The 53,529-nt window shown below is 42.3% G+C and overlaps 2 protein-coding genes and 1 non-coding gene across 5 annotated transcripts; 2 read left to right on the top strand and 1 right to left on the bottom strand.

Moving 5' to 3' along the window:
• Nucleotides 1-13,982: 13,982 nt before the first annotated feature.
• On the top strand, nt 13,983-22,300 carry DEFB121 (defensin beta 121). 2 transcript variants are annotated; one of them, XM_016937211.1, is made up of 3 exons: nt 13,983-14,142; nt 14,268-14,528; nt 22,060-22,300. In XM_016937211.1, the coding sequence occupies exons 2-3, from the start codon at nt 14,507-14,509 to the stop codon at nt 22,230-22,232; spliced, it is 195 nt and encodes a 64-aa protein (XP_016792700.1). In that variant the 5' UTR covers nt 13,983-14,142; nt 14,268-14,506; the 3' UTR covers nt 22,233-22,300. The 2 variants fall into 2 exon arrangements, with proteins under 2 accessions (XP_016792700.1, NP_001123239.1); NM_001129767.1 differs by lacking the exons at nt 13,983-14,142; nt 14,268-14,528 and adding an exon at nt 20,993-21,050 and having other exon boundaries at nt 22,060-22,232.
• Nucleotides 22,301-36,441: 14,141 nt separating this feature from the next.
• On the top strand, nt 36,442-49,836 carry DEFB119 (defensin beta 119). Of its 2 annotated transcripts, none has more exons than XM_009437005.2 (2): nt 36,442-36,679; nt 37,872-38,135. In XM_009437005.2, exons 1-2 carry the CDS (start codon nt 36,619-36,621, stop codon nt 38,075-38,077), a joined length of 267 nt encoding a protein of 88 aa, XP_009435280.1. In that variant the 5' UTR covers nt 36,442-36,618; the 3' UTR covers nt 38,078-38,135. The 2 variants fall into 2 exon arrangements, with proteins under 2 accessions (XP_009435280.1, NP_001095143.1); NM_001101673.1 differs by lacking the exon at nt 37,872-38,135 and adding an exon at nt 49,643-49,836 and having other exon boundaries at nt 36,619-36,679.
• A 798-nt stretch (nt 49,837-50,634) lies between these two features.
• Nucleotides 50,635-50,762, bottom strand: LOC112206580 (small nucleolar RNA SNORA40). Its single transcript, XR_002940997.1, has one exon. It is a non-coding gene; the product is annotated as a small nucleolar RNA SNORA40 (small nucleolar RNA).
• Nucleotides 50,763-53,529: the final 2,767 nt, after the last annotated feature.

Raw genomic sequence — 53,529 nt, 5'->3', positions numbered from 1 at the left:
TTATATATAAGTACATAATTAAGGATCATTAGTCATATGATCATTGATGAGAGGCAAACATCTAATGTAAAACAGATCAACCATCCAACCAACCAACAAACAAGTTATAGGAAATAGATTATGCAGACAGGAAAACATTATTAAAAGCCTCGAGAGAAATTAGAGATGCTACTACAACCATGAAACAAGAATAGGATACTACAAAAAGGAAAAGTTAGGGAATAAATAAGAACTCTTAGAAATAAAAAATATAATAGCAGAAAATGGAAAAGAAAGATTAATAGAAAAGCTGGAAGACAAATTTGATTAAAATTTTTGAGAAACTAGAGGAAAAAAGCCAAATGGATGGAAATCAGGAGAGAAAATATATAAAATTAGAGAATCAGTGCAGAGAGCCCAATACCTGGAAAATAAGAATTCTAGAAACAGAACAAAAAAATACAAAGAGGAGGAAGATATTACTAAAAATTATTTGAATATAGACAAAAATACGAATAGACAGTCCACAAAAAAAGGTAAAAAAAGGCGTTAAACATATGAAAAGATGTTCAGTTTCACTCATAATAAGAATTTTAAAAAAATTTGTTGTGGGTTGAATTGTGTCTTTCCCAAAATATATGTTCTAGTCCTAACACCAAGTGCCTGTGAATGTGACTTATCTGGAAATAGGATATTTGCAGATGTAATGAAGTTAAGATGAAGTCATGTTGGATAAGGGTGAGCTCTAATCCAGTGGCTGGTGTCCTTATAAGAAAAAAGAAATTTCAGCTGGGCGCAGTGGCTCATGCCTGTAATCCCTGCACTTTGGGAGGCCGAGGCTGGTGGATCATTTGAGGTCAGGAGTCTGAGACCAGCCTGGCCAACGTGAAACCCTATCTCTACTAAAAATACAAAAATTAGCTGGGTGTGGTGGCAGGTGCCTGTAATCCCAGCTACTTGGGAGGCTGAGACAGGAGAATTGTTTGAACTCAGGAGGTGGAGGTTGCAGTGAGCTGACATCTCACCACTGCACTACAGCCTGGGCAACACAGTGAGACCCTGTCTCAAAAAAAAAAAAAAGAAAAAAAAAAAAAAGAGAAATTTGGACAGAGACACACAGGGAGAATGCTGTATGACCACAGAGGCAGAGATTGGAGTTATGCCACTACAAGCCAATGATCATTTAGCAATCACCATGGACTAGGAGAGAAGCATGGAACAGATTTTCCCTCTGTGCCCTAAAGAGGAAGCAACACTGCCAACACTTTGATTTTGGACTTCTGACCTCCAGAACTGTGAGAGAAAATAATTTTTATTACTTTAAGCCACTCAGTTTGTTATGGCAAGTGTACTTTTATTATGGCAGTGCTAGGAAACTAACACTTCATGATAACCAATTTATTATGACAAAGGCATTAGTATATCTTTAGATGTTCATGATGCAATGAACAAGAGTGTTGTTGTTTCTGTTCAAATAGAAACAACTATACCCTTGTTCTTTCCCCATTTCTGAGGAAAGAAAAATCCACCATAGGCTATTTAGGCAAGGAAATTCTTAATGCATTCTCTTGCCTCTTTTTGGACACTGAGTTTACCTCTGAGCAATGAAAAAGAAACAAAATGTACTGAGTGTCCCATCCCATCTAACCCCATCTCCAACTACAGCCAATTAAGTCACTGGAAAGAAGGCATTTGTGTTGCATCTTTAAAATCTTGAATAAATATTGAAAAAAGATACATTAAGAGTTAATGTTGAGTGATGCTACAAGGCAGGCCCCTATCATGCTCTGGACAACACAGAAACCCCTAAGGCTGGATATCCCTGTGGTCTGGACAGCATCAAGATTCTATGAAACCAACTGGAAGGAGAGATTCTGGGCTACCGATGGGAATGGTACTGAGGGACCATCTACACTTTGTCCAGAAGCATGTCCAGACTGCAGTACCTTTATCTGGGTCTCCACCACATCCTAGTTGAAGGTGCTGGTGTTGTCAAAGGTAGGATCTGCCAGTGGCCAAACATGAACTGGGGGAAGGCGTGACAACCCCTGTAGCACCTAAGATGACAATAAACCCAAAGGACTCACTGATAGGTAGGCTGGCCTTTGCCACAAACATGGGAGACAGCTCCTGAGACTCCTCTTATGGTATCCTGAGGCTTCCTGTTCAGGATACCACAGAAGACCCCTACCATTTGTTCTGGACATTGCATTCTGGGCAAAAGTGAAAAGACAAGGATAGCCATTTGTTGAGAAACTAGGTCCTTGATCCTATGAAACTCTGGGATTATCATGATAAAAAAAGAGCTTCTTGTCAATTTGATAGGTGAAAAATATAGCTTGATGTCACTTTAATTCGTCGTTGTTGTTGTTTTTAATTCCTGATGAGATTTGGCCCTAAGGAGTTTTGTTCCACCATGAACAGGTTGTGATGTCTGACATGTGCCCAGAGGTACACAGACAGAACAAGGTCTTCCCTGCTCTTTCATCAGTAGCTAATGGATCTCATGTCCAAAACAGCCTGCTGTGATGAGACCCCTTCAAGGGCTCTAGGGAGAATATTAAGCTTTTATAATAATCAGAGTAAAGTTTTGTGCTTTGACTATACAAGAAGCAGGCCCAAAGGGGGACTGTGTTTTGCAGGGACCATATAGCATATCGGGTGTAGGTATCAGGGGAAGAGGCCTCTGACCCCAGTGTGTAAAGAGAATTGGAGTCTGATAAGGGCAGCCCTGAGAATCCTAAGGTGTAAACCCAATGAGTGTTGCCTAGGCTGGGGCTGAAAACCTAGAGTTCTAGGCATTCCATTTTCCATGCCTTTTCACACCCAAAGAATCATAGTATACGAGGATTGAGTTAATCCCTACAGCCCATCTGCTCCAATCTGCTCATTGGTGAGATTAAAGCCCAGAGAAGGGAAGTGACTCTCCCAAGGTCACACAGCCACTAACTGGCACAGCCAGGACAACAAGCTGAATATTTCAGCTTGTCTTTTCTCACCCTCCATGCCAAAATGCTTCCTGAAACTGAGGATTTTAGGTACTCGGGCTTTCTTTCTTAGGAAATAATCCAATAGACACATTCTCCCTAAGAAATGAATGATCGTCCTTTCTTCTTTACTCCTCTGCTCTCAAACTGGGAATTGCATTTGAAAAAAGGAGCTTGCTTCATTTACATTAGAACCATGATAATGGTGGATTTCTAAACCAGAGAATATAGGGCTTTGCAGGGCATAGTAAAGATTGTGGATTTTTTTTTTTTCTAGTTGTGGAGTCTGGGAGGATTTTTAAGCTGGATTATAACAAGGGCTGACATACATTTTTAAAAGTATCCTTCTGGGTGTTGTATGATTTATTTTTGCTGGTCCCTAAAAGATGATGGTGGACAAAGGGAGGCGTGTGAGCTCAGGGGTGTGGGGTCCACACTCTGGGTGCAGGGGTGTTGGGATGGTGACTGAGCATGAAAAAAAAAGGCAGGTTGTCCCAGAGCAAACTGTACCCATGGGCAGATAGTGGCACGTGTGAGTGACACACTTCCCAGCTGATTAGAGGCAGCAGAGAGTCCTGAGCTCGCCTCCATTTCCTGCCACTTCACCAGAGCCGAGACTACTCTGTGGGCTACTTGAAGTCATGAAGACTTTTTTGGTAACTTTGGCTGTGCTGCTGCTCTTCCTCCAAGTCATTCCAGATAACCTAGACCTCTCTAGGGGAGGGACTGGGAGTAGACAGTGAGTCTTGGTCAGGGCACACCAGGGCCTGGGAGGATGGGCTGACAGGGAGCAGTGTGAAATATTAATTGTCTGGAGGAAGAGGAAAGAGTCCCCAGATCCTGGTTTAGAACCTGCCTCACCATTTTCAAGTTCTGTGATGCCCCCAGCAAACTACTTGGTGCTTATGAGTTTCAGTTTATTCTTTTCTCAATTTAAAATAATAAATTAGGTTGAAGGATCAACATTGAGGACACTGACATTTTGATGTACAACAAATATAGCTTTTTAAATTTTCTGTAATTCATTTGAATGTTTCCAGGAACTCCCATCCTGCTGGTAGGAAAAGTGGGAGTTAGAAAGGGCACAGGGATGTACACAACTTCAGAAGACAATCGTATTCATCTTTTTTGATTTAAAAGAGCCTCTCAGATTAGCTCATTTTGCTTTAAAATGTTCAGTCTTTCAGCATTTCTACTTTCACCTCACCCCCTTCTTCTTCTCAGGATGGCAGCTGGATTTAGGGGATAGTGGACATGTCATTGCTTAAATAACTCGTTCAATCAGTAAATATTGTTGAGTGGATTCTCAGGCACAGGTGCTGGAGATAGAGCAATGAATCAACCAACTAACCAACCAACCAAACAAAATCTCCATCCTCTTGGAGCTTATGATTCTATTAGGGGAGGGAATGAGCAGGGTAAGCAGGGGATAGCAAGTATCAGGGTACGTGAATTTGCAACTTAAAAAGGGGTGTCAAGGGAATGCCTCACTGAGAAGGTGACATTCAAATGAAGACTTGAAGGAAGTGAGGGGTGAGCCGTACAGATATGTTGGGAAGAACCTTCATTTATTAGCTGAACTCCTTATCAAAGAGGCATTTTCCCTCATCTATTTGGTTACCTTGGGGTTTAGAGAGTTCAGAGAGGAAGACAGGATAAATGCTTGAGTTTATCTTTGCTTAATCGGTTTGAGAGATAATGAATTAGTTTTCTATCAGCCTCTGAGGTAAGCCATTAGTTTTTCTTAAATATTATTTATTTTGAACTGATGATTCTAAGCAATGAGTTCAATCTATTGCAATTATTTTCGCTATTGAAGTACACATTGTCCTATTCTTGGCCAATAGGAGTCTCTTCAATTTGGCTCGTATGTCTTTTAGATATATCCCTATTAATCTTTGATGCTTTCTTAGTATCTGGTACGACAGAATGTTTCAAGATCATCTTGTAATTTACTGCCCAAGAACTGGAATCCACCATATCTCCAAGAAGTCCTGTTTTTTAAAAAAAGTTTACTGGGAGATAGTATTTTAAGATTATAGCATGGGTACTAGGAACACTAATTTCTACTAGTTAGTTATTGTTTCTAGACTTTCTCAGTGACCAGAGCTGGAAAAATTTCAATCTATCCATCCATCAATCATCTATTTATTTTATCTATTTAAATATAAAATACTTGTGAGTTCATATTGGCATTTTCAATTCAAATTCAGAACTCAAATTCAGAATCAACTTTTATATTACATCAGTATTTTCTTTTCTATACTGAGAATTCTGGTTCTCAAGGTCACAGGGGACGATAGAATATCCCATGACTTACTCATTTGATTGATCTCTCATTACATATACAATAGTCTTAGTAAAATAATATCAATGCTACCATAATGTCATGATTACTCAAACTAGTTAAGATGTCTGCATATGTTCTCACCATTATTCTCTCATTTTTATGTTGTACTCTATTTATATTGTCAGAACATATAGCCATTATGTACTTTACTACCTCTTTTAAAATCCTCATTTCGGTTCTACAAGTATCTTTATATTTAATATTTAGTTCTGTGTCAATGCTTCTCTCATTTGCTTGTCTACAGCTCTTTTTCTAGTAGATTCTTTAGAAAGGGCTCATGGGTTTCACTGGATATTTCCTGAGTTTCAATATGGTGATAGACAATATCACCACCCTAGTTACCTAGAGGGAATGCCTCCTTCTTCTACAGCCCCCTTCTTCTGTCCGGTCCTCTGTTAGTCTTCTCAGTCCAGGACTCATTTCCCCTCATAACTGATATCAGTTCCTTTCTTTTTTCTTTTTGTAATAGGCAGGATTGAAACATGTCGGAATTTTCGTGGCTCCTGCCGTGACGAATGCCTGAAGAACGAAAGGGTCTATGTTTTCTGCGTGAGTGGTAAACTGTGCTGTTTGAAGCCCAAGGACCAGCCACATTTACCACAGCATATAAAGAATTAGTGCTTTAAAGTCTGAGGCCACAAAAATGAAGATAAACTTGCCTTAAGTCTGATGTCAGTAGATTCCTGGGCTTTATTAAAACATCTTTGGCTGACTTCTGTGTTTGTCTCTTAGTATACCTAATCAAACTCAAGCAGAAAAGGTGTGGGTAAAGTTGTATATACATGAGAGGAAACTGGACCTACTATGTGCTAGCTATTTTGGATAATTTTCCTTTTTATTTATTTATTTTTGTTTTAGAGATGGAGTCTCGCTGTCTCACCCAGGCTGGAGTGCAGTAGCATGATCATGAATCACTGCAGCCTTGAACTCCTGGGCTCAAGCAGTCCTCCTGACTCAGCCTCCCGAGTAGCTGGGACTAATACCTGGATAATTTTGTTTTTTTGTAGAGATGAGGTCTTGCTCTGTTGCCCATGCTGGTCTCAAACTTCTGGCCTCAAGCTTTCCTCCTGCCTCAGTCTCCCGAAGTGCTGGGATTATAGGCAGGAGCTGCCACACCCAGAGCTTTTCCTTTTTTATGAAAAAAGAAATCTCATCTATTCCTTAAATTTTTTTTACAGCTTTATTGAGGTATAACTGACAAATAAAAATTATGTATATTTAAGGTATGCAACATGATGATTTGATATGCAAATACATTGTGAAATGATTACCACAGTCAAGTTAATTAATACATCCATCACCTCACATGGTTACCAATTTTTTTTTTAACAATGTGTTGAAACACTTAAGATCTACTCTCTTGGCAACTCTCAAGTATACCGTATAGTATTGTTAACTGTAGTCACTACTGTGGTTTGGACGTTTTTGTTCCCTCCAAAATTCATGTTGAAACACAATGCCCAATGCAACAGTATTAAGAGGTATGATCTTCAGGAGGTGATTGGGTCAGGAGGGCTCCACCCTCATGAAAGGGATTAGACGACCTTATAAAAGGGCTTGACAGAAGGAGTTTACCCCTTTTCACCCCATGTGTCCCTTCCCCCATGTGAGGACACAGCGTTCCTACCCTCTGGGAGATGCAGCAACAAGGAACCATCTTGGAACCAGAGAAACTAGGCCCTCACAAGCCATGATCTTGGACTTCCCAGTCTCCAGAATTGTGAGAGATAAATTTCTCTTCTTTATAAGTCATTAAGCCTCAGGTATTTTGTTATGGCAGCACAAATGATCCCAGAAAATTACCATGCGTAACAGTTGATCTCCAGCACTTACTCTTCTTATAATGGAAAGTTTGTATCCTTTGACCAACTTCTCCCCATTTCCCACATCTCTCAGCCCCTGGAAACCACCATTTTATTCTCTGCGTCTGCAAATTCAACGTTTTTAGATTCCACATCTAAGTGAGATCATGCCGTATTTGTCCTTTGGTAATTGGCTTATTTCCCTTAAGATAATATCCTCCACGTTCATATGTGTTGTCATAAATGGCAGGATTTTCTTCTTTTTTATGGCTGAATAATACTTCCTTGTATAATATACTAGATTTTCTTTATCCATCCATCCATAAACAGACATTTAGGTTAACTCCATATCTTGGCTAGTATGAATAATGCTGCAATGAGCGTGGGAGTGCAGGTATCTCTTCAACATACTGAATTCATTTCCTTTGGATATCTTCCCATGCATTTATCTGTTCTCACTGTGCTATAAAGAAATACCCGATACTCAGTAATTTATAAACAGAAGAGGTTTAATTGACTCACAGTTCTGCATGGCTGGGGAGGCCTCAGGAAACTTATAATCACGGCAGAAGATGAAGAGGAAGCAAGGCACATCTTCCATGGCAGCAGGTGAGAGAGAGGGCACGAGGGGGAACTGCCAAACACTTTCAAAAACCATCAGATCTTGTGCGAACTCACTATCACAAGAACGGCATGGGGGAAACTGCCCCTATAATCCAATCATCTCCCACCAAGTCCTTCCCTTGACAAGTTGAACAGTTAAGCAGGAAAATTAAATTTATCCACAGGTCTAATTCTTATCCATTGCTTTCTCTCTATATTTGTTATTTTAATTTTCATATTTAGTTTAAATGTTTATCAAAACCATACATCTACATAGTTTTAAAAATCAACTTTGAATAAGAGACTATAATAGTATATAATAGTATAATATAAGACTATAATAAAATATAGGAGTCATCTGTCTCTCTTTCCTCATTTCTTGCTTTTCAAAAAACTACTTTCACATCTTTTGTTTTTTTCCTTTGGATTTCACTTCCATCTCTTCCGTCATTATTTACTAATATGCTTATATGGTTACTTCTTAATTTTTTAGTTTTAGGCACTTTCCATTGGATTTCTGCTATGGAAAATGAGGATTTAGCTGTCTGCCATATCCTTTGAATATGTTCAGAACCTTTAGGTATTTTATCAATTTTGTCTTCCTGGAGACTTCTCTCCTTGGGCATTCAGACCTGCTTCACTCTGAACTGGTTGACATTACACCTGGTGACCTGATATTATCCTGGATCTCTGTTTGTATCATCCTGTGGATTCTTTTTGACTTTCTCCTGAGATCAATGTCTTGCTTTCTGGATCCTAGATCTTTCTTGATTTACTCTTATTTGGACAGAGCACCTCCTGATAGCTTCCTGAAAATGTCTGACTTCAATGTACTATCCTTATACTTGGTTAGTGGTTTGGTTGGTCACTCCATATTGGAAATTATTCTACTCTAGACTTTCGAAGGCATTGCCTCATTGTTCTTTCCAATATCTAGTGTTACCCATGCTGGGCAAATTCTTACGAAGGAATTCAAGAGTGAGCGGTGGTAGAAGAAACCAGCTTTATGGAGGCGGTGGCAGTGTTACAGCTCCTTGTGGGCTCCTGCAGAACAGGGCTACCCCACAGGCAGTGTGTTGAGAGTAGCAGCTCAGGGGCACTTCTGTAGTCATATTTATATCCATTTTTAATTCCACGAAAATTAAGGGAAGGGTTTTTTAGAAATTTTTAGAAAAGGGGTGGTAACTTCCGGGTGTTGCCATGGCAATGGTAAACTGTCACGACATTGGTGGGCGAGTCTTATGAAAAGGTGATTTTGGTGCCTCTTCCCTGTTTCAGCCAGTTTTCTATCTAGAGTTGAGTCCTGCCTCCTACCTCTTTACTGTGGAGAAATCCGAAGCCATTCGGGTTCTTCTCTTTGTCTGTGACTTGTTATTTCTCTCTGAAAGCTCTTAAAGTCTTCTCTCTAGGATTTTGACGTTTCATGTTGATGTGCCTAAATTTCTTTTTTCCCTTTTTTCGAAATGGAGTTTTGCTCTTGTCGCCCAGGCTGAAGTGCAATGGCACAATCTCAGCTCACTGCAACCTCCTTCTCCTGGGTTCAAGCAATTCTCCTGCCTCAACCTCCTGAGTAGCTGGGATTACAGGCGCCCACCACCATGCCTGGCTAATTTTTGTATTTTTAGTAGAGACGGGGTTTCACCATGTTGGCCAGGCTGGTCTCAAACTCCTGACCTCAGGTGATCGGCCTGCCTCGGTCTGCCAAAGTGCTGGGATTACAGATGTGAGCCACTGTGCCCAACCATTGTCCCTAAATTTCGTGTGGGATTACTGAAATCAATTTTTCTGAGCACTCGGTGGGCCCTGTCAATCTGCAAACTCATGTCTTTCAATTTTAGGACAATCTTCCTTTACTTATTTCTTTGATAATTTCCTGGTCTTTGTTTTTCCTGTTCCCTGTTTCTGGTCTACTTATTTTTCATATGTTGGACTCCTTGATTGATTTGCTGGTTTTCTTATATTTTCTCTACTGCTTTTATTTTATCTCTGTCATTTTATTATAATTTCTGGAAATCTCATCTTTGTACTTTTAATTTCTAAGTTTTTATCATTACTGGTTTTTCTTCTTTCTTTCTTTTTGAGACAGGGTCTGGCTGTGTTGTCCAGGCTGGAGTGCAGGGGTGTGACCTCCACTCACTGCAACCTTCACCTACCAGGTTCAAGCAATTCTTCTGCCTCAGCCTCCCAAGTACCTGAGATTACAGGCACACATCACCACACCTGGCTAATTTTTGTATTGTTAGTACAGACGGGGTTTCACCATGTTGCCAGGCTGGTCTTGAACTCCTGACCTCAAGTGATCTGCCTGCTTCGGCCTCCCAAAGTGCTGGGATTATAGATGTGAGCCATTGCGCCCGGCCTTCTTTCTTTTCTAATGTGAAGGGAGGCCTATATAGACAAGCTACTGGGCCTCATCCGTCTTAAAACACCCCTTTTAAGGTTTTTGCTTGAGATCAGTCTCCCTGCTTTAAGAAAGGGAGAGGACTCAGATAAACAGAGTATACTGAGAGGCCTCACCAGTATAAGAGAATATACTGCTCTACTTTATAGGGAGAGGAAACTTGGGATAATGAGCCTAGGAAAAAAAAGACCAAATAGACCCATGATAGATGTCTTCAAGCGCTTAACGTGGAATTGTTTTTGGACTTATTCTCTGGAACTGTTAAAGGTCAGAATTAGGAATAATAGGTAGATGTTACAGAAAGGTAAATTCTGGCTTAATTGATATAATCTCCTAAAAATTAGAGGCGTCCAGTAATGGAATGCATTATCTTGACATGTATTGATTTTTCCATTGCTGGAAGAGCTTTAAGAGAGAAGGCAAGGGTTGTTTAGAGGGTGTTCTTGCTTTTGATACATGGCAGATGCAACAACTTCTAAGGTCTGAATTCTGAGACTCTACACTCACAAACTTAAAGAAAAAATGGCTCTGTATTTCCAAAACTAAGGTTTTTCAAATATTATTTTTAAAGGAGCAGAAAACTTTTTAAAACCAAAAACTTACATGAAACTCAATATATCAAACAGATCAAAGTAGAGCTGCTCAGTTTAAAGTGCGAAGAAGGCCAGGCGCAGTGGCTTATGCCTGTAATCTCAGCACTTTGGGAGGCCAAAGCGGGCAAATCACTTGAGGTCAGGAGTTTGAGACCAGCCTGGCTAACATGGTGGAACCCCATCTCTACTAAAAATACAAAAATTAACTGGGCGTGGTGGCGCACACCTGTAGTCCCAGCTACTTGGGAGAATGCGGCAGGAGAATTGCTTGAACCCCGGAGGTGGAGATTGCAGTGAGCCGAGATCGTGCCACTGAACTCCAGCCTGTGTGACAGAGTAAGACTCTGTCTAAAAACAAACAAACAAACAAACAAACAAAAAAGTGGGAAGAAGGGCGCAGATCTCTGCCTTTTCAACCTCCCTCAGTTCCCTGATTTTGACCTGAGAACCAAGTCTAAGTATTTTACATTTGCATTCAAAGACTATAAAAATCTCATTTTTATGCAGTTTTCCCACATTATATGGTGCAGGAGCTGGCAGCTGCAGCCAGGCAGTATCTTCATTATTTCCAGATGGCTTGCAAATGTTCCTGCCACCACTCCTCAGTTCACACTGCTCCCTTGCCTGAAGTACTCTTTTACACCCTCTCCTTCTTCACCATTTCTCTGAAACCTATTCTCCTTCAAGCCTTGGAGAAGGAGAAGGTCCTCCACAAACCCCTCCCTGAATGCCCTGGCCCTTGGGTGGTTGTTCCCATGCTCTGTTCTACTGTAATATATATATTTTTATTTTGATTAGACATAGCCTACTTTGCAGTATTTTTATGTATGTGGACATTCTGCCTGACCACTGTGATGATATATTTGGTAGTCAGTAAGAGTGTTCATCGCCAGCATGGTAGCTCACACCTGTAATCCCAGTACTTTGGGAGGCCGAGGCTAGCGGATCACCTGAGGTCAAGAGTTTGAGACCAGCCTGGTCAACATGGTGAAACCCTGTCTCTAATAAAAGTAGAAAAATTAGCCAGGCATGGTGGCTGGTGCCTGTGATCCCACCTACTTGGGAGGCTAAGGCATGAGAATTGCTTGAATCTGGGAGGCGGAGGTTACAGTGAGCCGAGATCGTACCACTCCACTCCAGCCTGGGGGATAGAGCGAGACTCTGTCTCCAACAGAAAAAAAAAAAAAGGACTGTACATCAAATATTCTGGCTTTCTAAGTTTTTCAAAGATTTTATTTTATTGTGGTAAGAACACAACATGTTGAGATCTGTTTTAACAATTTTTTGTGTTCAACACATTATTATTGACTCTAGGTACAATGTAGTACAGCAGATTTCTAAAACTTTAAACATTTTTTTAAATTTTTTGAGACAGGGTCTGACTCTGTCACCCAGGCTGGAGTGCAGTGGCACAAGCACGGCTCACTGCAGCCTCCACCTTTTAGGCTCAAGAGATCCTCTCCCATCTCAGCACCACCTCCCCACTGTCCCTGAGTAGCTGGGACTATAGGTGCATGCCACCATGCCCAGCTAATTTTTTATTTTTAATAGAGACAAGGTCTCGTTATGTTGCTTAGGCTGGTCTTGAACTCCTGGGCTCAAGGGATCCTCCTGCCTCAGCCTCCCAAAGTGCTGGGATTACAGGCGTGAGCTACTGCGCCTGGCCTCTATAATTTATTCATCTTGCTTAACAGAAACTTTCTGCTCATTGATTAGTAATTCCTAATTTCCCTCACTCCCCAGCTCCTAACAATCATCATGCCACTCTTTGTTGATGTAAGTTTGACTGTTTTAGACACTTCATATAACTGGAATAATTCAGCATTTGTCCTTCCATGACTGGTTTATTTCACTTAGCATAATGCCCTCAAGGCTCATTCACGTCATCACATGTTGCAGGATTCCCTTATTTTTAAAGGCTAACTAGTATTCTGCTGTGTGTATACACCACATTTTCTTTATCCATTCATTTGTTGATGGACATTTAGCTTGTTTCCATATCTTGGCTATGGTCAATAATGCCAATGAACGTGGGTGTGCAGATATCTCTTCAAGATACTGATTCAGTTTATTTGGATATATATCCAGAAATGGAATGGCTGGGTCATATAATCTCTTTCTTTCCTTCCTTTCCTTCCTTTTTCCTTCCTTTCCTTCCTTTCCTCCCCTTCCCCTTCCTTCCTTTCTTCCTTCCTTTCTCTCTTTCCTTCTTTCTTTCTTTCTTCCTTTTGATGGAGTTTCACTCTTATTGCCCAGGCTGGAGGGCAATGGCATGATCTCAGCTCACTGCAACCTCCGCCTCCCAGGTTCAAGCAATTCTCCTGCCTCAGCCTCCTGAGTAGCTGGGATTACAGGCATGTGCCACCACGGCCACTTAATTTTGTATTTTTAGTTGAGGCAGGGTTTCTCCATATTGGTCAGGCTGGTCTCGAACTCCTGACCTCAGGTAATCTGCCTGCCTCAGCCTCCCAAAGTGCTGGAATTACAGGCGTGAGCCACCTTACTCCGCCTATCTTTCATTTTTTGAAGAACCTCCATACCGTTTTCCATAGTGGCCACACCATTTTACATTCCCACCCAACGTGTGCAAGGGTTCCATTTTCTCCACAGCCTTGCCCACAATTGTCTTTTGTTGTTTGGATAATTCTGGCTTTCTGCATTCTAAGCCCATTGTAGGATTGTACTTTTGGCCCTCTTGTGGTTGGATGGAGCCATGTCACTGTCGTAGCCAGTGAGTTATGAGGTGGTTACATTTTACTTCCAAGGCCAGGGCATATAATGGCCAGTTGAAGACTCTCTAGAGCTCTCTTTTCCTCTGCCATGGTGATCAGCACCAAATGAGTGGCTACTCAGTCAGCTTGGGTTCCACACTGAGATATGGGGCAGTGTCCCCAGCCAGCCTTCAGTGGATATGCAGCATGTATGGGAAATAGACAAACAGACCTCTGTTCTTAGAAGCCACCAAGATTCTTCTTTTTTTGGTTACTGTGGCATACCCTGGTTTATCCTAACAGAGCTGGCTGTTAGAGGACAGTATCCTTACTGCTCTGAATTCCTGGTGCTCAGGAGAGTGCTCTGTATGTAAAAGGTACTTAATCAAGATTTGATTTATTTAGAAAACATTTCTTGTGTGTGCTTTTGAGGGATATGAAGCTCATTTAAAAATACTTGTTTCCCATTTTCCTCAATAAGCGGTAAGCATGTTAGGGACAGAAACCCTCTTGAACATTTCTGGCCTCATCTCCCCGCACCTTTGTCCTTAGTCCACAGGAAACTTAAAATGGCCTGGGTAGCTTTGGATGTGGAGTAGTTAAAGGCCCTTGAGGAGGGATGAGAAGCTGATCTGACAAGAAGAGAGCAGTGGTTCATTCCTGGACAAGAAGACAAATGAACAATTGAGGGAAAGAGCAGCTTCTGGAAAGATTTGGTAACAGTAAAGATAAGAGGCCAGTGAAGAGATCTTGGGAGGGACAAGGAGAGCTGGGAAAAGGGATAAGCTTGGAAACATGTTCTGATAAAAAGCCAGGCATTTCCTCTGTTATCTTTCACCAGTGCCCGAACAGAGTTACATCGTATACACTCTGGACACAAAGGAGAGCTGTCCTTGAGCCTCGACTCTGGGTGAGCCCTCTGGGTCTTAGATTTGAGATGCAATTTTCAAACTTGAAGATCACGGTGAGCAGAGAGATCTCTGAGCTACTGCCAATCCTAATGTCCCTTGTATTGAGCGTTGACTGTGTTGACAATGAAAAGCCAGAAGAGCCTCAAGGAGGAAAGAGGTCAATAGCCAAATGTTTCAAGAAGTCAAGGAAGGTGAGGATTCATAGTAAATAACAGTAACTACCAGTTGTCAGAGGCTTTCCTCTATGCCAGGCACTATTCCGTGAGCTTTACAAGCATCACCTAATTTAATCTTCACAGCAAACCTCTGCTGTCAGTAGTATCATCTCCATATTAGAGATAATTAAACTGAAGTTCAGAGAGATTAACTAACTTGTTCAAAGTCACATGGCTAATATGTGGCAAAGTGAGGATTTGAACCCAGATTTGTCTGGCTCCAAATCTTGTATTCTTTCCATTTCCCCACATTACCCCTAGTGATAGATTGTCAAACGTCATTTCAAATAAATCAAAGAAAAAAGCCCAACATATCCATTACCATTACTAGTTACACATAGCACCAGGAACCAGAGAGTTGGAATATAATAGAACTCCAGAAAATTTCCAAGCCTTATTTGGGCCTGAAGTTTCATCTTCTTTGCCCACTACCCTCCAATGCTTCCTATCCCCAAAGATTACAAAGAAGTGATATGTAGATATATTTCCTTTCCCTGCTGCAGTGCTGAGAGCAAGGAACTAACCAGAAGTGGGTGGAAGAAATCTGAGAAGGGAGTAGAAGGATGCTGGGCAAACTCTTCAATTAGGGTCACTTATGACTTATGGGCCAAAGCAAGAGTCAATGGCCAGGCAGGGAACAGGTTCTGAGTTTTCTGAATTTCAGATACCACCCTATCTTCTACTAAGCCAGAGATGGCAGTGGTACCCACTTGAGGCTCAAGAAGAGGGGAATGATGTTGAATTAAGGACCACAGCACTGCAGAAACCTACTTAAAGGGGTTGAGTACACTGAATTGGACTTAGGTCCAGGTAACTGCGTACACCTTTAATATGTGGACTCCAGGCTCCTGGACACTTCACAGCACCGTCCACTCATCAGTACCAACCTTTCTCTACTGAGTGCCTCCTACCTTTCTTCATCCTCAGATAATTTTCCTAATGTACCATTTGCAGATTCATTTGTAGTTCTGTAATCTTTGGAAAACACATATTCGCTCCTCAGATCTTTATCGCTTTCTTTTTTTTTTTTTGCTCTGCGTTCATACATTCTTTTTTACTTTTCTTTTTTCACTGAAAGGCATTCACCCCATCTATTGAGAGCATATGATATGACTTCATGTGTGGCAACAAAGAAAAGCTGAAATGTGCAGATATCAGTAAGGGAGGTTGTTCCACAGTTTTCTATCCTTTTAAAATGGTTTATCTCTATTAGATAATGAATAAGATTATGTTCAGCCAATCAGATTATTTCCTTGGAGAGCTTGAAATGGGAGTCTTGGCAACATGGTTGGATATCAGTAGAAGTTAAGATGTGGAATCTTAAGCAGAATCTAAGAATGGTGGACACTCCAGAACTGTAGATGTATATAGTTCAGCTGTGGGAAGTCCTTTTTAGCTCATGAAGCAATCAAGGCATTTTGTTTCACAGTTTTTTGTGACAGATAGGAAAAGGGTCTTTTATGAGAGTCTTCTCTACTGCTGAAAACTACTATTAATTCCGATAAATCATGCACATAATGGATTCAGGTCATCCCTTTATTAGGCAGCCTTATTCTGCTTATCAGTGTTCACAAGAGCAAACTTGCAGGGCTATGATGGAGTTCTTTAAAGAAGGGAAGTAGATCTCAAAACCATTCAGTGTAGATGAAACTCTGTGCCACTGGGGGTTCCTTGGATGCATAAAGAAAGTACCTTCTAGACTAAGACTTCTGCAAGGATGGTGCTCCCATGAGTTGCTCTCTTCTCTCTCTCTCTCTCTCTCTCTCTCATTTTTCAAGGCTCTCAGCCCAGTATCCTACCCTTCCAACCAGAAACAATCCCCTTTCTCAAGAGTGGAGGAAGTTGTGCCGTTTGCTTGAATGGCATCTCAGGTTTCCTCTCTGCAGTCCCTTCTGGAAGGAGAGGAAATGGGTTCCAGTCCACGGGGCTGATACCTTACTAATGATCTTTAGAAGTAAGCCCCTTGTCAATATAGCACTTTATTTTAGTCCTCTGTTGCAGAGGGTTATGTATTTATGGCAGATTTATTGTCATTGGCCTTATACAAAGCCCTTCTCTTATTTTATTTTACTGATTTATTAACTTTTATCCCCATAATCAACTCCTATCCATCTCTCACATAGGCAACTCCTATGATGTTTAACTCCTATGATGTATCTTGTCACCCAGGTAGTCAGCATAGTATATAATAGGTAGTTTTTCAGCCCTTGCCTCCCTCCCTCTCTCCTGACTCTAGCAGTCCCCAGTGTCTATGGTTCCCCTCTTTATGTTCACATGTACCCAAGGTTTGTCTCCAACTTGTAAGTGAGGACATGTGGTATTTGGTTTTCTGTTTCTGCATCAGTTGGCTTAGGATAATGACCTCCAGCTGCATCCATGTTGCTGCAAAGGATGTGATTTCCTTCTTTTTGATGGCTGCATAGTATTCCATGGTATATGTGTACCACATTAAATGTGTATATATTTTAAGTGGTTTTATGTTATTTATCGGATCCTGTTGCTTATTTTAAAAACTAGCACAGGTTTTTTTTAAAGTCAACTTTTTTGAAGTATAATTTATATAAAACATAATGTGTAAATTTTGATGAATTTTGACATCTGCATATAGAACATTTTCATCACTCTGAAAGTTCCCTCATGCCCCATCTCAGTCAATGCCCACTTCCTCCCATCAGCCCCAGGCAACCACTAATCTGTTTTTTGTCACTGTAGATTAGGTTTGTGTTTTCTAGAGTTTCATGTGAATAAGCTTGTTCAGTATGTTCTTCTTTGGTCTGGCTTTTTCCACTCAGGCTAATGCTTTTAAAAAATGTTTATTATTATTTTTATTATTATTCTTTTGAGACAGTGTTTCGCTCTTGTTGTTCAGGCTGGAGTGCAGTGGCACGATCTTGGCTCAGGTTCACTGCAACCTCCGCCTCCCGGGTTCAAGCAATTCTCCTGCCTCAGCCTACCAAGTAGCTGGGATTACAGGCACCCGCCACCATGCCTGGCTAATTTTGTTATTTTTGGTAGAGACAGGGTTTCACCATGTTGGCCAGGCTAGTCTCGAACTCCTGACCTCAGATGATCCACCCACCTTGGCCTCTCAAAGTGCTGGGATTACAGGCGTGAACCACCACACCCAGCTTGCTCTTTAGGTTCATCCGTATGTTGCGTAGCAGTGGTTAATTCTTTGTTGTTGAATAGTATTCTATTACATGGAGATATCAGAATTTATCTGTTTACTAATTAATGGACTTTTGGGTTGTTTTCACTTATGGTGAATAAAGTTACTATGACAATTCAAGTTTTGACGTGGACATATGTCTTCATTCTTCTTTGATAAACACCAAAGAGAGGAGTTGTTTGGTTGTATGATAAGTGTATGTTTAACTTTATAAGAAACTGTTAAACTGTTTTTCCAAAGTGGAGATACCAAGAAAATCAGCAATAATTTTGTTTATTTTATTTTTTTTTAACAAGTTTTTTTAAAATAGAGAAGGGACCTTGCTATGTCATCCAGGCTGGTCTCAAACTCCTGGCCTCAAGTGATCTGTTTGCCTTGGTACATTTTTTTTTTTTGAGATGTAGTTTCACTCCTGTTGTCCAGGCTGGAGTGCAATGGCACCATCTCGGCTCACTGCAACCTCTGCCTCCCAGGTTCAAACAATTCTCCTGCCTCAACCTCCCGAGTAGCTGGGGTTACAGTCGCTCACCACCCCACATGGCTAATTTTTGTATTTTTAGTAGAGACGAGGTTTCACCATGTTGGCCAGGCTGGTCTCGAATTCCTGGCTTCAGGTGATTCACCTGTCTCAGTCTCCCAAAGTGCTGGAATTACAGGCGTGAGCCACCATGCCCAGCCAGTACATTTTTAAATAGTTGAAAACAATCAAATTTCATTTAGACATGTGAAAATTATACAAAATTTAAACTTGAGTGTCTATAAATAAGTTTTATTGGAATACAGCCACACTCATTTGCTTATATATTGTTTGTGGGTACTTTTGTCCTATAGCTGTAGAGTTGAGTAGTTGTGATAGTTGTGGCTGGCAAATCCTAAAGTATTTACCATCTGGGCTTTATAGAAAAAGTCTGGTGACCTCCGGAGCATTAATTTTTCTTCAGACAACAAGAAAATTTATCTTGTCTTTTTTTTGTTTTTGGAGACAGGGTCTCTGTTGAGCTGGCTGGAGTGCAGTGGTGCAATTTTAGCTCATTGTAGCTTCGACCTCCTGGGCTCAAATGATTTTCCTGCCTCAGCCTCCCTAGTAGGTAGGACTACAGCTTTGCCCCACCATGCCCGGCTATTTAAAACTTTTTTTTGTGTGTGTAGAGATGGAGTCTCGTTATGTTGCTGAGGCTGGTTTTAAACTCTTGACTTCAAGCAATCCTCCTGCCTTAGCCTCCCGAATTGTGGGGATTACAGGCAGGAGCCTCTGCTCCTGGCTTGTTGTTTTCTTCCATGTTAGAAAGAAGATATTCCTTTTGTTAGTATGTCTTTATTTCTGTCCATTTTGAAATGATAGACCTAGGCCAGGTGCAGTGGCTCACCTGTAATCCCAGCACTTTGGGAGGCCGAGGTGGGTGGATCACCTGAGGTCAGGAGTTTGAGACAAGCCATGGCCAACATGGTGAAACCTCGTCTCTACCAAAAATACAAAAATTAGCTGGGTGTGGTGGCGCGTGCCTATAGTCCTAGCTACTCGGGGGGCTAAGGCAGGAGAACTGCTTGAACCTGGGGGGCAGAGGTTGCAATGAGCTGAGATGGTGCCACGGCACTCCAGCCTGGGCAACAGAGCAAGACTCTGTCTTAAAGAAAAAAGAAAAAGAAAAGAAAGATAGACCTTACCATTATTGTCCTAAAAAGCACTTGGCTCTTTCCTGATCTATCTGCTGGCCTTGTGTATAAGTTAGCCATTACTATGTAATGTTCCACTCCAAAACTCAGTGGCTTAAAACAGCAATCCTTTATATTTGGCTAGATTGCCCTGCTTGAGGCTGGAATGCCTGGGGCAGCTCTGTTTCTCACTGTAGATCTGTGAGTCGCCTGGAGTAGCTGTGCCCCACGTATCTCTCATCCTCCTTGGACCACTGGGGCATGTTCTTCTCATAGTGATGGCAGAGACACAGAAGGGCAAATGAAAATATTCATCATCTCTTAAAACCTAGGCTTACAACTGGCACACCGTCACTTCTGCCCACATATCACTAGCCAAAGCAAATCACATGCCAAGGCCAAAGTGAAGGGAAAATGAAATAGAGTTCTCCTAGGATGAGACCTTGGCAAATGTGTGAATTCAAGTAGGGATGAAGAAGTAGGGCCAAGATTACAATCTACCATTTCTTTCTTTCTTTTTTGAGACAGAGTCTCGCTCTGTTGCCCAGGCTGGAGTGCAGTGGCACAATCTCGGCTCACTGCAACCTCTGCCTCCCGGATTCAAGCTAGTCTCCTGCTTCAGCCTCTTGAATAGCTGGGACTACAGTGGCCAGCCACCACGCCCGGCTAATTTTTTGTATTTTTTTTTGTAGAGACGGGGTTTCACTGAGTTAGCCAGGATGGTCTCGATCTCCTGAACTTGTGATCCGCCCGCCTCGGCCTCCCAAAGTGCTGGGGCAATCTACCATTTCTTATAAGAAAGACCAAGCTGGGCATGATGGCTCATGCCTTTAATCCTAGCACTTTGGGAGGCCAAAGCAGGAGAATTGCTTGAGACCAGGAATTCGAGGTTCCAGTGAGCTATGATTGTGCCACTGCACTCCAGCCTGGGCGACAGAACAAGACTGTCTCAAAAAAATAAGTAATAATAAAAAAAAGCCCACAACAATAATAAATGGCTTTTCTTTTGCTACCTATGAGGGTGCTACTTGTTCCTATTAAATATGTACTGTTAAAAGTAAGGGCTATGGCTTTCCTGCTCATTCCACTCCATGAATACTGACATTCTGGTTTCCAGTGGTGATGGCCATGGAGCTATTAAGGTATTTTCCCCTGCTCTGCCCTTCATTTGGTATTATAATGAATCATCAACATATGGGACATCCTAAGATGTCCTTGTTGCTGGGAAGAACCCAAGGCGCACAGAAGTATCACTCCTTTTCTGTCTTATCTCTTTTTCTCTCTCTTTTTTTCTCATTAATGAAAAACAAATTAGAGATGAAAATATTTTTCCCCTTCTTGGTTCTCCAGCTGTATTATAAAATTCTTCAGAGGCAAGGCCGTATCTTCTCTTTGTTAACGTCCCTTCCCCCTCTCCCAGCCTCCTCAGTCAGTGTGGTTGATACCTTCCTTGCCTGCCTGTCTGATCTCAAATGACTGTTCCCGTTCTGGTTCACTGATCTTGGCTCTGCCATGCTCCTCAAGGCAATAAATACCAGTCTGTACTGCCCAGAATGGAGTCCTCTGTCTGTTTTACCAGTTGAGAAGCCTCCTATCCCTCCCTGATCATTCATCATTCATGAAGCTCCTTCTTCTGCTTTTGACTGTTACTCTGCTCCTGGCCCAGGTCACCCCAGGTAAACAGGATCTCCAGAAGGGGATGGGAGTCAGGAAACCTGATGCATGTTCAGAGAACTCTGGGGGCTCTGACAGGTTGGGCTGGGAGAATGGCCTGGTAGAGCTCATTGAGGCCTTTAGGTAGTCTCTCTAGTTATGGGGAAGTTTGAGTTCTCTGGTACCAAATGGTCTTCCCAGTGCCCAGTACTTGACCATTCCAACCTTATCTCTGGTTAGCTCTGGAAAAGCTGAACATGATGACCTGAGGATGGGATAGGGTGTAAAGAGAGAGACTTGGGTATGGAGTATAGAGAAAATGGGGACTTTTTCAAAAACATTCATTGAAAGGATTTGAATTTTGATGCATTGTTGCCTCTAGGAAAATGGTTCTCAAATTTCTGATTGTTTGAGGATTCTGATTCCACTTTTTAATGCAACCTCAAATCATCTGGATTACCTTAGGTTGTAGGTTCCCTGGAATAGCTGTTCCTAATTCCCTTGACTGGTTGGGGCCTGAGAAAAGTCCCAGGATGTTGTGAAGAAGGCAGTATGATATTCTTGGGAGTTTTAAAGGTGCCCTAGAAGACTTACAGATGTTAAATGAGTTTATTTAATATTCCTGTCACCTTTCATTGATATGGTCAGAGGGGGTACCAAAGAACAATGAGAAAAGGTGGCTAATTGCTACTGGGCACCTGGGTACATTATAATATGGGGGAGATAAAACCCTTGGGAGAGGGGTCCTCTTCCCCCTCCCAAGGAGCTGGCCAAGGAGGGGAAGCTATCCAGTAGGTCCTATGCCACTGAGTTGGGGGGACTCTGGGAGTTCTAACAGGGGGCACAAGTGAAGGAAGAAAGCGTAGTGGTCTATAATCTCCCTTAAACTTAGGGGATCCTGTGTAAGAGCTTCTTCCCCACAGACCTCCTCATTTCCCTCCTACTCCTCTACTGGGCTTTAGCCTCTTCCTTTCACACCTTTCTGCTTTCTTTCAAAACTGACCCTATTCTCTTCTTCCCTTTTGTTTTCAGTCATGAAATGTTGGGGCAAGTCAGGCAGGTGCAGAACAACATGTAAAGAAAGTGAAGTATACTATATATTATGCAAAACTGAGGCTAAGTGCTGTGTGGATCCCAAGTATGTACCTGTAAAACCAAAATTAACAGACAGAAATACAAGCCTGGAATCAACTTCTGCAGTCTGACACCTCTCTTCCAACCTTGAGTCTCAACATCATGGGATCCTGCAGTTCTATTAAATCATTCTTGGCAACACCCTGTTTCTGTCTGATAGTTCCACCTAGTTACATTTAGAAACAAGTAAATAAAGAAGAAAGGTTGTGTGCGTGTGTGTGTGTGTGTGTCCGGTGTGCATGTTAGGAAGAACAGGATGGACCAGTAGGTGGTAACAATCTAAACCTTGCAAATAGCTCCTAGCCTGCTGACCCATAGCTGGTCCAAGAGGGCATGAATTAAAGAATATTCATTATATCTACTTGATTCCTGTTTTCTTCTAGACCAGCACTGCCAATAGAACATTCTGCCATGATGGAAATATTTTCTGTCTATGTTGTTCAATATGGTAGCTACTAGCCACATGTGGCTACTGAGCACTTGAAATGTGCCCAGTGTGAATGCAGACCTGAAGTTTTAATTTGATTCAATCGAGCTTTAAATTTATATAGCTAAATGTGGCTAGTGGTGATTGTATTGTATAGCAATGGCTTTAGCGTCTAGGCTGAGGCATGCTGTGGGTCTCAATCTATGAGCATTTTAGGGGAGTCCAGGAGGCAAGTATGATGAACACAAGAACCCATTCTTGGCCCATGGCTTCTCTCTACTCCCACACCAAAGGTTATAACTTTCCCTTGATCACACCTGCAGTTCTGCCCCTCAGGGGCTCTAGGGCAATGCCTCTTGTGAGTCTTCCTCATGGTAGACAGTGCTGGCATCAGGCCATCTGTGGATCCTTGCTCCATCTCTTTCCATTCCCTCTAGTTGTGGCCATGGGACATTAAACTGCTGGCTAATCATTTTGCAGGACTGATCCTGAACTGAGATGACAGGAATTTTACCACATTCAGCCCCATGATCCCAAGTATCCCCAACTCTTGCTACTTATCTGACTAATGTAAAAGAACTTGATTCTTTATCCTGAGTTGAAAAGTTCTATTTGGAGTCACCTGCCTCCTATTCAGCCCTTTCATACTGGAGTCCTGACCTGGCTTCAGCCCTATGTCCCCAGTTCACCTTCCTGATGACAAACTTCAGCCTCAGAGTCAGTGTCTAAGTATCATCAAGCTGTCTAGGGAAGAGCGTTCGAAGCAGGATCAGAAGATCTGGAGTCAAATCTTTGCTTAATCGCATGTCAGCTGCATGACCCTAGGCAAGCCATTTAACCCTCTCTGCTCTATTTTCTTGTCTCTAAAATGGGGAACTTTCCTACTCAAGTCATAGGGATGTCATGAGAATTAAATGAGATAACAGACAGGAAAGTGCCCAGCACAGAATCTAGCCCACATTCAGTTCTTGATAAATGTAAGTAGAATCTAGGTAGATCTCATTTTGTAATTTGCTACTTCTAGGCTCTGCGTAGCAATTCTTTGCCTGGAAAAAGTTAAATCCTCCTTCACTACGTTGCCACCAACTCCTACTTCTCAGAGTTAATAACTCTTAAAGTTGAAGTAAAGCCCTATACCCTACCATTTTTTTCACTAATTTTCTTACCCTCCCAACTCAATTTCCGTCCAGTCTAGCCCTGTAATGTTTCTCTTGCAGACTTAGCTCCCTTGCTCTACTCTGCATTGTATCAATGCCGAACTCCCAACCATGGTAGAATACAACCACCTACTTGCCTTCTCTATAGGTAAACTTTATTTTTCAAGACAAGATCTTACTCTGTTACCCAGGCTGGAGTGCAGTGGTGTGATCATAGCTCATTACAGCCTTAAACTCCTGGATTCAAGGGATTATCCTGCCTCAGCTTCCCAAGTAGCTGGGACTACAGGTGTGTGCTACCACTCTTGGCAGTTAAAAAAATTTTTTTTTAAATAGAGATGGGGTTCTTGCTATGTTGCCCAGGCTGGTCTCGAATTCCTGGCCTTAAGTGATCATCCTCCTGCCTTGGTCTCCCTAAGGGTTGGGATTACAGGCGTAAGCCACTGTGCCTGACCTATATAGGTCAGCAGCTGATTGTTCTTAGAAAAAGTAATCCAACTAGTCTCACTGATTTCACTGGAAATTCACGGCCTCCAACCTCAAAGACCACTCAACACTGCCCAGCTAATCTCCTGTTTTTCCCTAAGAAGCTTGATTTCTCATTCTTTGAAATGACTAGTCCATGATTTTTCCTTTCTACTCAATCTTCTACCATTCCCTGTCCCCACCAAAATATCACTTCTTGCCTCATATTTCAAGCAAATAGAAGCCATCAGAAGCAACTCCTTCATCTTCTCTCTGCTAAGTCTACACACTCCGGTATTGGGTCCTACAGCTCCTGTCTTCCTTTTGTTTTCAGTGGAAGAATGATGTCTACACCTGAGAAACTGGCCCCTTTACTTGTTCACATTTGTCTCCTCTCCCCTACTCAATAACTTCATATTCATTTATTCTCCTTATTCTCCCCTTCTCTGCCAGATCATTTCTATCATACAAAGATGCTCGAGTACCTCCCAGATTAAAAAAAAAAAAGATCCCTGAGTCCCACATTCCTCTCTGGATGATGCATCGTTTATTTGCAGTGCTTAAACAAATACTTCTCAAAATGTTGCCTGCCTTCACTTTATCCCTTTTTTCTCATTCACCTTTCAACTCAATTCAATTTGGCTTTGACTGTGCCTCTGAACCTTTTCTAGTAAAGATTACCAACTATCTCCAGTGTTGCCAAACCCAACAGAGGCACCCCTGTTTTCCTCTTATTGACCCCTGAAGAGGTGTTTGACATAGAGGCCACGACATCCTCATTGAAATGCTTTCTTCTCTTGCCTTCTAAGATGGCAGACTCCCCTGGTTTTCCTCTGATCACCTGGGCCATTCATTTTCAGTCTTCTCTCCTGGCTCCTCCTTCCCTTTCCAAAGGCCAGGGACTTGTTTCTAGGCTCCTTTTGTCTTTTCTCTCTGCTCTTTTTCACTAGGTACTTTGACTACCCTCTATATGCTGATCACTCTCAAATTCATAGCTCCTACCCTAAACTTTCTCTAGTGTCTAAACTGGTGTATCTTCCCCCTTAAATGACATCTCCATCTGGTCACCTAACATATCAGAATGGAACTCCTAATGGGGACCTCACCTCACTAGGCACTCTTAGTACCCTGTTATTTCCCTTCTTAGGAAATGGTAACAACATGTGCCCAGATGCACCAAACCTACAACTCATGTGTGATTCCTCACTTCACCTCCCTGCATTCAATTTCTCAGCAAGTCCTGTGGCTCTACCTTCAAAACACATATCAAAATTATCCATTTCTCTCCATCTAGTTCAGGCCACTGCCATCTTCACCTGATCTTTTACAATAGTCTCCTGTTTTCTGTAATTAATTTTCCACATAGCAGCCAAAGGGTAAATTATTTTCATTTTTTTCAGATCTAGTCCTAAATCCAGAAAGGTAAAGGATATCCTGTCACTACTCTGTTTTGCACCAAACAATAGCTTTCCATTTCATTAAGAATAACATCCAGACTCCTTGTCATGGACTGGGAGGCCCTGCCCTACCAGGCCTTGTTCACCTCTCTGGCCTCCTCCTTATACTCAGGTCACCCAGGTTTCCTTTCTGTTCCTTGATGTCAACAAGCTCTTTTCTTGTCTCAGGGCCTTGCTACATGCTGTTCCCTCTTCCCAAGAAGGCTCTGCCTCTGATGTTTATATGACTGTTTTTGTCCCATCCTCCAGGCCTTAATTTAAATGTCATTCTTGACTATTATATCTAATGAAGTCCATTATATCTAATGAAGTCCTTTATATCACTAGGCAAATGTATGTCCTAGCACTTCTCAAAAATCAGTAATTATTTTGTTCATTTACTTGTTTGTTGTCTCTCTTCCAGGAGAATTTGGGTTTTATGATCGCAGGGAGCCTGTTGGTTTTGCTCACCATTCCATGGTGCCTGGCACACTATCAGAACACAATAAGTATTTGCTACCTGTATGAATAGTTAAACTCCAAGGATGGTCACTTTCCCACTCAAACAGGTTTTCCTTTTCAAGTTCTTGTGTTTTACCATTGCCTGAAACTCAAGCCTTCTTTTTCCACCCATGTTTTACTCTCCATGATTTAGGAAAACTCCTCTTTCCTTGATGTGGATGTTCTGAGGAGTGGCACAGCATGAGTTTAAGGGACCTTACAGAAGGGGGAAGTCTAAGATATTCAAGTGCTTCTTTTTGAGGTTCTGATGAACATTAGATTCAAGAAGAAAGGACTCAATCTGAGCATTCAGGGGTTTGAGTACATTATAGAACACATCTAGCAATGGGAAGTGGGTGGGAAGGGAGGGGTAGAAAATACTGTTTGTGCCCAAACTGGAGTTATCTAAATTCTGGTTACATTTACATGAAGGCTTTGTTCTATAGTTTGAGTCCACAAAGATCTGTCTGTGTACAGGCAGTCATTCAAGAATCTGAAGGCAGGCCGGATGCTGTGGCTCACACCTGTAATCCCTGCACTTTGGGAGGCTGAGGCAGGTGGATCACTTAAGGTCAGGAGTTTGAGACCAGCCTGGCCAACATGGTGAAATCCCGTCTCTAGTAAAAATACAAAAAAATAGCCGGGTGTGGTGGTGGCCACTTGTAGTCCTGGCTACTCAGGAGGCTGAGGCAGGAGAATCATGTGAACCCAGGAGGCGGAGGTTGCAGTGAGCTGAGGTCATGCCACTGCACTCTAGCCCGGAAAACAGAGCGAGACTCCATCTCAAAAAAAAAAAAAAAAAAAAGAAAGAAAGAAAGAAAAAATAATCTGATGGCAGCTCTATGCTGTCTTGAGACTGACTTTGTATGTTCATTTCTTGACTTCTCACATCAAGTCAGCCATCGAGGCCCCTTGATTCTTCCTCTGTGATGTTTTGGTGCAAACCTTACTCTCCTTACTCTTTTTGGGACTGCTATCTCAGCTCAGTCCCTCATTAGCAGTCTCCCTCCTCTTTCCCATATTGAGGCCTTCCACCCTGAGTTTTGCTGCTGTCCCTCTAATCTCTCTGCCAGGTCAGATTGTCCCACGTTCTGACACCCAATCTCACAAGAGTTCCTTACTGAATATAGCAACATTCCCTCAACATATTTGAAGATGAAACACCTTACGTTTATTATTGGATGTAATGTAAGAGTTCATTAGAGAGCAATTTAAGCAAACAGGATAATTTCTTGGAAGGATAACATGTAGCTCATAAAATTGACCAGAAGTCTGGACAATCAGGCTTGGAAACACTGAGACAGAGTGGGCAGCAGAAATAGCCTGCCAAGATCTTACCATGAGCATTGCTGCCAGAGCACTGTGCATCGGTATCACACCTGGACTCTTGCCATTGCTGCTGCCACTGTGTATTTCCTCCACCTTCCTTGTGGTTTGGCTTTAGCCCTTTAAGATTCAAGTCCCTTGTTGGAGCACCCAGTTGGCTGAGCCTGGGTCATGCACCTGTCTGCTAACTCCCAAGGTGGCAAAAGAGAATCTTTGCCTTTAAGATATTCTGTAGTTGAAGGTCAGCCTTCCTTTCCACCAAGACCACAAAAATAGAGACTAGCTTCCCTAATGGAAAGGAGCTCAGATACTGAGTGTCCAAAGATGCAGTAAATGACAACTGTCAGAGAATGTTACCCCAAATATTACACCAGAATATTTTCCACCCCACCTTCGCTTTTCTGATAGCCAGGGCCAGGACTAGGGTGAGGAGAAGGAGGTGTCTAGGGTGTGACACATAAAGAGGCACTCACTCTCAGGCTCATGCAAATGCCTCCTTAAATGTCACCCTTTAAGTACCTGTTGCACTTCTCACTTCACCCTGCATCCAGCCCTGCCAATTGCATCCTGCACGTCACCTTTGCAGCACCCACTGCACCTGTACTTAACCTTTGCTTAGTGTTCATCTTCATGATAGACTGTAATCTCCATGAAGACACAGACCATGACTGATTTGTTTTCTGTACCTGGAACACAATCTGGCATAAATTGCATATTCAACCAATATTAGTTGAGCAATTGATGGTCTAAATGAGATATATAACTAGCTTAAAATAGACAGCAGAAATGGCCTCACAAGAAAATTCCTTCTTTCAGGTTTATTCACATTAGAAGAGTGTTTGATATTCAAGGAGCACAGAATGATACTAAAATATATATTAAAAATATAAGATGAGACACTTAACAGAAATATGTGGTGGTCACGTCCATCACTGTGATAGTCACCAGTCAATGTTTTCATTATCAGTGAGTAGATTGAGAGTTGTGTGAGGCTTGGTAGCTCATGTCTGTAATCCCAGCATTTTGGGAGGCCGAGGTGGGCAGATAACTTGAGGTCAGGAGTGCGAGACCAGACTGGCCAACATGGTGAAATACTGTCTCTATTTAAAAAATACAAAAATTAGGCCAGGCACGGTGGCTCACACCTGTAATCCCAGCACTTTGAGAGGCTGAGGCGGGTGGATCACGAGGTCAGGAGTTCAAGACCAGCCTGACCAACATAGTGAAACCCTGTTTCTACTAAAAATACAAAAATTAGCCGAGTATTGTGGCGCGCACCCGTAATCCCAGCTACTCAGGAGGCTGAGGCAGGAGAATCGCTTGAACCTGGGAGGCGGAGGTTGCAGTGAGCGAAGATCGTGCCACTGCACTCCAGCCTGGGCGACAGAGCGAGACTTCATCTTAAAACAAAAACAAAAACAAAAAACAAAAATTAATCAGGAGTGGTTATGTGTGCTTGTAGTCCCAGCTACTTGAGAGGCTAAGGCAGGAGAATTGCTTGAACCCAGGAGGCGGAGGTTGCAGTGAGCCAAGATCATGCCACTGCATTCCAGCCTGGGTGACAGAACGAGACTTCATCTCAATGAATAAATAAATAAATAAATAAATAAAGTTGTGCTTTCATAAATTAGGCAACATTTTCCTTCACTGTCTGGTATTCTCATTTAAAAGCAAGAACTTGGCTGGGCGTGGTGGCTCATGCCTGTAATCCTAGCACTTTGGGAGGCTGAGGCGGGCAGATCACTTGAGGTCAAGAGTTCGAGACCAGCCTGGCAAACATGGTAAAACCCCGTCTCTACTAAAAATACAAAAAAATTAGCCAGGCGTGGTGGCAGGAGCCTGTAATCCCTGCTACTTGGGACGCTGAAGCAGGAGAATCGCTTGAACACAGGAGGCGGAGGTTTCAGTGAGCAGAGATCACACCACTGCACTCCAGCCTGGGCAACAGAGTGAGACTGCATCTCAAAAAACAACAACAAAAAAGCAAGGATACATGGTAAGTTGCTCAGTCTTGTGTATTAATCAGATCAACTATATACACATATTTAATGTTTTTTTAAATAAACTTTTTGGCAGGGTGATGTATCAAGAATTTAGTGTAGCAATTACCTCAAAATTTTTCCTCATTTTGTTTGAACAGATATCAGCAAAAAGAATGAAAAGATATTTTTCTGTCCTGTTTTTGGAAAGGAAGTCAGGATTTTGTGTTCTAAATCCTGGCCTTCCTTTTCTACTGGGGAATTGAAACCGTGTGTGTGTGTGTGTGTGTGTGTGTGCACGCGCGTGCACGCGCATAGGTCAGGGGTTGCCCTGAAGACAAACCTTACAATTTTTTATTTGGGAGGAGTAGGCACAAAGAGGGCAATTAAATTGTATGGTTTCCAAACACCACATGTTCTCACTCGTAAGTGGGAGTTGAACAATGGGAACACATGGATACAGGGAGGGGAACATCACACACCTGGGCTTGTTGGGGAGTGGGGGGCAAGGGGAGGGAGAGTATTAGGACAAATACCTAATGCATGGGGGCTTAAAACCTAGATGACAGGTTAATGGGTGCAGGAAACCACCATGGCACATGTATAACTATGTAACAAACCTGCACGTTCTGCACATGTATCCCAGAACTTAAAGTAAAATAAAATTTAAAAAAGTATAAAACTTTTGGAAGAAAAAAATTGTATCGTTTCAGAAGTGAGATGAGGAATTTTAGCTTCGAGGGCAAGAGAGAGGAGTGTCATGGCATTTAAGGGTGTTGAATTTCCTCAGAACTGGGAGAGGAGATGGGGGTTTGGCTCCAAGGGAGTTTGATGAAGCACCCCAAGGTAGCAGGTGCTGGACGGGGTTGCCTGCATGGAAGGCAGTCACTGTGGAGACAGCCACTGTGACCATAGCCCTGGGAGGGGCAGCAAAGGTCTTGATGGCTGAGCTCGTGGTTGGTGGAGGTAGACATGATGAAGAGCAATTTTCCAGCTGCCCAGAACTACCCAATGGGCCAGGCATGGTGGCTCATGGCTGTAATTCCAGCACTTTGGGAGGCTGAGGAGGGCGGATCACATGAGGTCAGGAGTTCGAGACCAGCCTGGCCAACATGGTGAAACCCCATTTCTACTAAAAATACAAAATATTAGCTGGGTGTGGTGGTGTGTGCCTGTAATCTCAGCTACTCGGGAGGCTGAGGCAGGAGAATTGCTTGAACCTGGGAGGCGAAGGTTGCAGTGAGCCGAGATCATGCCATTGCACTCCAGCTTGGGCAACGAGAGTGAAACTCTGTCTCAAAAAAAAAAAAAAACAAGAAAAAACAAAACAACAACAACACCACCACCACACACACACACACACACACACACACACACACACCCCCCTCAATGAACAGCCAATGGAGTCCATCAGCAATATCCCAACCATGAAGAGCAAGGAAATAAAGGTCATCATCATGGAATAAGGACCAGATCCTTCCCCATTTCCCAGAACCATGGGGTCCTAGTGGGATCAAGTGGAGGATGGCATGAAATCCCAATAATAACTGACATTGGACATCTCACTAATTTGGCAAGTAGTGTCTTGGAGCTGCACTTAAAACAAATAAGTAATTACAGCATTTCCTGAGGCTTGAGTGTGGGGGGCATTCATAGCTGGTATGTGACTGTTAATATTTTAATAAATTATAGGATAAATATTCTCACTAGCATTTATTTTTTTCCATGGAACAGTGCTTGAAATGGGACACAGTTGGGGATATGCTGGTGTAGGGGATTTCTCTGGAATCCAGCCACTCTAAAATAGCTGCATCACACTTTTATGCAAACTTGGTCCTCATATTATCTTTCTCTGAACCACCTACCCTTGCCTGGACACTTTTCCTACCTCACTGGGAAAGGAAGGAGATGGTGTAAATGCATGGAGGTGAAAGATGTCCATAAAAGGCTGTGACTTTATGACTCTTATTTCTTTCATCTTTTTGTCATATTATTAAACTAATAGGTTAGTGAGAGGAGTAAATGAGATAAGGTAAAAATACCTGGCCTGTGTGAACTCCTTCCTGGGAACTTGATAACTAGTATGAATGGTTCCCTACTCTCCCTGCTGTGGAATTTAGGCTGCAGGGAATGGGTGGCTTTTCAAGGACTTACAAATGCGACTGCACAGATTCGAGGGAGTGGGTGGTGTCCAGTCTTCAGAACTGGCCAGGCCAGGCTGTACCCATGTGGGAGGCATTACAAAGGCTGAAGCTACAGTCTGTTCTAGTCTTGGTGGGCCCCAGGAGATATCAGGCAGCAATTATGGGCCAAGTTGGCTCTCTGACTAAGACTCCCCTCATCCCTTATCTCCTGGCCTCTTTTCCCTTAGTGGCCTCTGCTTCTTGGCCACGATGCTCCCCATACTTCCCTTAGCCTTGGCCCAGATCTCCTAGCTGAATAGAAGAATCATCAAGCAACTGTCATGTTCCAGAGTCACAGGATGTAGAGACCTGAGAGGAACAAAGGGACTGAGCTCACTGGAGCTCAGGCTACGGCATTTGGAGATCTGAGAACAGATGCCCATGTACACAGGTACTAAACAACACTGAAACACATGTTCTACATGTCTACATGCAAACTAATGTAAGAATCAATGCATGTACACATACACATTCAAATACTCATGCAAAATACATATAAACCATATAAACATACATAAAATATACACAAAATATATAAAATTTGAGCATATAAACACTTGCACAAATCTACACATGTATACATAAGTACACACAAACAAAATACAACACAAATATAAATCCAGATATTGAAATATAAACGTTCTATAGCAATTAAATCATCTTTTTCAATTTCTCCTTATGTTGGTCAAGGCCATTTTTCTGAGTCATCACAGTACTCCCTGGGCAGTCCTTTGCAAACAGGGATTCCTAAGAGGGCTTATGAAATGTTGAAAAGAGCTATAGTGAGGAAATGCCTGGAACCTCCAGGTTGGGAACTTCTGGTCTAGTACAATAATAACACCACATATTTATATTGAAGTCAAGTATCAGGTATTGTTCGAAGTGCCTTATGTGTAATCACTCATTTAATCCTAACATCAACCCTATGAAATATTATTACCCCCATTTTATAGAAGGGGAAACTGAGATTCAAAGAGGTTAACTAACTTTTTTTTTGTTTTGAGACAGAGTCTCACACTTTTGCTTAGGCTGGAGTGCAGTGGTGTGATCTTGGCTCACTACAACTCTGCCTCCAGAATTCAAGCGATTCTCCTGCCTCAGCTTCCTGAATAGCCAGGATTACAGGCATGTCCCACCACACCTGGATAATTTTTGTATTTTTTAGTAGAGATTGGGTTTCACCATGTTGGCCAGGTTGGTCTCAAACTCCTGGCCTCAAATGATCTGCCTACCTCAGCCTTTCAAATTGCTGGGATTACAGGCGTGAGCCACCGCACCTAGCCTTAAGTAACTTTTATAAGGTAACACAGCCAGGAGACTAACTCTAGAATACAGGCTTGTAACTCCTCTGCTATGATCTCATTTCAATACTGAGTCCTGTAGATGTTGCATGACATGCTAAGGACACATGGTAAGTTGCTCAGTTTTGGACCAAATTGCATGCCTGGTGTGTTCATCACACTGCTGAATAGCACCCCCAAATTCCCTTATCCTGGTCAGCTCCATTACACACCAAGCAAGTCCTCATGAACACCTTTAGTAACGTTAAACACCAAGAAGTTTACAGCACTCCCAGTGGAATTCAAAATAAAACAACACTCAACTCTGAAATAAAATTTTACTTCTGTGAAATGATACAAAGCATTCCTGTCTACTGAAATTAAAGGGGGTTCTTTAGATTTTCTGGCTTTGTTTTGGCCCATGTCTTGCCAGTGCCCTGAGCCTGGGCAGGTGCTCAGTCCTCCTATTGAGCCATCCAGCCCTGATCGCAGGTCCCCCCTCACAGCTTTCTGCCCAGTGTATTTCCTCCATGCCTGACAGGGGCTTCTTGAGATCTTGCCTATTTTCTCCAAGCCCTAATCCCTGACACAACAGAGAAACTTGGCTTCGTTTTCACTGAGGCTGTAGAGGTCAAATGCGCTCAAGGCTCTAAATTCCCTCCTCCCTTACCTGGAAACAAAGAAATTGTAACTAAAATGTATCGAGCACTTACTACCTGCCAGGCACTGTTTTGAACTCTGGATAGGCACTTATCACTTAAAGGTCACAACAAACCATGAGCCCGTATTATTATCTCCAAAATTGGTTAAACAACTTGCCCATGGTCACTGCATCCATAAGAGTGTTTAGCAAAGGGAATCTTTTGGCTGTTTGGAAGTTCAGAGAATTCCTAGAGCGAGGCTTAGAAAATGGGTAGGAACCAGGGAGGAAGGGTAGGAGGAGCCAGAGTGAAAAATCACCCCATGGACCTGGTCTAGTGAGGACACAGCTGCCACCAAACGCCATTGCTCAGGACCCTAAACTCTACCCCTATTTGCCCTGCTTCCCTATTGCCCCTGGAAACTGGACATCATAATGGGCTCCTTTGTTAAGATAAATTATCTACTGTTCCTTCTTCCTGGAATCTTGAGCACCTGATTCAAAAAATAGGATGGAGTCATCTGATTGGCTGAACCTACCCACGTGTCCATATTCTAGCTGCAGGGAAGGCAGAAAAACAACAATTGAATGTTTTGCAGCCTTGAACTCCAAGACTCAATCAATCCTCCCATCTTGGCCCCCTGAGTAGCAGGGACTACAGGTGTGTACCACCACACTTGGCTAATTAAAAAATTTTTTTGTAGTGATGAGGTCACATATGTTGCCCAGGCTGGTCTGGAACTCCTGGGCTCAATCTGGTTCCCCCCTTGGCCTCCCAAAGCCCTGGAGTTACAGGGACTTGGGTTTCCTCCCCACTAGATCACTTCTCATAGCCTTACTCAATGTATAAGTTATTTATCTATAATTATTTATTAAAGTAAGTTATATTTATTTGTCTACAGATATTTATTAAATATTATTTAATATTTAATGTCAGGTATGTTAGAGATTGCTAGAACTCCACCCCACATGTATCTCTTTCCCTTCTTAATAAGACAACCCCTATATTTTAGCTAGAAATGGTTGCCTAGAATAAGGAAAATATTTCCAGCCTCCCTTGCAGCTGCGCATGATGGTCTAAATGAGCTCTGGGAGGTGGACAGGATTGGAAGCAAAGGGTGCAACTTATTATTCTTATTTTTTGGAGGGACGGTGTCTCACCCTGTTGCCTAGGCTGGAGTGCAGTGGTACGATCTCAGCTCAATGCAACTTCCACCTCCTGGGTTCAAGCCATTCTCCTGCCTCAGGCTCCTGAGTAGCTGGGATTACGGTGCTCACCACAACGTCTGGCTAATTTTTTTTTTTTTTTTTTGTATTTTTAGTAGAGACGAGGTTTCATCAGTTTGGCCAGGCTGGTCTTGAACTCCTACCTCAAATGATCCACCGACCTTGGCCTCCCAATGTGCTGGGATCACAGGTGTGAGCCACTGTGCCAAGCCGAGGCGTGAAACTTCTGAGTGGTGTCCTTAAAGGGAAGGGTGTTGCATTTCACTTCCATCACTCCTCCTTTCCTGATGGCTGGATGGGAACTTGACGGTGGGAACTGGAGCAGCTCATGGTCATCACATGATGCAGCCTCTTGAGGATGGCAGAGCATCAAGCCAAAAGGAAGCTAGATGCCTGCTGAATGGTGAAGCTGTCACACTTAACTGCATACCCAGACTTTTACATAAAAAAGAAATCCATGTCTGTCTTTTGGAATCGTTCTTATTTGGGGGGAATATCAGTTAAAACAGTTGAATAAGTATCTTAATACACCAGGTGATGTTATGGGTACTGGGGTTATAAGCCAGGTTTCTGACATTCTAAGTGGAGAGACAAAAATCAAACATGTAAAATAAAATTTAAAAGAATAGATACATATATGAAGATCATAAACCAAGTTATTACAGTCCAGAGTGACTGTGGGTTGGAGTTACCGTTATCTAAGGTGGCCAGGGAAAGTCTCTCCAAGGAGGTGACATTTGGGATGATATGGAATGATGAGCAGGAGATTTTCATGGGAAGATTTGGAGAAAGAGCTTTACAGGGAGAACAGATGACAACTGCTAAGGCCCTGAACTGGAAACAAGATTGGCAAGTTCAAAGTTCTGAAAGACATTACACATGTGTATCCTTCTGTTAGAAAGCTGAGAATAAGTAATTCTCGTTTAATTTATTTTTAAAAATTTTTTTATTTTTATTTTCTAGATGGAGTTTTGCTCTGTCACCTAGGCTGGAGTGCAATAGCGTGATCTCAGCTCACTGCAACCTCTGCCTCCCAGGTTCAAGCAATTCTCCTGCCTCAGCCTCCCTAGTAGCTGGGATTACAGGCACCTGGCTAATTTTTGTATTTTTAGTAGAGACGGGGTTTCACCATGTTGGCCAGGCTGGTCTCGAACTCCTGACCTTGTGATCTCCCTGTCTTCGCCTCCCAAAGTGCTGGGATTACAGGTGTGAGCCACCACACCTGGCCTGTTTAATTTAGTTTTTAAGATTTAAATATCTTTTAAACATTTATAGGAAAAAATATATTTTAAAACAGAACATAATCATGGAGAACAATATTGTCAGCAAACATGACAAGACAGTTAATATAATAACAGCACTGAAGAGCTCTTGCAAATCAGCAAGTACCCAACAACACCCCAATAGAATTGTCCAGATATCTGACTAAATAATTCAAAAGGAAGAAACAAAGAGACAAACACATGTGTTGAATAAATGTTCTTACTATTTATCAGAGAAGTGCAAAGTAATTTTTAAGTTAAATATTTCTTGATATGTATTTATTATGCATTAATTAATTCCTTTGTGGGTCTCACAGGCCAAATGGCTTTAATTGACCTGTCCCTTTACTGGCATTGGTACTGGCCAGTTTCCCACACTCTCATCTTGTGCTTTGCTGAGACATCTGCTACACACTGTCCTTTGGCCTGGATGACCTCATATAAATCCCCTCCTGTTCTAATTCACTGCCCACAGCCCTGCTGATAAAAGCAAAGCTCATCTCTGCCCTGCTGCAGGGAACCCTATTTCCTTCCCCTGCAGCTCAGCCACCTCCTCCTCTCAGGTCTGCCAGCCATGAAACTTCTTTACCTGTTTCTTGCCATCCTTCTGGCCATAGAAGAACCAGTGATATCAGGTAATGTGAGCCTCTCTCGGGGGTCTGGGTTCCTGGTCATGGGCTTCCCGTCTTTCCCTTCCCTCTCACTGTGGGCATCATCTGAAGCCTTTCCTTCTCTCCTGCAGCTTCGGGAGGTTTGCCCAGGATCATCTCAAGTTAATATCTCTCTCTGATTATTTTTTGCCAGAGTGGTGGGATGATAGATGTTTGGAGCATCTGGCGCTTGAGGGCCAGGGTGGTATCCTGGTGGGAGCTTGGGAGAGGTTTGAGGGGCAAAGCGTGGGTGCAGGTTGGGGACTTGTTGAGGACTTTGGGAGACTAGAGTGGAGGTTGGGGTGAGTTGTGATGTGGAGGAAAAACCTTGGGATTGGAGTGATAGAAGGAATATTAGGATGAGCTGGAGGTGATGAGCTGGGCTTCCCTGATGGTTTAGGGCAGAGTTGGAGACAGGATGGGATTTGGGGTTGAGTGGAGCTGGTGTTGGGGATTAGGCTGGGGCTTGGGCTGAGAATGGGAGTCAGTGCTGGATGCTGCAGGGTGATTGGGTTCAGCTTGGTGATGGCATACTGCTGGGAATTGAGGTTAGTGACTTGATTAGATTAGGGTTAGATTAGATTAGATTAGGGTTTGGCTTGGAGTTGGGGCTTGGGGGCATTGAGTTGTGTAAGGCTGGGAGTTCTAATTAAGGTAGGCCTGAATGAGTTTGAGTTTGAATTGGGTTAATATAGGGTCAAGGAAGATTGCAGATTGGGATGCGGCTGGAGCTGAGGCTTGTTGGGCTTATGTTAAATAGGGTCAGGCTATTGATAAGAAACAGGGTCTGTGTAATGTGAGTGAATCCTCTTCGTTCCCTAATATTACAGGTGATCATGTCCTTTTCCCTTCATCCCTAGCTCTGCTAGGTGGGACATTAATTAGCTTCAGTTGATTCCAAAGTAAGGAGTAGGAAGTTGGGGGATAGGAAGACAGAAGGGTGAGAAGTCCAAAAAAGGCTCTCCCAAAAACTTCGGAGTTCTCAGTTGGAACCATTGTCTCAGTTCTCTTCCCTCTCAAGGTCTCTTCTCTCTTTTCCTGGGACTGGGTCTGGCATTACTCACTCAGCTGGCTTTCTTCTCTTCTTCCCTGTCCTCCTGTTCCTCCTCTGCCTTGTCTTTTCTCTCCGCTTGAGGGATACTAACATCTGCTTAATTGTTGTTCATATGCCCCAAAGTAGAGTGTTGGATGGATGGACACTGCCGGTTGTTGTGCAAAGATGGTGAAGACAGCATCATACGCTGCCGAAATCGTAAACGGTGCTGTGTTCCTAGTCGTTATTTAACAATCCAACCAGTAACAATTCATGGAATCCTTGGCTGGACCACTCCTCAGATGTCCACAACAGCTCCAAAAACGAAGACAAATATAACTAATAGATAGAAATGACTTTGTTTCAGGTTGCTTAGGGTCCACATTTCATTAAAACTCACAAATTTGTTTCTGGTGTCTGTCAATCATAAGGAATGATACTTCAAATGGATTGAGGGTGGGGGGATGGCAGGGGGAGGTGAAGAGCTAGTCGAGAGAAGTCACTAGGGCTGGGTCATAGCGATGGTGTGATCATTACAGTCTTGAAGATGATTCCCCATCTACCAGCTGCAGGAGAGGCTATTGAGTCAGGAGTGGACTGGGGAGAACATGGTGGGAGCTGAGAGATTTAAAGGCATAGCAGATGCCTAAAGAGTGGGAGAATCCTTAGGCTGGGAGAGTTGGTCCATCTTGAGAGTGAATGGGCTGAGAGTGGATGGGGCTGAATATAACCCAAATCCTTGGGGTTCTAGAGAAACCAGCTGATGCTTTCTAGTGCTCAAGAGGCCCAGCCCCAGGGGTTAGAAGGTGTCTAAGTACTAAAAAAAGATAAAGCACATGATTTGCTTATTTATATATGAATTTGTTCATTATTCATTTTTTCCATTCTTTCACTGATTCATTCATTCATTTTCACTTCAGCTCTGCCACTTACTACTGGCAGACTCTGCATATAAACTTCTCAGAACTTCATCTTCCTCCTCTGTAAATTAGAGTAATTGTAGAATCTATTTCAGGATTGCAGTAAGGATGAAATGACATAATAATGCAAAGGTAAGCACTCAACAAATGTCGTCACCTATTGTTCATTGATTTATTCAAGGATTTATGAAATATGAACTGTGTGCCTTCCAACTGTGTTAGACTCTGAGGGAGACAGAAGCCTGTCTCATTTGAATTGGTACTTTAGCTGGGGAGAAGACTCACTCGTGGGGAACATTTAAGAATCCTGTTTGGGAATCTAGAGAATCTGGGTGTCTTCCCAGACTTTATTCTCAAGTCCTATTCTCTGGGCCCCATTTAACCAACACAGTTAGTTGTTCACCCTGAACTGCGTCCTCTGCAGTGAGGCCAGGGACCAAGAGTGCTCGGTAAAGCATGGTTCATGGCATAGAGACAGACAGAAGGAGTTCATTATCATCCAGGAAGACTATTTGCTCTCAGCTCAATATTTCTGCCCTTAGACTCTGGAAAGAGGGGCCCCTCCTCTGGCTAAGTCCCTCCTCATGGGGTGAGGAGTTGCTGGGAGCAAGGGGAATATGCCCACGAGGAGCCTCTGCCTGCCCTCCTCCCTTTCTGGGTCATGCTTTGAGTAGCTGGGTCCTGGGATTTCCTGCCCAGAGAAACCTTGTGCCTGCTTCAAGGAGCTGCAGGGGCCTTTCCTCAAGGTCCCTCCCTGGAGGGTGAGGCCCACTGGGTGCCGACCCCTAGGCAGGAGAAGCATCAAGGGATGCTCTTGTTTGCAGGGTCTGTGGGCAGAGCTAGGGATGGGTGAGAAGAGAGGTGAGCTGTGGGCTGGGCAGGCTTCCCTCGGAATGCCATGTTCCTGCATGGAGTTCTGAGGAATCAGAGAATTATAAATTCAAACCTGACCTTTCAGGTCATTATGAAGGGCTATTTCGTAAATGAGGATAGATATATTTTATGTATTCTTTTTATTAGCTTGATTAAAACATTTAAGTATGCAGACAAAGGACATGACACAGTAGCCTTCATTTGCCTTCTTGCCTCAGGACCTGCAAATGTTAGGGTTGTGCCTGGTATTGGATCCTGCTCTGGCTGATAATCCATTTCTTTTAAAAAATTATTTTAAATTCACAAATAATAATTGCACATATTTATGGTGTACAGTGTAATAGTTCAATAAACGTATAGAAAGTGTAACCATCAAATCAGGGTAATTAGCATATCCATCACCTCAAACATTTATCATTTCTTTGTATTGGGAACATGCAAAGTCCTCTTTCTAGCTAACTGAAAATACACAATAGGCTGGGTGCGGTGGCTCACCCCCGTAATCCCAGCACTTTGGGAGGCCGAGGCAGGTGGATCACCACGAGGTCAGGAGTTTGAGACCAGCCTGATCAACATGGTGAAACCCTGTCTCTACTAAATATAAAAATTGAACCAGGCATGGTGGCTGTAATCCCAGCTACTTGGGAGGCTGAGGCAGGCGAATCACTTGAACCTGGGAGGTGGAGGTTGCAGTGAGCTGAGTTTGCACCATTGCACTCCAGCCTGAGCAATAGAGCAAGACGCTGTCTCAAAAAAAAAAGAAAAAGAAAAAGAAAAAGAAAATATGCAATAAATGATTAACTATAGTCACCCTACAGAGCTATGGAACACTAGAACTTATTCCTCCTATCTAGCTGTGATTTTGTATCCGTTTAACCAGCCTCTTCCTATTCTCCCTTCCCGCTTACCCTTCCCAGTCTCTGATAAACTCTATTTTACTCTCTGCTTCAATGAAATCCACATTTTTAAGCTTCCACATATGAGTGAGAACAAGTAATATTTATCTTTCTGTATCTGGTTTATTTCACTTAACATCATGCTCATCTATGTTGCCACAAATGACAGAACTTCATGCTTTTTTTGTGGCCGAATAGTATTCCATTGTGTTTATGCAAACTTTCTTTATCTGTTCATCTGTTGATGCATACTTAGGTTCACAACCTATTTTTCAGCCCACTTCAGAGGCAGGAGCTGCATAATCTTTTCACAGTTTTGCTGCGTCTCTGGGAGCTGGGACACTTAGGCTGCCCATGAGAGCTACCTGTGCCCCGAGGCCCGGGGCGAGAACATCAAAAATGGTTCCTCACTGGTCTCCCGGCCCCCAGGTTTTCTCTGCATTAATCTCTATTATTAGAGGGATTCTTGGTAGGAAACTTCTCTATGTCATTCTCCTGCTTAGATTTCTTCCTTTGCTCATCACCACCCGGGGTCCAGACATTCAAAGCCCTCACGTGGTGACCCGGTTTCACCTCCCATGACTGTCCCTCACAGACCTTCTCTTCAGCCACTGCAACCCTCTTGCCATCCTCTCCTGCCCCCCACATTGCGTTTGTTCGTGGCTCCCTCCAGCTGGTCCCCAACACTCAGCTCACCTCTGTGATGAACGCCTTCTCATCCTTCATAGCTCAGTTGATGCTCCCACCCATGAAAGTCTTCACATAAACTCTGTCTCACTATCTGTCTCTCTTTTTTTTTTTTTTTGAGACACGGTCTTGCTTGGTTGCCTAGGATGGAGTGCAGTAGTGCGATCATGGCTCACTGTAGCCTAACCTTCCCAGGCTCAAGCAATCCTCCCACCTCAGCCTCCTGAGTAGCTGGGACTACACGTGTGTGCTACCATGCCTGGCTAATTTTTCTATTTGTTTTTTTAGAGGCAGGGTCTTACTATGTTGCCCAGTCTGCTCTCAAACTCCTGGGCTCAAGTGATCCACCTGCCTCAGCATCCCAAAGTGCTGGGATTACAGTCATGAGCCACCACACCCAGCCCTGTGTCATTATTTCTTAACAATTATAATAGCTATAATAATAGTTCTCATTGACCCTTGCTATGTGTCATTCCCTTCTTACAACAATCCTCTTATTATCCCTATCTTACTTATTAGGAAACTGAGGTCCAGAGAGGTGACATAATTAGCCCAAGTCACGCAGTATTAAGATAGAGCAGGGAATCAAACTGTGTTTTTTTGTTTTTTTTTGTCTTGTTTCTTTGATACAAAGTAGGTACTAAACTGTCACTGAGTAATGGCAGACATTGGATTATCACTTGATTTGGGCATTCTACGAGAAAGGAACAATTCTCAGGGAATCCTAAAATGAGGCCTGAGTAGAGATCTGGAGTAGAAAAAGGATTTTTCAGTTGAGAAAACAGTGAGGCTTGAGGTGATATAATTCCTTGCCTCTTTTAGACTTTCTTCACTCTCCATCTAGCAGAATAATAGTCTTGTCTAGCAGTTTGTTAATTTGTATTCCTGGGGTCTAAGGCAGAAATGTTTGTTAATTGTATTGTGGATTCACATTCATTCTGATTAAGGTGAGAGCAGTAGCTTACTTTTTTCAGTTTTCTTTTCTTTTCTTTTTGAAATTTACAATAACATTGTCTAAATTCAGTTGGGATGGTGTCTTCTGGTGTCTATATTTTACAAAAATAGAAGGCAGAGAGAATTGACTCAGGTTAGGTTGAAAACAAAAAGAAAAGAATGATAATGATCATTACTGTTCTTACCACTCACATGAAGTGACATGGAAACAGTGGAAAAACTGTTTCTGAACATTAGAAAAAATTTTTAAAAATTTATGTTAAAAGTCTACATTTCACGTATTTAGGGAGGATAATGTCAGAATGGAGGGATCTCAGCTGATCCTAATTAGCACACTTGCAGACTAGAGGACACTTTTTCCAAATTCCAATTTTCAAATTGCAGATATCTGCTTAAACTTAATGTTTTATACTGTGGTTGTGACTCACCTCTCATCCACTATGATTTGATTTCCCATACCATATCTATTATTCCTTCACTTTGATTCTCAGATCTTCATATAAGAACTCTTTTCTTTCTTCTTATAGTTTACTTTTTTGTTTTCGGTGAATTTTTTTTATCTTAAAAGTTGTTTTATTTTTATTTTTTGTGATACATAGTAGGTGTATATATTTACGGGGCACATGAAATAGTTTGATACAGGAATTTAGTATATACTGATCACATCAGGGTAAATGGGGTATCCATTACCTCAAGCACTTATCTCTTCTTTGTATTACATAAAATCCAATTATACTCTTTTAGTTATTTTAAAATGTACGATAAATTATTGTGAACTGCAGTCATCCTGTTATGCTATCAAATACCAGATCTTATTCATTCTATGGAATTATATTTTTAAACCCTTGTAATTTATTCTTAAGAAGCTCCTGTTGGTGATCAAGTCTCTCAGTGGGTTTACTTTTGAAAATATCTAAATGTATCCTTATCTATTGTATTAGTCCATTTTCATACTGCTATGAAGAAATACCCAAGACTGGGTAATTTATGAAGAAAAAGAGGTTTAATGATTCACAGTTTCCCATGGCTGGGAGGTCTCACAGTCATGGCAGAAGGCAGAGAAGCAAAGGCACATTTTACATGATGGCAGGCAAAAGAGTGTGTGCGGGAGAACTGCCCTTTATAAAACCATCAGATCTTGTTGGACTTTATTTATTTATTTATTTATTTATTTATTTATTTATTTATTTATTTTCGAGACAGAGTCTTGCTCTGTCGCCCAGGCTGCAGTGCAGTGGTGGGATCTCGGCTCACTGCAAGCTCCGCCTCCCGGGTTCACGCCACTCGCCTGTCTCAGCCTCCCTAGTAGCTGGGACTACAGGCGCCTGCCACCATGCCAGGCTAATCTTTGTATTTTTAGTCGAGACGGGGTTTCGGGTTTCACCGTGTTAGCCAGGATGGTCTCGATCTCGTGACCTCTTGATCTGCCTGCCTCGGCCTCCCAAAGTGCTAGGATTACAGGTGTGAACCACCACACCCGGCCTTTTTTTTTTTTTTTTTTTTAGACAGAGTCTTGTTCTGTTGACCAGGCTGGAGTGCAGTGGCACGGTCTTGGCTCACTGTAGCCAGGCTCAAGCAATTCTCCTGCCTCAGCCTCCCAAGTAGCTGGGATTATAGATGTACACCACTATGCCTGGCTAATTTTTGTATTTTTTAGTAGAGACAAGGTTTCACCATGTTGGCCAGGCTTGTTCGAACTCCTGGCCTCAAGAGTCCCGTCCACCTCGGCCTCCCAAAGTGCTAGGATTACAGGCATGAGCCACCGCGCCTGGCCAGATCTCATGAGACTTATTCGCTATCACAAGAACAGCACAGGAAAAACCTACTCCCATGATTCAATTACTTCCCACCGGGTCCCTCCCATGATATGTGGGGATTATGGGAGCTACAATTTAAGACGAGATTTGAGTGGGGCCACAGCCAAACCATATCATCGGTTAAGAAAATTTTAGCTACGTACACAGTTCTAGCTTGAACTTTTCCCTCAGCACTCAACATTTCTTTCTCTGTTTACTGGCTCTTTAAAGGCTATGGAGAATTTGATGTCCCTTTTCTAGGTTATCACTTTTTCTCCAAACTGAGTTCTGATTGGCGTCACAAACTGTCACTCTTAAGAAGTTATGACATGTATTATGTTATTGTGTAATTATTTGAATTATTGTCCCCTTTCCATCAATCCCCCAAACACATATTAGGTGGAAATCCTTAGGGGCTGAGATGATGTTTTATTTACATCTGCATGCCTGATGTTAAGCCCAGTGCTGGGCACGAATGCGATTTAGTGAGTGTTTCTTGAATATGAATAATGAATTCACAAGTGAAAGCATGAGTGGATCTGGTGGGGGCACAAACGGCTGACTCCAGGTTCCAGGAATCTGGGTGGAGAACCTTCTGGGCTGGAGGGAGCAGAGGACCACTGTGTTAGGTCTACGTGGTTCTGGCTGGCAGGGTTAGCAAGGATGCAGAGGAGTTTCTGGGTCTTGCTCAAATGATAATTTAAAACAACAATAATAATTAACATTCATTTAGTTCTTACTATGTGTCAGTCCCTTATTGCCTTCTATGTATTCAGCCACTAATCCTCAAAATTCTAGGGGTTAGATATTTTTCCAGTCTATACTATACATATGAGAAAAAGGGTAGAACAGAGAGGTGCAGAAACTTGCCCCAGGATACACAGCAAGTAAAATGGGAACTGGGATTGGTCACCTAGGGATTCTTGTTTTTTAGATTTTGTTTTTTTAATCTCTCTATAGCCCCTTAGGTTATTTATTGATATTTTTACTTTTTATTTTGAAATAATTGTAGACTCACAGGAAGTTACAAGAGAGAGGTCCTGTGTACTCTTCACCCAGATTTCTCCAATGCTTAGATTTTATATAACTGTAATACAATATGAAAACCAGGAAACTGATATTGGTCCAATATATGTGTATACTTCTATGCCATTTCATCATGTGTAGATGTAACCACCATCATGACCAAGCTGCAGAACTGTTCCATCACCACGAAGATCTGCCACCTGTTGCTCCTTTAAAGTCATACCAGCCCTCTTCCCTGTCCCCACCCACTGTCACTATGCTTAACCCTTGGCAACCACTAATCTGTTTTCCCATCTCTATAGCTTTGTCACTTGACATTGCTGTGTAAATAGAATCATATGTGAGAGTTTGTGATTGGCTATTTCTTTTTTGGCTCAGCATTATGCTATTTTTTTTTTTGAGACAGGGTCTGGCTCTGTCGCCCATGGGGTTTCACCATGTTGGCCAGGCTGGTCTCGAACTCCTGACCTCAAGTGATCCACCCACCTCAGCCTCCCAAAGTCCACTGCACCCAGCCTGGACACATTTTTTTAATTTGTCGGAAGGCATTAAAAGACAAAATAATGGAGGTTGAGTGGGCCTAAACTAAGAAAAAGTTTGGAAAATCACTATTTTTAATTTTAGCTGCTCTAATAAGTATGTAGCAGTATCTCATTCTAGTCTTTATATGCATTTCCCTAATGGCTAATGATGTTGAACATCTTTTCAAATGCTTATTTGCTATCTCTATATCCTCTTCAGTGAAATGTCTTTTCATATCTTTTGTCCATTTCTAATTGAGTTGTTTATTACTGTTGAGTCTTTTTTTTTGGAAGAAGTCTCGCTTTGTCGCCAGGCTGGAGTGCAGTGGTGTGATCTCTGCTCATTGCAACCTCTGCCTCCCAGGTTCAAGCAATTCTCCTGTCTCAGTCTCCTGAGTAGCTGGGATTACAGGTGCATGCCACCACACCCAACTAATTTTTTTTTTTTTTTTTGGTGAGATGGAGTCTCTGTCTCTGTCACCCAGGCTGGAGTGCAGTGGCACTATCTCAGCTCACTGCAAGCTCTGCATCCCGGGTTCACACCATTCTCCTGCCTCAGCCTCCCCAGCAGCTGGGACTACAGGAACCTGCCACCACGCCCACCTAATTTCTTGTATTTTTAGTAGAGACAGGGTTTCACCATGTTAGCCAGGATGGCCTCGATCTCCTGACCTCGTGATCTGCCCGCCTCAGCCTCCCAAAGTGCTGGGATTACAGGCGTGAGCCACCATGCCCGGCAAATACTGTTGAGTCTTAAGAGTTGTTTCTATGTTCCAGATACAAGTTCTTTGTCAGATATATGGTTTGAAAATAATCTTGCCCTGTTGTAATTTGTCTTTTCAACCATCCTCTTCACAGGGTGTTTCACAGAGTGAAAGTTTAAAATTTTGAGTAAGTCCAATTTATTGATTCTCTTCTTTTCTAGGTTGTTCTTTTGTATCTAAGACCTCTTCACCAAACACACGGTCTGAATGTTTTTTCCCATGCTTTCTTCTAGAAATTTTATAGTTTTACATTTTATATTTAAATATATAATCCTTTAAAAATAATTTTCTTTAGAGACGGGGTCTTGCTATCTTGCCTGGGCTGGAGTGCAGTGATACAATCATAGCTCACTATAACCTCAAACTCCTGGACTCAAGTGATCTTCCCACCTTAGCCTCTCGAATAGCTGGGAACTAGAGGCACAGTCACCACACTCAGCTAATTTATTTTATTTTTGTAGAGATGGGATGTTGCTATGTTTCCCAGGCTGGTCTGGAATTCCTGGGCTCAAGTGATCCTCCCGCCTCAGCATCCTGATTCACTGGGATTACAGGTGTGAGCCACCATGCCTGGCTGTTATGATCCATTTTAAGTAAATATTTGTGAAAGGTGTGACGTTTACGTTTAGGTTTAGATTTTTTTTTTTCGCCTGTAGATGTTCAATTGCTCCAGCATCATGTGTCGAAAAGGACCTTTCTTCCAATGAATTGCTTTTGCACCTCTGTCAAAAATAAGTTGGCTGTACTTCTATGAGGCTATTTCTGAGTTCCCTATTCTGTTCCATTGATTGATGTACCTGTTTCTCCACCAAGACCACACAATCTCAATTACTATTACTATATAATAAGTCTTAAAATCTGGTAAAATAATTCTTCCAACTTTATCCTTTTTCAAATTTGTTTTAGCTATTCTTATTCTTTTGCAGATTTCTCTTCAGGCAGGGTATAGACAGAATAATCTGGTCTATATCTACAAAAAATCTTGCTGGGATTTTGACATAAATGCCTATGTCAATTTGAGGAGAATTAACATCTGTTATTTGAGTCTTACAAGATAGGAAGATGGTGTGTCTCTTCATTTATTTAGCTCTTATTTCTTTTATCAATATTCTATAGCTTTCAGCATACAATTTCTGTACATAGTTCGTTAGATGTACACTTAAGTGTTTTATTTTCTTGGAGTGACTTTGAATGGTATTATATTTTTAATTTCAGAGTGCACATGTTCATTGCTATTATATAGAAATACAATTGATTTGTGTATGTTTACCTTGTATCCTGGGACCTTACTGAACCTACTTATTAGTTTTAGGTATTTTGCCTTTGCTTTTTGTTTTGTTTTGTTTGTAGATTTCTTAGGATTTTCTACATAAACCATTATGACATCTTCAAATAGACACCATTTTATTCCTTCCTGTCTAATCTGCATGCCTTTCATTTCCTTTTCTTGCATTAATGCAATGGCTAGAAATACTCAGAACTAAAAGGAACGAATTATTGATACACATAGTGTGGATGGATCTCAAGAGCATAATGCCGCTTAGCTGGGCACAGTGCTCACGCCTGTAATCCCGGCACTTTGTGAGGCCAAGGCGGGAAGATCACTTGAGCTCAGGAGTTCGAGACCAGCCTGGGTGACATGGCAAAACCCATCTCTACAAAAAATAAAAAATTAGCCGCATGTGGTGGCACGCATTTGTAGTCCCAGCTACTGGGGAGGCTGAGGTGGGAGGATCACTTGAGCCCAGGAGGCAGAGGTTACAGTGAGCTAAAATCACACCACGCACTCCCCATCTCTACTGAAAATACAAAAATTATCTGGGTGTGATGGCGTGCACCTGTAATCCTAGCGACATGGGAGGCTGAGGCATGAGAATCGCTTGAACCTGGGAGGAGGAGGTTGCAGTGAGCCAAGATTGCGCCACTGCACTCCAGCCTAAGCAACAGAGCAAGACTCGTCTAAAAAAAAAAAAAAAGTGTCCACTTTTCATCTGCCAGGTATTTGTTCCAAATTACCTATTTTATTATTGCTAGAAGCAACAGTATACAAAAATCTTTATTTAGTCCATTGTATTTTTAAATGTTCCTGTCATTTTATTGAAAATTTCACCTATTATCAGGTTGATCCTCTTCAATTTATAAACGATAGGGATTTTCAAAAACATTTCCTTTTGGGGAGAAGTTGTTAAATAAAGAAACACATGGTCTTAAAGAAAAAAATCCCCAACTCCTAATAGACCTGGAAACAACCAAAATGGCCCTCAGCAGACACATGGTTAAATAGACTGTACTACATTTATACTGTGGAATATTACTCAGAAGTAAAAGGAATGAGCTATAGATACACACAACTTGGGTGGCTCTCAGTTCTGTTGATTGTCTTTTTTTTCATTAAAGTTAAGATTTTCCTGGTTCTCAGTATGATGAGTAATTTTTGCTGGAACGCGGATGTTTTTGATATTATTATGTTACGAGATGCTGGATCATAGTTCAATGATCTTTGTTGGCTTGTCTCCTCTGATACAGCTCTGGTGAGGACAGTGGGGTGCTGCCTGGATACTGCCAGGTGGGTGGAAGTCCAGGTGTATTTCCTCTGGTACTGCCTTGGTTGGGATGGGGAGGGATGTTCTGTTCCCCGTGTGGCCTCCAAGTCACATCTCAGGGAGTGGTGGCCCTGTTACTACTGTGTGGTGGTGAAAGTCTTGACTCTGCACTAGGCCCTCTCTGTCACCACCCCATCAGGGAAGTGGAGGGAGGGATGCCTTCTTCCCACCAGATAGGGGAAGTCGAGGCTTCCCACATGATTCCTATCGACACTGCATGGTGGTGATGGGCCTTGTGACCATCCAGCAGTGATAATATTCCCCGCTCCCCACTTGGGTTCCACTCTGGGAGGTTACACCTCCTTACAGCATGGAGAGGGCAGAAGTAGAGGCTCTCCACGTAGCCTTCTTTGGTGGATGTATGAGTGGGAGTGTAGTTTTGTCTTTGGTTTTTCCTGGAGCGGAGTGGTTATTGTCTAAATTGTTCTTTCTTGCTAGATTGACCTTTCCTGGTTCTTTGGCTAGAGAGAGGAGACTTTTCTTGGGACTCTATGTCTGCACTCGTTTGTGTTTCCAGGTTGTCAGTCTCTCCAGCACAAGTCTGGAATCGATGAGGCAAAAAGAAAACCCAGGGAATTCATGGCTGTGTCCTTCCTTAGGTCCTGAGGTCCCTGCCTTGTTCTTCTTTACTTTACCTTTCAGAGTGTACACACACACACACACATATACACACACAGACCCAGGGTTTTAAACCAAACTTGGCAGGACAAATAGAGAAAAAGACATTGACTCTTTTTTTTCTGGAAGTAGAAGTCACTATTGTCCTTTAGGTTTTCTCCCTGCTCCCCCTTTAGGTTTTTATGATGCTTCCCGACTTATCAGATTTATGTCACTCCTAGGTGAATTAACTATTTGTATTTTTTTTCATTTGCCAGGCAAACGCCACATCCTTCGACGCATGGGTAACAGTGGAATTTGTAGGGCCTCTTGCAAAAAGAACGAACAGCCCTACCTCTATTGCAGAAATTATCAGTCCTGCTGCCTCCAGTCCTACATGAGGATAAGCATTTCTGGCAAAGAGGAAAATACCGACTGGTCTTATGAGAAGCAGTGGCCAAGACTACCTTGAGTGCTGGTGATTACCATTCTCAAGCTCTCTGGGCACAGAGACCTGCTGTCAACCCCCCTCATTAAAATTCATGCGCCTGCTACCCTTGTCTGTCTTTGGTCCACTGGAAATCATAGTGAGAGACTGGGCTTTGCATGGTGACAATGTCTGTCTCATTCTGGATGAGCCCTATGAGAAAGAAGGCTGGAAAACTGGGGAAACAATTACAGAGAAGCTAGACAAGCCGGTGAGGAAGGGGGAAGAATGAATCGAATGAGGGAGGGTCGAAGGCTTTAGGCAGATTTATGACTTAATCTGTGCCATGTAGAACTCAGGGAGGGTCTTTAACCAGTGGGATGGATACATAGGGCAGTAGGTAGAGATCTTGTAGACAACTTTGGCCTAGTTCATGAAAAAACGTTATAACCAACAGAGCTGCTGTAATGTGGAATAAGCTGTGTTGGTTTCAAGCTGTGAGGCTGAAGGGACTGTTTGGTGGTTATTGCAGAAGGTCTTTGAATATTGGATGCTGTTGTTGTTGATAGTTAAGGTCCTCCAATTCTTCAAAACCTAAGAGGCTTATGCCCCCAATGACAACTAACACCAGCTTTTTAATATAAAATTCTAATTTTACTTTTTGTGTCTTACCTCCCACTAGCAGTTCTAAATTCTGTCAAAAGTAGAGTAGTATTTAACCCATTGTCTTTCTCTTCTTCTCTGATTCTCCTCAACTCATTACAGTTTGCCTTTGTGCTTATTTGCTATTGAACTGGCTCTGGCCAAGGTCACCAGTGGACCTCCTTTTTTTTTTTTCATCATAATATCCCTTCTTATATGTATTAAAACTCATACCGAACAATGAGTTCTGGGTTGCAAAAGAGGATTTATTTTTTGCACCTGTCTATAAATATTTGTCCACAAGTTAAACAAAAATATAAACAAGTGTAGCTGGACCTCCGTTTTGAAAGTTTCAGAATGTTCCTCAACTTGTATCTCAATCTGCCTCTAGGCAGCATTTCCACTATAGGTTATTCCCCCCTTGAAAACCTTAACTGCCTAGGGTTCTGTGATTTCACTCTTTGTTTTCTTCCTAACTTTCAGGCTCCCCCTTCTACATCATCTTTTGGGGTTCCTCTTCTGTTATTTGTCTCATTGGATTCTTCTGGGGTTACTCTTCTCTTCTGAGAATAAAAACTCTCCACATTCCTAGGAAAAGGCTGACAGTCCTATGGTCGTGATAATAAGTACATACCTTGAACTGTTTTAAACTTTTTTCATTGATCAACGACAACTTGCTTCAGTGAACACACTTCTGAAAGCTCATTATCAGTGACAGCCTTATGCTTTGATTATGCCAATCAGCTTTGAATTCATTTCAGTGTACACACCTCTAAATTGTCATTAACCAATTCCCACCTCTGTAACCAACACAACTCCCTCAAAATGTGTTCCCCAAATGCTGTGTAAGTTCAACACTTCACTCTGGTGAAGGAGCTTATGATGGACCAGCATGGCTTTCCTGTTCTTAAGAAAGCAATCATTTCAGCATTTTGGTTTTAGACACTGAGTGATAGTTTCATCCTTTGACAATGATCTTTTTTTCTCCTTCCTCTGGTGCTGCCACCCATCCCAACAACAAGGTTTATGATCTGGACAAAAGTGTTGGTTCTGGACCTCTGTTTCAGGAAGAATACTGGTTGAGGAACCCAGGCTGATCCTCCCACTGAAAACAGTGAAAAAAACTTACTTAAAATATACAACAAAACTTTTAAAGCATCTTTAACCTTGCAAGAAAGTAAGGCCAAGAATATCAAAACCGGCTGGGCGCGGTGGCTCACACCTGTAATCCCAGCACTTTGGGAGGCCAAGGCGGGTGGATCACGAGGTCAGGAGTTCGAGACCAGCCTGACCAACATGGTGAAACCCTGTTTCTACTAAAAATACCAAAATTAGCCAGGCATGGTGGCGTGCGCTGGTAATCCCAGCTACTCAGGAGGCTGAGGCAGTAGAATCGCTTGAACCTGGGAGGCGGAGGTTGCTGTGAGCCGAGATCGCGCCATTGCCCTCTAGCCTGGGCGACAGAGGGAGACTCTGTCTCAAAAAATAAAAATAAATAAAAAAGAAAAAAGAATATTAAAACCAAGTGCAAGTGGGCACTCTTTCAAAGGCAGTAACTGACGCTAGCTTTTGTCACAAAGGTACTTGCTGAATCAGGTGAACTTGAGTTTTGGTTTCCATGGCTTTGGCCAAGGTGGGGGTAAGCAGGGGAGAGAAGGCAGTGACTAGGGTCTGAAAAAATATGCGAGTCTAATAGGAGATCCCTATATAAATCTCAGTCCTTAAAGTGTTACGTATGCTGTGTAAAAATAAAGCAGATACATAAAACATTCCTTTTCCTTCACCAGAGGTTTTCAAGGAAAATTGCCTGATTATGAACCTAAGTATTCAGTAAATAGAAAAAAAACTTCACTGAGAATTTATAACCTCAAGGTAGATCTCATAAAGTCTCTCAGCCTGAATTCACAGTACATGGGTCGTATGAAAAAAAAAATCAAGTTTAAAGTTGTCCCAGACTAGTAGTGCCAAAAAGACAGAAGAAAACAAAGGAGTAGACCTTTAACTCAGGACTCAACTAGTTTACTCAACTAAACTTCTGAGGAAAATAAACAGACCAGAGCCCCAAATCACAAAACACACAAGGAAATAAGGCACCATGAATTAAGGTCAGCAGAAATCACAGTCTAGAGATTCAGACTTTCAAAGACTTCAAATTTCAGAATTATCAGGAATAACAAGTTTAAAAAAATAATGAGACAGAAATTTCCTGTCATGAATTAAGTATTATGTAACCCCTTGAATAATACAATTAGACCTGTGAAGAAGAATTCCAATGTTAGTTGAAAGTAATATGTTCAAAATTGGAACTTAGCAGGTCTGGCAAGCATAAACTGCAGAAGCAGGTGGTTCAGATGCCTATGGCACCCATTCCTTCTTTATTGCCTCTTCTTCATCACACACTAATGGTATCATGAGGGGTTCCTATGGTTACTTAATAAAGGAGGAAAAAGCAAGGCCAGGTTTGTGGAATGGTCTGCATGACATGCTAGCACCAGACAGAAGTGCTGCATTACAGCCTGATATGGCAGTGGCCCAAAAGACAGTGGTTAAGGGAAATCCTTCCAGTAGAAGGAAGGCTTGGTATGGATCTATAGTAATTCATGAACGCTGGTAATAGATTGGCTGGTTGTTTAGGTACTTGGAAAGAGCAAGATGGAAAATTTGTAAAATGAAGTCTGTTGTAGAGTTATGTGGATGGGATAGGATGTGAAGATTTTTTTTTTTTTTTGCTATCAGAGGGAGACAAGTAAAGCTCTCAGGAATCAGGTAGATAAATGATCCATCCTTTCACCCACAATTGGGGGTCCATGATTACCCTTGGATGTCCATGTGTGATCAAGGCTTGGTCAAAAAGATGGGTCTACAGAGCCATAAAAGCTTTTCGACAGCTTCTATTTCAACCCCAAAGCCACTGGGGCAAAAAGGAGTCTTCATAGCTCACACCTGGGGCGGCCAATTTCCTACAGTGAGAGAGAAAACCTGGCTCCAAGGCCATAGTTAGTAGGAGAATGAATGCTTTCACCTGAAGTGTCTCCTGTTCTAGAAAAAAAGGTTTTAGTGTCGTAGTAGCTACTCTCACAGATGCAAAGATTTAGA

Source organism: Pan troglodytes, chromosome 21, assembly GCF_028858775.2.
Source record: "Pan troglodytes isolate AG18354 chromosome 21, NHGRI_mPanTro3-v2.0_pri, whole genome shotgun sequence".
Lineage (NCBI taxonomy): Eukaryota > Metazoa > Chordata > Mammalia > Primates > Hominidae > Pan > Pan troglodytes.
The sequence above is the reverse complement of the archived record's forward strand: the minus strand, read 5'-3'. Positions and strand labels throughout refer to the sequence as shown.

What these genes read in the sequence shown, in the direction of transcription:
- DEFB121 (NM_001129767.1), top strand. Translation starts at nt 20,993, where the DNA reads ATGAAGCTCCTTCTTCTGCTTTTGACTGTTACTCTGCTCCTGGCCCAG. An exon ending in CCTGGCCCAGGTCACCCCAG is followed by an intron (nt 21,051 to 22,059) that starts GTAAACAGGATC and finishes TTTTGTTTTCAG; the next exon opens with TCATGAAATGTTGGGGCAAG.
- DEFB119 (XM_009437005.2), top strand. Translation starts at nt 36,619, where the DNA reads ATGAAACTTCTTTACCTGTTTCTTGCCATCCTTCTGGCCATAGAAGAA. An exon ending in AGAAGAACCAGTGATATCAG is followed by an intron (nt 36,680 to 37,871) that starts GTAATGTGAGCC and finishes TATGCCCCAAAG; the next exon opens with TAGAGTGTTGGATGGATGGA.